Raw genomic sequence first — 72089 nt, 5'->3', positions numbered from 1 at the left:
AATTGGTATCAGAGCCGTTCTCTTCAAGAAAGGGACTAACCGCCCGAAGAGATGGATCCTAAGGGCAAGGGGATGGTGATCGACGACAAGGAGAAGGAGACCTTCGTCAATGAGCCCAATGATGACAAGCCCACCGACTCAGGCTCGGGCCACAAAAGAAAAGACGGGAGGAAGAAGAAGACAAGGCGCATCAAGGAAATTGTCTACTACGACAGCGACGAATCTTCCTCCTCCCAAAAGGACGACGACGACCACGATAGACGAAAGACGGTTAACTCAAACTTTTCTTTCGATTATTCACGCATCCCGCATAGTTCAAATGCTCAATTGCTCCCCATTCCACTTGGCAAGCCCCCTCACTTTGATGGAGAGGACTACGGATTTTGGAGCCACAAAATGCGTACTCACCTGTTTTCTCTCCATCCTAGCATTTGGGAGATTGTGGAAAGTGGAATGAAATTTGATAGCTCGGATAGCCCTGTGTTTATTAATGAACAAATTCATAAAAATGCACAAGCTACTACTGTGTTGCTAGCCTCTTTGTGCAGGGACGAGTATCACAAGGTGAGCGGCTTGGACAATGCCAAGTAGATCTGGGACACCCTCAAGATCTCTCATGAGGGAAACGACGTCACCTTGCTCACCAAAATGGAGTTGGTGGAAGGCAAGCTTGGACGGTTCGCGATGATAAGGGGCGAGGAGCCGACACAAACATACAACCGGCTCAAGACCCTCATCAACAAAATAAGGAGCTACGGGAGCACGCGATGGACGGACCACGACGTCGTCCGCCTAATGCTAAGGTCATTTACCGTTCTTGATCCTCATTTGGTGAACAATATTCGTGAAAATCCCAGGTACACCAAGATGTCGCCCGAAGAAGTTCTTGGGAAATTCGTTAGCGGGCGAATGATGATCAAGGAGGCGAGGTACGTGGACGACGCCTTGAATGGTCCGATCAACGAGCCGCAACCCCTTGCTCTCAAGGCAACACGAAGCAAGGAGGCGCTACCTAGCAAGGTGGCACAGATTGAGGCGGCCGGACTTAATGATGAAGAGATGGCTCTCATCATCAAAAGATTCAAGATGGTGCTTAAAGGTCGCAAGGGACAGCCAAGCAAGACCAAAGCCAAGGGGAAGCGCTCATGCTTCAAATGCAGTAAGCTTGGTCATTTTATTGCTAACTGTCCCGACAATGATAGTGATCAGGATCAAGGGAACAAGAGGGAGAAAAAGAAGAACTATAAGAAGGCAAAGGGCGAGGCTCATCTTGGCAAGGAGTGGGATTCGGACTGCTCCTCGTCCGACTCTGATAATGAGGGACTCGCCGCCACTGCCTTCAACAAGTCATCCCTCTTCCCCAACGAGCGTCACACTTGCCTCATGGCAAGGGAGAAGAAAGTAAGCACTCCTAATCCTAGTACTTATGCTTCCTCAAGTGAGGATGAGTCTAGTGATGATGATGAGATAGATTACTCATGCTTATTCAAGGGATTAGATAGAACTAAGGTAGACAAAATTAATGAATTGATTGATGCCTTGAATGATAGGAATATACTGTTAGAAAAGCAAGAGGATTTGTTGTATGAAGAACATGATAAATTTATAGAAGCTCAGAAATCTCTTGCTCTAGAAATTAAGAGAAATGAAATGCTCTCTAGTGAATTATCTTCTTGTCATGAAACTATTGCTAAGTTAAAAAGTTTTAATGATGATTTAAATGCTAAACTAGAAGTAGCTAGTAAATCTAATTCTTGTGTAGAAATTGTTGAAACTTGTAATAGGTGTAAAGATTTTGACATTGATGCTTGTAGTGATCATTTAGTTTCAATTTCTAAATTAAATGAGGAATTAGCTAGTCTTAATGCCCAACTTAAGACTAGCAAGAATGAATTTGACAAGCTAAAATTTGCAAGGGATGCCTACACGATTGGTAGACACCCCTCAATTAAGGATGGACTTGGCTACAAGAGGGAAGCCAAGAACTTGACAAGCCATAAGGCCCCCATCTCCGCCAAGGAGAAAGGAAAGGCCCCTATGGCTAGTAGTGTGCAAAAGAACCATGCTTTTATGTACCATGATAGGAGACAATCTAGAAATGCTTATAGGAGTTGTAATGCATATAATGCCTTTGATTCTCATGCCATGTTTGCTTCTAGTTCTTCTTATGTGCATGATAGAAATGTTGGTAGGAGAAATGCTGTTCATAATTTGCCTAGGAGAAATGTTGTTAATGTTCCTAGGAAAGTAAATGAACCTTCTACAATATATCATGCTTTAAATGCTTCTTTTGCTATTTGTAGAAAGGATAGGAAGATAGTTGCTAGAAAATTAGGGGCAAGATGCAAGAGAGACAAAACTTGCATTTGGGTCCCTAAGGATATTTGTGCTAACCTTGCAGGACCCAACATGAGTTGGGTACCTAAGACCCAAGCCTAAATTTGCCTTGCAGGTTTATGCATCCGGGGGTTCAAGCTGGATTATTGACAGCGGATGCACAAACCATATGACGGGGGAGAAGAAGATGTTCACCTCCTACGTCAAAAACAAAGATTCCCAAGATTCAATAATATTCGGTGATGGGAATCAAGGCAAGGTAAAAGGGTTAGGTAAAATTGCAATCTCAAATGAGCACTCTATCTCTAATGTGTTTTTAGTAGAGTCTCTTGGATATAATTTGCTATCTGTTAGTCAATTATGCAATATGGGATATAACTGTTTGTTTACAAATGTAGATGTGTTTGTCTTTAGAAGATGTGATGGTTCACTAGCTTTTAAGGGTGTACTAGAAGGCAAGCTTTACCTAGTTGATTTTGCAAAAGAAGAGGCCGGTCTAGATGCATGCTTAATGGCTAAGACTTGCATGGGCTGGCTGTGGCATCGCCGCTTAGCACATGTGGGGATGAAGAACCTCCACAAGCTTCTAAAGGGAGAACATGTGATAGGTCTAACCAATGTTCATTTCGAAAAATATAGACCTTGTGCAGCTTGTCAAGCAGGGAAACAAGTGGGAGGCTCTCATCACACCAAAAATGTGATGACAACATCAAGACCCCTGGAGCTGCTACATATGGACCTCTTCGGACCCGTCGCCTATCTGAGCATAGGAGGAAGTAAGTATGGTCTAGTTATTGTTGATGACTTTTCTCGCTTCACTTGGGTGTTCTTTTTGCAGGATAAGTCTGAAACCCAAGGGACCCTCAAGCGCTTCCTAAGGAGAGCTCAAAATGAGTTTGAGCTCAAGGTGAAGAAGATAAGGAGCGACAACGGGTCCAAATTCAAGAACCTTCAAGTGGAAGAGTTCCTTGAGGAGGAGGGGATCAAGCATGAGTTCTCCACTCCCTACACACCACAGCAAAATGGTGTGGTAGAGAGGAAGAACAAGACGCTAATCGATATGGCGAGGACTATGCTTGGAGAATTCAAGACCCCCGAGTGCTTTTGGTCGGAAGCCGTGAACACGGCTTGCCACGCCATCAACAGGGTCTACCTTCACCGCCTCCTCAAGAAGACGTCGTATGAGCTGCTAACCGGTAACAAACCTAATGTATCGTATTTTCGTGTTTTTGGGAGTAAATGCTTCATTCTAGTGAAGAAGGGTAGGAATTCCAAATTTGCTCCCAAAGTCGTAGAAGGGTTTTTGTTAGGTTATGACTCAAATACAAAGGCGTATAGAGTCTTCAACAAATCATCGGGTTTGGTTGAAGTCTCTAGCGACGTTGTATTTGATGAGACTAATGGCTCTCCAAGAGAGCAAGTTGTTGATTGTGATGATGTAGATGAAGAAGATGTTCCGACGGCCGCTATACGAACCATGGCGATTGGAGAAGTGCGGCCACAGGAACAAGATGAACGAGATCAACCTTCTTCCTCAACAACGGTGCATCCCCCCAACTCAAGACGATGAACAGGTTCATCAAAAGGAGGCGTGTGATCAAGGGGGAGCACAAGATGATCACGTGATGGAGGAAGAAGCGCAACCGGCACCTCCAACCCAAGTTCGAGCGGTGATTCAAAGGGATCATCCCGTCGACCAAATTTTGGGTGACATTAGCAAGGGAGTAACTACTCGATCTTGATTAGTTAATTTTTTGGAGCATTACTCCTTTGTCTCTTCTATTGAGCCTTTCAGGGTAGAGGAGGCCTTGCTAGATCCGGATTGGGTATTGGCCATGCAAGAGGAGCTCAACAACTTCAAGAGGAATGAAGTTTGGACACTGGTGCCTCGTCCTAAGCAAAATGTTGTGGGAACCAAGTGGGTGTTCCGCAACAAACAAGACGAGCACGGAGTGGTGACGAGGAACAAGGCTCGACTTGTGGCAAAAGGTTATGCCCAAGTCGCAGGTTTGGACTTTGAGGAGACTTTTGCTCCTGTGGCTAGGCTAGAGTCCATTCGTATTTTGCTAGCATATGCCGCTCACCATTCTTTCAGGTTGTTCCAAATGGATGTAAAGAGCGCTTTCCTCAACGGACCGATCAAGGAGGAAGTGTACGTGGAGCAACCCCCTAGCTTCGAGGATGAACGGTATCCCGACCACGTGTGTAAGCTCTCTAAGGCGCTCTATGGACTTAAGCAAGCCCCAAGAGCATGGTATGAATGCCTTAGAGACTTTTTAATTGCTAATGCTTTCAAGGTTGGGAAAGCCGATCCAACTCTTTTCACTAAGACTTGTGACGGTGATCTTTTTGTGTGCCAAATTTATGTCGATGACATAATATTTGGTTCTACTAACCAAAAGTCTTGTGAAGAGTTTAGCAGGGTAATGACGCAGAAATTCGAGATGTCGATGATGGGCGAGTTGAACTACTTCCTTGGGTTCCAAGTGAAGCAACTCAAGGACGGCACCTTCATCTCCCAAACGAAGTACACGCAAGACTTGCTAAAGCGGTTTGGGATGAAGGACGCCAAGCCCGCAAAGACTCCGATGGGAACCGACGGACACACCGACCTCAACAAAGGAGGTAAGTCCGTTGATCAAAAAGCATACCGGTCCATGATAGGTTCTTTGCTTTATTTATGTGCTAGTAGACCGGATATTATGCTTAGCGTATGCATGTGTGCTAGATTTCAATCCGATCCTAAGGAGTGTCACTTAGTGGCGGTGAAGCGAATTCTTAGATATTTAGTCGCTACGCCTTGCTTCGGGAAATGGTATCCTAAGGGGTCTAACTTTGACTTAATTGGATACTCAGATTCCGACTATGCTGGATGTAAGGTCGATAGGAAGAGTACATCGGGGACGTGCCAATTCTTAGGAAGGTCCCTGGTATCATGGAATTCTAAGAAACAAACCTCCGTTGCCCTATCCACCGCTGAGGCCGAGTATGTTGCCGCAGGACAGTGTTGCGCGCAGCTACTTTGGATGAGGCAAACCCTCAGGGACTTTGGCTACAATCTGAGCAAAGTCCCACTCCTATGTGATAATGAGAGTGCTATCCGCATGGCGGAAAATCCTGTTGAGCACAGCCGCACAAAGCACATAGACATCCGGCATCACTTTTTGAGAGACCACCAGCAAAAGGGAGATATCGAAGTGTTTCATGTTAGCACCGAGAACCAGCTAGCCGATATCTTTACCAAGCCTCTAGATGAGAAGACCTTTTACAAGCTGCGTAGTGAGCTAAATGTCTTAGATTCGCGGAACTTAGATTGAATTGTAGCATACATGTGGTTATGCCTTTGATCATGTTCATTCTGCATTTTGTTGCTTATTGTGGTGCTCAAGTTGTACAAACATTCCCTGGACCTCACAAGTCCTTGTGTAAGTGATGCACATATTTAGGGGGAGTTGTGTTACAACTTGACCCTTTGAGACTAACCATATGCTTGAGTTTGCGTGATTTAGTCTCGAAGGAGAATTGAAAGGGAAAAGGTGGACTTGGACCATGAAAGACTTCCAATGCACTCCGATGAGAGGGTAACTTGTTCCCAGTTCATCTCATGAACTCTTATTGCCATTTGCTCTTAATTGAAGATTTTGGTGAGGCAATGGGGTTATCGGGCCAAGATTGATCCCGTTTTGGTGCTTGATGCCAAAGGGGGAGAAAATAAAGGCCAAAGCAATAATGGATCAGCTACCACTTGAGAAATTTTGAAAATAGTTGAAAATAGTAAAATAGAGCTTTTTGTTTTGTCAAAACTCTTGCATTGTCTCTTTTGTTAAAAGTTGGCCTCTTGTGGGGAGAAGTGTTGATTATGGCAAATAGGGGGAGTTTTTGAAATCTTTGATCAATCTCTTTTGGAATGATTCTCTTTATGCTTCAACATGTGTGTTTGACTTAGAGATAGAGATTTGAGTTTGATTTGCAAAAACAAACCAAGTGGTGGCAAAGGATGATCCATATATGCCAAAATTGAATCAAAATAAATTTGAGTTTTATTTGAAGTGATATTGCACTTGTTCTAGTTGCTTTATATTGTGTTGGCATAAATCACCAAAAAGGGGGAGATTGAAAGGGAAATGTGCCCTTGGGCCATTTCTAAGTATTTTGGTGATTGAGTGCCAACACAAGTGCTTAAATATGAATTTATGCTCATGGATGGACAAAGTGCAAATCAAGAGTAAAGGTATGTTTCTAAGCCTTAGTACATTGGTTTTGTGTACTAATATACTTGTCTAAGTGTTAGAAACAGAAAGAAGAAGAAAAGAAAAGAGGTGAAAAAGGCTTGGCTGTGTACAGCCAAGACTCAGCTCAGTCTGGCACACCGGACTGTCCGGTGGTGCACCGGACAGTGTCCGGTGCGCCAGGCTGACTCGGCGTGAAGTGGCCGCTCTCGGGAATTCGCCGACAGCATACGGCTAAAATTCACCGGACTGTCCGGTGTGCACCGGACTGTCCGGTGAGCCAACTGTCGGCTGGGCCAACGGTCGGCCGCGGAATCTGCGCGCGACACGTGGCCGGGCCAACGGTCGGAAGGGGGCACCGGACTGTCCGGTGTGCACCGGACATGTCCGGTGCGCCAACGGCTCCCAGATCTGCAACGGTCGGCCGCGCCATTTTAGGAAGGAAATCGGGCACCGGACAGTGTCCGGTGTGCACCGGACTGTCCGGTGCCCCTGATGACAGAAGGCAAGAATGGCTTTCCAGATTTGTGCTCAACGGCTCCTAGCTGCCTTGGGGCTATAAAAGGGACCCCTAGGCGCATGGAGGAGTACACCAAGCATCCTTTGAGCATTATTGATCACTCACACTACATTCTTGCGCACTTGTTCGACATTCTAGTGATTTGAGCTCCGTTCTAGTGTGCTAGTCTCTTGAGCTCAAGTCTGGGTTTTGTGTGTGCGTAATCGCTGTGATCTTTGTGTCGTGTGTGAGTTGCTAATCCCTCCCTTGCTCCGTGATTCTTTGTGAACATCTTTTGTAAGGGCGAGAGGCTCCAAGCTGTGGAGATTCCTCGCAAGTGGGATTAAGAAAAGCAAAGCAACACCGTGGTATTCAAGTTGGTCTTTGGACCGCTTGAGAGGGGTTGATTGCAACCCTCGTCCGTTGGGACGCCACAACGTGGAGTAGGCAAGCGTTGGTCTTGGCCGAACCACGGGATAACCACCGTGTTATCTCTGTGATTGATATCTCTTGGTTATTGTGTTGTGTTGAGATCCTTCTCTAGTCACTTGGCAAATTACTGTGCTAACAATTAATCAAGTTTTGTGGCTTCAGATTTTGAAGTGTTACAGGATCACCTATTCACCCCCCCCTAGGTGCTCTCACTTACCATCTTTTATTTACTCTATTAATGCTCCAGTTGCCATGGTTCAACGATTCCACCGTCGTCGCTTTTGCAAAAAGCTCCTTGTAGAATCCATGTTCCAAGTTACCTCCTCATCCTTCTCACCGCACTCACATTGGAGTCTTCGCTACCGCATTTGCTGGTACATAAAACCGATGGGCCCAACCAACGCGTTCATCGTCTCTCACTCCTCCTGCCATGAGCTCCGCGTCATCCACAACACACTCCTGCCTGCCTCTCGCACCACCAGCCAGGAGCTCGCCCATGTCATCCACAACAAACCTCTACCGACTATAAATCCTTAGGAAAATGGTGGGAGCGTGGTGGGAGGGTTCAACCTCGTGCTCGCGACGCCGATGTTGTCACTCTGTAAGGGTCAGGTCATGCTCATCCTCTTGCCGATCTTCGTCCACTTCACTGTCGTCGCCCTGGCAGCCATGTCCCTCAGTGTCGTCCTTACTGAAAGGAACACTGACACCTAAGAGGGGGTAAATTAGGACTTCTAAAACTTTCGTTAAACTAGGCCACAAATAAATCCCTAGAGCAAAACTTATGCAAAATTGTAAACTATAATGTGCAAACTTGGTTTTTCTAAGTGTTGCTATGTCTACTGCAAAAGGTGTTTTGCAACCTAAGTACCAATCCTAACAATTCTAACTAGGAATAGAGATATTGAAACTTAAGGACCTGAATGTAAATGCAAAAGCTAAAGAGCAAGGTTAGATATGCAAACTCCCATGGACGACACCAGTATTTTTCTAAGGTATCCAAAACTGCGCAAGTTCAAACTAATCCTAATTGGTGCCCCTACGCAAAGGGTAGCCCACGCGAGGGCCAAGCACCACAGACAACTAACTCCATAGAGAGCCATAGGCCTTCTCCACGCGCAAGTGGTGCTTCGCTTCTGGCTCCTCTCAAATGCTCTCCATCGTCTTCACTAACGAGCTTCTGATCAAAACATCGCGGGCCTTGTTCCCTCCTGTACATGGTGGCGGCCGCAACAAACGCGGTTGATATGGTATCACAAGTGAGAGCACCTAGGGGGTGAATAGGTGATCCTACAAAATTAACTCAAAACAACACAAACTTGGTTTATAATAAGTGTTAGTGCGAATTAAAACCAAGTTAGGATGAGAAGAGAGAAGAAGGGAAAACTCTTCACTTGATTGCTCCTTTGAGATGAGTATTAAACTTAGGAGCAATATTGCAAGTGAGTAGAGTACTCAAGAAGATAGTAATCGCAATAAGTAAATGGACAAGAGACAACGCGATTTTTATCGTGGTTCGACCAATGCCTACTCCACGTTGTGGTGACCTCCTTTGGTCAAGGGTTGCACTCAACCCCTCTCAAGTGATCAAAAGATCAAACTTGAGCGCCACAATAGTCTTCCTTATTCAATATCCTTTGTGAGGAATCTCCACAAATTGGAGCCTCTCACGCCTTACACAATTTATTACAATCAAAACTAGAGTAAGGATGGGAGTAGAAACACACACAAGAGCACAACGTAGCAACAACACGCACACGAGCAAAAGGAGAGAGCGCACGAATCAAAACGATGGAGTTACAGCTCAAGAACGCGCCCAAATCTCTCTCTAACAAATCAACAACGTGGTCGCAAAGGTTCGGAGTTGTAGTGTGTCGGTGTTTCGGGTCCGACCGCGCACCCAGGGTTACCCCTCAAGGTGCTTTTAGGAGTAGGACGGTGTTACCGACTATAGCTCGATGGTTCGTGCTGGGCGCACGAGAAATAGTGGACAATGATGTACAGGTTCGTGCCACTTTGAGATGCGTAACACCCTATGTCCTGGCGAGAGTGCTTTATGTGATGGGTTACAAGGGAGTTCTCTAGTGCTGGAAAATGTAGAGAGCGGGGTGAATGGCTAAGTAATGAGTGATCGTTCTGAAGGGGTGCCCCCTAGGCCTTATATATTCGACCGTGGGACATTACATGCAGATATGATAACAACGCGTGCCTAAGAAATAGTGAACCATCTGAGTCTATCCTTCTATAATTCAGCCGACCCATCCTCGCTTGGTTCCGTTGTACGGGGCTCCTGTGCGGGAAGGTCGGGTCACTGTTGTGATTACTGCTCGAATTTGTTGGGCCGTCTAGGCTTGCGCCGACCCGGCCTTGCGTTAATCCGTTCCACTGGTTGTTCCTCCCAGGTCCACGAGGGGATGACCTTACGAATTATGGGGCCCTTGGGCCTTTCGTGAGGTCTTTTATCCTTCTAGTGGACCCGGGGGATATCTGTCCCCCACAAGCCCCCGATATTTGGGTTGATTTTGAAATAAACGGCCCAAATATCCTAGGTCCAGCTTGCAGTCTTTGATTTTAACAGGGAATGCTTTGGAAATAAGTCTGTCGGGCCACTGCTTCTGAATTCTGAGTGATTCGGTTAAAACAATTTTTACTGTCTTCTTGTGCTATTATTCCTCGAAATTTGGTGTTCTGTCTTGGGTTCATGCTTCGGAGGTCAGCATTTTGTACTGTTGGACTTCGAACTTCATTGGGTGCACCAAAGGTGCACCTAATGGGTGTAGCCCCCGAGCTTCGAGTGGATTTTTGCAAACAATCCACTCGAAGGTCTTCACTTCAAGTATTATCATAAATCACTTTCATCTTCCACTTGTGCTTTTTCAGAGGTCAGCCTTGTCTTAATTTTGCCTTATGCTTTAGAGGTCAGCATTTTGCTTCTTCGGGGATGATGATTCATTGGGTGCACCGAGGGTGCACCCATGTAGCATCCCAAAAATTCAAATTCTGAAATATTCTCAAACTCGCTCTAAATTCAAAATGAATTTCAAATTTTGTTTCAAAATGTTTGTTTGCAAGTTGATATCAACAAGTAAAATATAGTGGTCTATATTCTCTCTAAAATCTTCCTCAAAATATCCTACAAATATTTCCCCAGTGATCACCCTCAAACTCTTTCAGAAATACTGCCCAAATATTCCACCGATATATCTCCAAGTATTTTCTTCCTGAGAAATACCTTCAAAATCATTTTTGAAGTCCCTACAAATATTTTCTTCATAACTTTCCTCATGCTCACACGTATATGTATGCCTCCGGTGTCATACGTTGAGCTCTACAAGCTAATTACACTCATATAAGACAAATCCATGCTAATCTCCCACTAATCCTCTCATCCTCCCACTAATCCTCTCATCCCTCCCCCTAATCCCCCCACCATGGCTATAAATAGAGGGGCAAGGGCCTCCTCTCATCCCACCCCCAGCCATTTCATGGCAACTCCCTCCCCCCCACACGCCCACTCCCACTCCCACTCCACCTCCCACACAAGCACCCACTAGCACAAGGATCGTTCGGTCGTTCTTCGATCGTTCGTCCCCCTCTTCTTAGTTTGTTCGTTCGTTCGTCCGATCGTTCATGGTTCGTTCGTCCGTTCGTTCGTCCAAATAATCTTTTTCCTGTCGTTATGCTGCCGAAATTCCGATCGTTCGTTCGATCGATCATTCGATCGTTCATCGTTCGTTCATAGTTTCCTATTCATCGTTCATCGTTCGTTCATCGTCACTATTCACCGTTCATCGTTCATTCATACGAACTATTCACCATCACTATTCACCATTACTATCCATCGTTACTATTCATCGATCATCCGATCACCCCAAATTTCAACTACTCATCCATCATGTTGTCCAGTCCACCTAAGACCAGTCAGACCCATATTCCAGTCATACGAACTCCGGTGACTGTGATTTTCATTCCAGTAGGAAACTTCCCATCTGGTCACCCATCTTAGATTTCTCCAAGTTGAGCACGCTTAACTTTGGGATTCTTTCAAGCCAGACTTCCAAAAAGAAAGGCAAACCTTGTTTGTATGGATACGTCTTCAATCCTATAAAACCTGGCCCAAGATACCACAGCCCACTCGGACCAGAATACCACAACATTCCAGCTATTTGGGTCCCGCATCACTGCTGTCCGATGTGACACAGTAGGTAGGAACAGTTTTCACCAACATAAACCTCTGTCCAAGAAAAGCCCAAAAATAATTCCTCGCACCCCGCTCAAAAATACATTTGATTTTCCAAATATCTCTAAATATTCAAATTCTAGAATATTCCAAGAATATTCCTTTCCTTTTCTTTTTCTCCTAATGATTATAAAATCCAAAACTCCTCCATCCAAACTCAGATTTCAGTCATTCTTGTTTCTAAAATTCTTGTCAAACTATTCCCTATCCAACCATGTCATCCCTTAAGCATGGTTCATATTCCAGAAAACTCCCAAAATACTCTTGTCCCATATTCTGCCTATAACTCTCCTATTTATATTAAGTCAGACGATTCATTCGTCACTATTCTCACCAATAGTGAACTTCACTGTGCTACACCACATACACCCAGCTACCCTCTCCCTCTCCACACACACTCAACACCCTCAGCCAAGGCAAACACCCCACCCACTCAGTTACTCCGCTCTGCCGGCTACACGCATAGTTGTCACACCCGGTTTTTAGAAGGTAAACCGAATGCGAACCATGTACGTGCCAGGATCAGTTATTCACGTACACAGCAGTTACATAATATGGACATCATCACACAGTGCTCAAAATAGTATTAAAAAGGGATAATAGTCGATTACATCATACGTCAGAGACGTCCATATAGTTCTTACAATAAATCAAAGTGCGGAAAAGAAACGTAGATAACGCGGCCTTCACAGGCAGCCGACTGGGGGTTGCCGCTAACCCACACCTAGAACTCGTCGTAATCTTGGAACTCCTGGAAGTCTCCTTCCACAGCTTCATCTTCGCCTGAGCAGTGGTTGCAATGCTGACAACCTGGGGGGGGGTTTGGTGTGTAGAGCAAGGGTGAGTACACATCAACATACTCAGCAAGTATCCTGTTTGGCTGTAGTGGACTAGCTTTATGTGGGGATAAGTCAAGCAGTTGCTTTTAGTTGGTCAGGTTATTACTTACTAGTAGAAAGCCAGGTTTTAACATTAACCCAAGTTATTAACCCAATGTATCCTTTCCAAACGGAAAGAATACCACTTACCAATACCATAATCATAACCAGAACCATTAATCTCATAACCACCTGTACCACAATGTCTCTGATCAAGCACCACTAATCACTGGAGCTCCCTTGGCCGCTCATAACCGCGAGCACGGCTGATATATCAGTTTCATAACACTCTGCAGAGGTTGTGCACTTTACCCACAAGCCGTGATTCCCTCTTGCCTCGGGCCGATCAAACCCTTAAACACTACCAAGGTGAATAGGCAGGGTTTCACTACGTAGCCTTTACAAAGATTCCCCGGGGCTGTAGCCACCCGTTAGGTTTCCTAAATGCACCGCACTCCTCCCCAAGGGGCGAACCCAAACTTGGCAGAGCGAGCCGCATACACCGAGCCCCATTGACGGCACGACGGCTAAGTGAACTACACCCCGGATCCTCTAATTATTCAGCTAAGGGCACCCCATTCCACCCTCATGGTTGCACTGTTTTCCCGGGCGGTCATCCATAGAACAGGTCCTTACGGAGAGGCACTCGAGAAACCGCTCGAGCCCCCTTGAAAACCACAAGTATAATCATAAAGAAGAACGGGAAAACAGCGTATCATAGATAATCACATCATGTTCATTGATTAGAGTCGAGCAATAGCATCAGACTAAGTAGTAATAATCCGACCCAAATAGGTAAACAAGGACATGGATAACAAAAGCTAGTCAATCCTTAGGTATAAATGTGTAATGCGGGAGGTGAATTAAAGGATGAATAGGACATAGATAGGTCAAAGGACACTTGCCTCCACCAACCGACTGCTGCTCAGGGGCTTCTCCTGCGAATTCCTCGGGCTCTTCGACCGGATCGTTCTCTATGCGAGCGCAAACATACATACATCCATCCACATATTTAATACAAAAGAACAGTACACCATACAAGATAACAAATAAAGTGAATATGCACCAAGTATGACATTCGATAACGCATTTGTTATGGCTAGAAAGAAACGGGAAAGGTCTCGCAGGGGGTTAAATCTTATGCACTAATGACACAATTGGTTTTTAACAAAATAATTCTGTTATATATATTTATATATACTGATGGAAACCTAATCACTTTTAGTTGATCAACATTGCACAGGGTAAACAATTAACTACGTGAATCAATAACATAACGGAATTTTAAATTAAACTTCCTATTTTTCCATAGCATGAACAGTGATTAGCCTACTTAAAATACAGTAATTATGATCACAGAAAGTAAATAAAATAAAATAAAAAAAAATAAAAAGAACAGAAGGGGGGGGGGTTGAACCGGCCCTAGGGCGGTTGAACCGGCCCTAGGCGGGGCGCGCAGGGGGCGGCCGAGCGGCCGAGCAGGGGGGGGGGGCGGGGCGGCCGAGCGGCCGAGCCGGCCGAGCCGGCCGAGCCGGCCATGGGGGCGCGCGCGGGGGGGCCGGGGGCGCAGCCAAGGGGCCGAGCGGGCGGGGTGGGGCGGGCGGCCGAACCGGCCATGGGGCCGAGCGGCGAGAGGAAGGGGAGGGAGGATGGGGGAGGGAGGAGAGAGGGAGGAGGGGGGGCTTACCGGCGTCGGGGATCGACGGCGAGGGGCGGCCGGCGGCAGGGGGCGGCGCGGCAAGCAGGGGGCGGCGGCGGCTACCTAGGGCAGGGGGCGGGTAGGGGGTAGGGGCGGCGGCCTAGGTGGGGAGGGAGAAAATGAGGGGGGGAGAGGGAGAGGGTTAGGGAATAAGGGAAAGAGGGGGGGGGCGGCTGGGCCTATTGGGCCCAAGGGGGGGGGGGGGCGCCAGGGGGCGGCTGGGCCGGCCGGGGTCGGCCCAGGGCGCGGGAGAGAGAGAGAGAGGGGAGAGAGAAAGAGAGAGAGAAAAGAGAAAGAAAGATCTTCTCTTCATTTTTGAAATCCGATCTTTCTACATGAATGCAATTGCACTTTCAAAGCAATCAAAAGAAATGCAAGGTTCGGCATGGTGCATCAAGCAACATAAAGCATTTAGGGTTTTTATACGTACGGGAATTCCAAACCGAATCCCGCTAGAACTTTGGAAAAGGTCAAGGTTTAGCGAGGGGAAAAAGAAAAGGAAAAGGTAACGCCCGAATTTTGGCGAGTAAAGAAAAGAAAAAATTCAACTGCAAAATTCGGGGCGTTACAAACCTATCCCCCTTAAAAGAATCTCGCCCTCGAGATTCAGGGCTGGCTAGCAAAGAGCTCCGGGTACTTGGCCATCAGATCATCTTCACGCTCCCAGGTTGCTTCTTCCTCAGAGTGGTGACTCCATCTGACTTTGCACATTCGGACGGTCTTCCTTCGGGTGACTCTGTCTGCAATCTCAAGGATCTGAGCTGGCTTCTCAACATAGGTCAAGTCCTCCTGGACTTCAAGACCTTCCACTGGCAACTGCTCTTCCGGCACACGCAAGCACTTCTTCAACTGAGACACATGAAAGACATTATGCACAGCAGACAAATTCTCTGGCAAACTGAGCTGATAGGCCACTTCTCCACGTCTTGCAAGAATCTGATACGGACCAATGTAGCGGGGTGCTAGCTTGCCTTTCACTCCGAATCTTCTGACTCCTCTGATCGGTGACACTTTCAGATAGACAAAGTCTCCGACTTCGAAACTCAGCTCTCTTCTTCTTGTGTCTGCATAGCTTCGCTGCCTCGATTGCGCTATCTTCAAATTCTCTCGAACCATCTTGATGTTCTCTTCGGCTTCAAGCAAAATGTCTGGCCCAAACACTTGCTTTTCTCCAGGCTAATCCCATTGCAACGGAGTTCTGCAACTCCTTCCATAAAGCGCCTGAAATGGTGACATCTTCAAACTGGCCTGATAACTGTTGTTATAGGAAAACTCTGCATAAGGCAATCGCTTGTCCCATCCGGACTGATCTTGCAATGCACAGGCTCTCAACATATCTTCAAGAATTTGATTGGTTCTTTCAGTCTGACCATCTGTCTGCGGGTGATAAGCTGAACTGAAATTCAGATGCGTGCCCAAGGCTTCATGCAACTGCTGCCAGAAATGAGAGGTGAACTGCGTTCCTCTGTCTGACACTATCTTCTTTGGCACACCATGAAGACAAACGATCCGAGACATATACAATTCTGCCAATACTGCACTGTTGTAGTTGGTCTTGACAGGTATGAAGTGGGCTGATTTGGTCAAACGGTCCACTACTACCCAAATGGAATCGTAGCCGGCTCGAGTGCGAGGCAATCCGACTATGAAATCCATACCAATTTCATCCCATTTCCACTGAGGGATCTGCAACGGTTGCAACAATCCAGCTGGTCTCTGGTGTTCTGCCTTAATTCTTCGACAACTATCGCACATAGCCACATGCTCTGCGATTTCTCTTTTCATTCCGTACCACCAGAATTTCTTCTTCAGATCCTGATACATCTTCTCACTGCCAGGGTGAATCGAATAAGCTGTCTCATGAGCTTCCTTAAGAATCAACTCCCGAATAGACTGGACATTGGGAACACACAAGCGGTCTTTGAACCATACCACGCCTTCTGCATCCTCTCGAAAATCTTTGCCTTTGCCTCCTAGAATCAATCGCCGAATCTCACTGATCTTTTCATCATTCTTCTGCGCTTCTTTGATTTCGCGCTCCAAGGTAGGTTCCAATTCAACTGTGACTCCTCGCGAATTGTTCAGAAATCCGAGACTCAACCTGTCAAACTCCTTGGCCAACTCATAAGGCATCGGACGAGCGACCATCAGATTGACTTGACTCTTTCTGCTCAAAGCATCTGCCACTACGTTTGCTTTGCCTGGATGGTAATGAATCTCCAACTCATAGTCTTTGATCAACTCTAACCATCTTCGTTGCCTCATGTTCAATTCTGACTGAGTGAATATGTACTTCAGACTCTTGTGGTCTGTGTAAACATCGCATTTCTGTCCATACAGATAGTGCCTCCATGACTTCAGTGCGTGAACCACTGCTGCCAACTCTAGATCATGGATTGGGTAATTCTTCTCATGAACCTTCAGCTGTCGGGACGAGTAAGCCACAACTCTTCCCTCTTGCATCAACACACATCCCAAACCTGTGTAACAAGCATCGCAATACACCGAGAAGGGCTTGTGCACATCAGGCAAGACTAGGACGGGCGCTGTAGTCAACTTCTCTTTCAGCGCTTCAAAGGCCTCTTGACATTTCTGGGTCCACTTGAACTCAACTTTGTTGCCTAGCAACGCTGTCATTGGTTTCGCAATCTTCGAAAACCCTTCAATGAATCGCCGATAATATCCGGCCATTCCAATGAAGCTCTTGATTCCTCGAGCATCCGTTGGCGCTTTCCAGTTTAGAATGTCTGCCACTTTCTTCGGATCCACAGCCAATCCTTCTTTGTTGATTATGTGACCCAAGAACAGGACTTCACTGATCCAGAACTCACACTTGCTCAACTTTGCATACAACTGGTGCTCTCGCAATCTCTGCAATACCATCCTCAAATGATCTGCATGCTCTTCTTCACTTTGAGAATAAACCAGAATGTCATCAATGAATACCACCACGAACTTATCAAGATAATCCATGAATACACTGTTCATCAAGTTCATGAAGAACGCTGGTGCATTGGTCAAACCAAAAGACATCACTGTGAACTCATATAAACCATACTTGGTAATGAATGCCGTCTTCGGAATGTCCGAAGGTCGGATCCTGAGCTGATGATAACCTGACCTCAGATCGATCTTGGAGAACACACTGGCTCCTCTCAACTGGTCGAACAGATCTTCTATTCTGGGCAAAGGATACTTGTTCTTGATCGTGACTTCATTCAAAGCTCGGTAATCGATACACATCCTCTTAGTACCATCTTTCTTCTCCACAAACAAGACAGGGGCGGCCCAAGGCGAGGTGCTTGGCCGGATGTAACCTTTCTCTGACAGCTCATCAATCTGCTTCTTAAGCTCAACCAACTCTGGTCCAGATATTCTGTAAGCTCTCTTAGAGATGGGGGCGGTTCCAGGAAGAAGCTCTATAGCAAATTCAACTTTTCGCTCTGGTGGCATACCCGGTAGATCCTTTGGAAACACATCTGGGAATTCAGACACAACCTTGATACTCTCAATTGGGTCTGCTTCACTGCTATCAACAGCCATCTGATAACAACTTCCTTTCTTTGGCTCAGGCGGGACTAACTCGGTCACCACTTCCTCTCCTAGTGGGGACACCAACTTGATTGTCCTTTTATCACAACTGATAACTGCCTGATACTTATCTAACCAATTCATCCCTAGGATGACATCTATTCCCTGAGTACCCATTACTATAAGGTTGGCGGGAAACGCTATCCCCCTTATTTCCACACTTACATTTAAACAAATGCTATCAGCTCGAATTCTTCCACCGGCTGAGTCAATTTGAATGGGGGTTAACATGGTAGTAGTTGGAAGATTATGTGCTTCTACCCATGATGCAGTAATGAAAGAATGTGTTGCTCCAGTATCAAATAACACTTCTGCAATATGGGAATCGACTGGGAACATACCTACTATCATGTCGGGGGTCTCCTGAACTGCTTCAGCCTCCAAGTGGTTCAGCCTTCCATGATTATAGCGCTGCTGAGAGCGATTGCCTGCTCCAGGCTGAGACACATTCTGCTTTGCTGGGGCATTGGGGCCTGACTGCTGCTGGGCTGCCTTCTTCGGACATTGCATCACCCAATGGCCTTGCTCTCCACAGTGGAAACATGCCCTGTTTCCAACCTGAGCTGGTGCTGCCTGACTGTTCTGCTGATTTGCTGGGGCAGGAAGACGAGGTGCTTGCTGATTCTGCTTTTGAAACTGACCTCCTGACTGATTGCTCTGACGGTTCTGGTACTGATGCTGAGGATACTGCCTTTGGAACTGCTGATACTGCTGACGCTGCTGATGCTGCTGAGGTGAACGCTGGTTCTGCCTGAACTGCTGAGGTTGATTGCCTGAGAAACGGGGACGGCTGCTGCTTCCAGGCTGGGGTCCACTGATCTTGCGCTTACGATCTTCCATCTCCTTACGCTTCCTTTCTGTCATGATTGCTCTGTCAATCAGGTGCTGGAATGTCGGGAAGGTGTGGTTCATCAGCTGATACTGCAGAGGGTCAACCAAGCCTCTCAGGAAACGGTACTGTCGCTTGGCGTCGGTGTTGACATCTTCAGGAGCATAGCGAGACAATTGCAGAAACCTGTCTCGATACTCACTGACAGACGATGACCCTTGCTTAAGGGCCAGGAACTCCTCCTTCTTCACTGTCATCAGACCTGCAGGGACATGGTACTGACGAAAGCTACCCCTGAATTCTTCCCAGGTGATGGTGTCGGGGTTGGCATGGGTGGCGAGGTAAGACTCCCACCATGACTGGGCTGCTCCTCTCAACAGACGGGGACCATACAAGACTTTCTCCCGGTCATCGCACTGAGCGGTATGCAACTCCCGCTCCACAGTGCGCAGCCAATCTTCAGCATCCATGGGGTCAGAAGAGTGAGCGAACGTTGGTGGATGACCTCTCATGAATTCAGCACGCTTGTCTCTAGGCATCTGAGGCATCTGAGGCTGGGGTGGTGCTTGCTGCTGTTGCTGCTGCTGCTGCTGCTGAATGGCGGCCAGAGTCTGACCGATGGCTTGAACTGCCTGAGTCTGCATCAGAAACATCTGCTCAATCGACATCGGGGGCGGGGGCGGCAGGTGCTGCTGCTGGGGCACCTCATCCTGCGGAGCGGCTCGCTCCTGCTGAGCACGCCTTCCTCCTCTACGCCTGTTCTCTGACATCTGCAGAACGCAATCACACATCAGAACTGATCTGGCAAAGCTTGCAGCATAAGAAAAGAGTATAGAATTCTCCAACAGCACTGAACAGATGAGCATCTTCACTGATCTCCAACACAGACCACACAGCTTCTCAGATAAAGAGGAAAGGAGAATAATGGGTTTCCCAACTATATAACTAACTTTATTGACATAGTATGTAAACCAAAATGCAGGGGATACCCACACTCTGGTGACAATCATTACAAAGATCCAAACCAGACATAGTCCATCATGACAAACATAAATGCACAGGATATAGCAAACTACCCTGTCTAACTAAAACTAACTAAGACCGAGACTAACGCTAAGACTGAAGCTTCCATGTATATTTTTATTTCGTATTAATTACAAGATCCAACTCTAACGATCTATGGTTCTAGGTTTATCTTGGTCTTGCAGGCGGGATTGCCATAAGACTGGTGTCCACGCTGAGGTGAGCGGTACGGGTGCTGAGTCCCAACGGGAGCGGGGGAACCACCGTCCAGAAAACGACGTTCCGCGCGCTCAGCCCGCAGCAGGGCGATCTCAGCACGAGCCCTACTCAGCTCGTCTAATGCATGGTCCAGCTCCGTGTTTAGCACGGCGGCTAGGTTGACTGTGCTGCTCAACCTAGGATTGCCCTCACCGACAGGTGAGACAATCACGCCTCCTGTGCTGCCAGATGAACGGCGGGGGTAATACTTCAGGTCAAGACCGTCAGCTGCCCCACCGAAAACCGAGCAGTAGTGCGAAAGCGCACGCCGTGCAGCATCTTGCATGGCTGCCTCAGCTGAGTCCCGCTCAGAGATAGAATAGTGCTCTGAACAGGCCTCTGCACCCTGGAGACTGTCCTCCGGGCAGCGCACCAAGCAAGTCGCCTCCCAGCGGTCCGGGTAGACCCCGCGACTATGCTGGTAGACCACACAGCGATACTCGACGGACCAAGTATGCCGGTCAAATGCCCGACGTAGCAGGGTGTCGAGCGCATCATGGAAGTGACACCCGCGAGCAGCGTCGCGAGTGATGGGTCGAGCAACCCACCCTTCCGGCTCAGGGTTAGCAGAGAAGTCGGTGTCGTGGCTCGAGCTGTCGTCGCCTCCTCCGTCGTCTGGGTCTCCTCCAGCAGCTACTCCAGAAGCTGGGACGCCCAGTGGTGGTGCGGGGGGCGGCTCCAGAGGAAGCACAGGGGAGCAGCTCCTCACAGACTCTATCTCCTGGTGGAGCGAGAAGGAAGAGCTCTGCTGCTCCTGTCGTCGACGTTCCTGCTCCTCACGCAGGCGGTGGTGTAGTCTCTCCAAGTGGCTGGACTGTCCGGCCACGGGACGGCGAAGCGGACGCTCAGCAAGGCGGGAGGGTAAGAAGGGGATGACTGACTTTCGTGCAGTGTGTCTAAGTCGAGCCATCTACAAAAGACATCGCAAGCAAAAGGGTGAGAACAGAATTAATGTGACCAGCAAGTAATGAATCATAGGTAAATGAAGGATCAGAATAAAACATAATTTTCAGCAAGGTATAATATGTAGTAGAACATAGGTTTGGTCAGTAGGACCAACTTTTGAAGGGATATCAAAGTCAAGGAAGAGACAGAGGTCTATAATCCTTAGAACGACCATTCTACTCTAGGTTAGCGGTCCTACAGTCAGCACGGCTTTGATACCACTTATGTCACACCCGGTTTTTAGAAGGTAAACCGAATGCGAACCATGTACGTGCCAGGATCAGTTATTCACGTACACAGCAGTTACATAATATGGACATCATCACACAGTGCTCAAAATAGTATTAAAAAGGGATAATAGTCGATTACATCATACGTCAGAGACGTCCATATAGTTCTTACAATAAATCAAAGTGCGGAAAAGAAACGTAGATAACGCGGCCTTCACAGGCAGCCGACTGGGGGTTGCCGCTAACCCACACCTAGAACTCGTCGTAATCTTGGAACTCCTGGAAGTCTCCTTCCACAGCTTCATCTTCGCCTGAGCAGTGGTTGCAATGCTGACAACCTGGGGGGGGGGGGGTTTGGTGTGTAGAGCAAGGGTGAGTACACATCAACATACTCAGCAAGTATCCTGTTTGGCTGTAGTGGACTAGCTTTATGTGGGGATAAGTCAAGCAGTTGCTTTTAGTTGGTCAGGTTATTACTTACTAGTAGAAAGCCAGGTTTTAACATTAACCCAAGTTATTAACCCAATGTATCCTTTCCAAACGGAAAGAATACCACTTACCAATACCATAATCATAACCAGAACCATTAATCTCATAACCACCTGTACCACAATGTCTCTGATCAAGCACCACTAATCACTGGAGCTCCCTTGGCCGCTCATAACCGCGAGCACGGCTGATATATCAGTTTCATAACACTCTACAGAGGTTGTGCACTTTACCCACAAGCCGTGATTCCCTCTTGCCTCGGGCCGATCAAACCCTTAAACACTACCAAGGTGAATAGGCAGGGTTTCACTACGTAGCCTTTACAAAGATTCCCCGGGGCTGTAGCCACCCGTTAGGTTTCCTAAATGCACCGCACTCCTCCCCAAGGGGCGAACCCAAACTTGGCAGAGCGAGCCGCATACACCGAGCCCCATTGACGGCACGACGGCTAAGTGAACTACACCCCGGATCCTCTAATTATTCAGCTAAGGGCACCCCATTCCACCCTCATGGTTGCACTGTTTTCCCGGGCGGTCATCCATAGAACAGGTCCTTACGGAGAGGCACTCGAGAAACCGCTCGAGCCCCCTTGAAAACCACAAGTATAATCATAAAGAAGAACGGGAAAACAGCGTATCATAGATAATCACATCATGTTCATTGATTAGAGTTGAGCAATAGCATCAGACTAAGTAGTAATAATCCGACCCAAATAGGTAAACAAGGACATGGATAACAAAAGCTAGTCAATCCTTAGGTATAAATGTGTAATGCGGGAGGTGAATTAAAGGATGAATAGGACATAGATAGGTCAAAGGACACTTGCCTCCACCAACCGACTGCTGCTCAGGGGCTTCTCCTGCGAATTCCTCGGGCTCTTCGACCGGATCGTTCTCTATGCGAGCGCAAACATACATACATCCATCCACATATTTAATACAAAAGAACAGTACACCATACAAGATAACAAATAAAGTGAATATGCACCAAGTATGACATTCGATAACGCATTTGTTATGGCTAGAAAGAAACGGGAAAGGTCTCGCAGGGGGTTAAATCTTATGCACTAATGACACAATTGGTTTTTAACAAAATAATTCTGTTATATATATTTATATATACTGATGGAAACCTAATCACTTTTAGTTGATCAACATTGCACAGGGTAAACAATTAACTACGTGAATCAATAACATAACGGAATTTTAAATTAAACTTCCTATTTTTCCATAGCATGAACAGTGATTAGCCTACTTAAAATACAGTAATTATGATCACAGAAAGTAAATAAAATAAAATAAAAAAAAAATAAAAAGAACAGAAGGGGGGGGGGGGGGCGGTTGAACCGGCCCTAGGGCGGTTGAACCGGCCCTAGGCGGGGCGCGCAGGGGGCGGCCGAGCGGCCGAGCAGGGGGGGGGGGGGGGGCGGGGCGGCCGAGCGGCCGAGCCGGCCGAGCCGGCCGAGCGGGCCATGGGGGCGCGCGCGGGGGGGGCCGGGGGCGCAGCCAAGGGGCCGAGCGGGCGGGGTGGGGCGGGCGGCCGAACCGGCCATGGGGCCGAGCGGCGAGAGGAAGGGGAGGGAGGATGGGGGAGGGAGGAGAGAGGGAGGAGGGGGGGCTTACCGGCGTCGGGGATCGACGGCGAGGGGCGGCCGGCGGCAGGGGGCGGCGCGGCAAGCAGGGGGCGGCGGCGGCTACCTAGGGCAGGGGGCGGGTAGGGGGTAGGGGCGGCGGCCTAGGTGGGGAGGGAGAAAATGAGGGGGGGAGAGGGAGAGGGTTAGGGAATAAGGGAAAGAGGGGGGGGGGGCGGCTGGGCCTATTGGGCCCAAGGGGGGGGGGCGCCAGGGGGCGGCTGGGCCGGCCGGGGTCGGCCCAGGGCGCGGGAGAGAGAGAGAGAGGGGAGAGAGAAAGAGAGAGAGAAAAGAGAAAGAAAGATCTTCTCTTCATTTTTGAAATCCGATCTTTCTACATGAATGCAATTGCACTTTCAAAGCAATCAAAAGAAATGCAAGGTTCGGCATGGTGCATCAAGCAACATAAAGCATTTAGGGTTTTTATACGTACGGGAATTCCAAACCGAATCCCGCTAGAACTTTGGAAAAGGTCAAGGTTTAGCGAGGGGAAAAAGAAAAGGAAAAGGTAACGCCCGAATTTTGGCGAGTAAAGAAAAGAAAAAATTCAACTGCAAAATTCGGGGCGTTACAATAGTGTCGCTTCGTCTCCAGTCCACCCTCCTGGTAAGCACCTTCGCTCCACCACCAGCAGTATCTCAACACCACATGACACAGATTCTACTCAAGACTCTACCCATCTATATATCGCTATTCTGACCACTATACTAAATATTTGTTGGTATACTTGTTGGTTTGTATGTTTGCTTGTTCATGTTGCATAGTTATCGGAGCGTTTGTGCCGTCTCGTGGAGGCCAGATCTGCAAGTCTACGCCAGGCAGTGGAGCTAGAAGCCAGTTCCGCGAGCTCCTCTTCCCCCTTCGCCGGATAAGCACGGCAAGCTCACTGGATCCCTTTGATGCATAAATTACCTATGTTTTTCAACTACAACCCTCAGCATGTTATTTTATGCATGATATGATTTTGAGGCAAGTTATTATGGCCACCCAGCCGCTTGCCTCAATCAATCCCTGATATATTTGTTACAAATGATTTGAGGAAAGGTGTGAGTTTTCAAAAAAAATGCTTTTCAAAATGTGTATGATGAAGGGTTTTCACCCTTATCACCTTTGAGTAGGGATGATCAGGGACTCCCTGGTTTAGGGGAGGGCCTAAGGTGAAGGCTCAGCTGGTTTAGGCGTGAGCAGAAGGATTGTCCCCACATATAAGGACTGGTTTGTCATCTTTCACTACCTGTACTCATGATAAGTACAACCACTCGAGACTGTGTGGGCAGTCACTCAATCTGAACTTGTACGGTCCAACCCCAGGGTTATGAAGGCTGTGTAACACCCACTTTGTAATGGCTAGAAATAATACCAATAGAGAAACAATTTCTCCTTATGTGGGTTTAACCTTTATACATCATTCCATGTGAACCCCATATGCAAAAGCAGATAGTTAATAAAAGAATATATGCCATTAAAATTATGCATGGTGTGCATTCTGTGACAACATAAAATAATATAAAAGAAAGGAAATATGTTAAAAATCCAAATTGGAATTTAAATTCTCAAAGGAAAATTTAAGAATTTGAGAAAGAGAAGAAAGAACACTAAACAAGGATAAAGAAAATAATTATAAAGAAAATAGTTAGATCTCCTTATTTGGGTTCAAATTGTACATTTAAAATGAATATAAATTCACAGTTAAACTTGAATTCAAATTTGAATTCTAGAAATTAAAAAGGGAAGGAAAAACAGAAAATAGAAACAAAAGAAAAGGAGAAAATCAGTTATGGGCCCGCGCAGGTGCAATTCGGCCCAACTCTGCTACTCCTTTCCTGTTTTCGGCCCAACTACCCTCTACCTGGCTGGCTGGCGCGCCGACAGGCGGGCCCGCGCCGTCAGACTCTGGGGGGCTGTGTGTGTTAAGCTAATTTCGCTGACCGGTGGGACCGACGTCGTAGCTTCGCCCGCGCGCGTGTGAAGATCCCGGTCGCTGGTGGGCGGGACCGGCTTGTCAGCGCCGTCTTCTCCATACGACGCGGCGCGTGCGTGACCGATTCCGCCGCCGGGGAAATAGGAACGGGCTGACGAATCCGCCGCGTTCCGGACCGAAGCTAGCGCCTTGACCAATTCCCAGGTGGGTATAAGACCGGACGCCGAACCCTAATCCTCACCCTCCTCTCGTTGCACGCAAATCCAGCTGCTTCGGGGAGTCTAGTGTCGTGTTCGCCGCTGCCGTTGATTCCCGGGCCTAACTCCGTTAGGGACTCGACGCGGGGCGGAGGTGTTTTGCTAGTACCCCAGTCGGGCGTCCGTGGCGGGATTGGGCGAGCCCGGTGACTAGGGAGACCGCGATTGCTCACCGACGACCGTGGCGAGCTCAGACCCGCACTTCGCCCCAACCCGGCGTCCAATTGCGGTAAGATTCCTACCTGTACGTTCCGCATCAACCCGTACTCCATTTAAACCGAGCCACAATAGAATAGGAGCGTCGTGTGGCCGAATCGCCCAAGTCCGGCGATCCCCCGTCATGAATGGTGGCGGCGCCGCCGCTTCCTCGATCGGGCTTCGGTAAAGGAATCCTGACTGCCCGATCTAAAATGAACGCTAGCGATTAAGACCCAGAGTACCGCTTTGCGCGTGAGACCGAACCCGTTCGATTGTGATCGATCGGTCTCGGGTGCAGCACGATTATTTAGAATATAGACCGTAGATCTTCTAGCGTGCGGTTCCGATTAGAAGCCGGGAGTACCCCTTCGCTTGATTAAACGTAGCCGTCTGATATTGATCCGGTGGTCGGCAGGGAGCGCTATTTTTTAAAGAACCATGATCTAATCTCGGCCTCTGGATCTGGATCCTACGGCTGAAATTGGAGAATACCCCTTTGGTTGGCAGATTTGCAAAAGAACCCTTATAATGTTAGTTAATCAACCCGCCGTCCTATTACACTGCACTCTGTGTCTACGGATTCTTACCCCGAGCCCCCTGCGCTTCATAGAAAATGAGGCCCAGTCCAGTGCCATGATAAATTGAATAAATGGATTAGAAAATAGGTTTTTATTATATAAATGAGTGCTAGAATTTGAATAATTCATAGAAAATTCATATGAGATCCAAATTACTCCTTTTCACTTTCTAAAATTTTGTAATTTTATTCTCTACCACCTAGAGTCTCTGTTTTGTCATGGAAACAGTAAGAAAAATAATTTCTCACTTAATCCTAATTTAAGCACATAAAACTTGGAAAATTCATAACTTAAAATCTATAACTCCAAAATTTATGATTTCTGTTTCTAGGATTTTATTTTAATGCCTAGATTATTGTTGTGTATTTTGTTCACATGTTTGGTGTGATGTTAATTTTTCCCTGTATATTGTGCTTGTTTGTATTGTGGCGAGTAGAAGAGCCCGTGACTGAGAATCCTGGTGAGCAGCAGGTTGAAGTAGCTGAGCAGGAGCTCATTGAAGGCAAGTTGTGCCCTTGACCACTTTTTACCCAATAATGTTCTTTAATATCACTTATTCATGCATAGGTTAATTTTGATGGGACCCGATAGGTCACCCTAGATTGTTTATCTCATTACCTTGTTTACCCCTGAATCACTTGGGTAGTTTGCTATTGCTTTACATGGTTTTGGGATAATCATTTATCATATCTATGTTCCAATTCTTTTGTTATTCTATTTATGTTCATGTTAAGATCATTAATGTTAATTAGAACATAGAGCTTAACTTGAGAAACACGTGCCACCACAAGGGTTTAATGGGACGCCCTTGGCTGACTAATTAGGAAAGCTAGTGGAAGACTACCTTACCCGAAAGGGGCAAGGGCAGTAGGGGAGTGGTCAGTGTAGGGAGGTCCTTGGTTGATTTTGCTGCGATGGCGGTCAGGCAAGAACCCTGCATTGGAGCTTCCTATAAACTGTAGCGGGTTTTTGGAAGCTAGTGGAACTTTGTAAAGGCCTCGTAGTGTTGCCCTGCCGCGCTTCCTAGGTAGAGGTGTATGGGAGTCGCGACCCCTTGGCAGATGGGTAACATGACTTGTGGGTAAAGGGTACAACCTCTGCAGAGTGTAAAACTGGTATACTAGCCGAGCTCACGGTCATGAGCAGCTCAGGACTCTCTGATGATTAAATTATGGAACTTAAATTCAATTTTGTCATTTGCATATGCATGGGTTTATTATTAATTTGTTGTATTACTTTATTTAAGGTTTGGTATTTACTTACACTTAGTAATTGCTAATAAAATTTTGACCAACTACTTAAAAGCAATGCTCATCTTTAACCATTCTCTTTGATAAGCCTTACACTCCATGAGCTCCCACCTTTGGTGAGTTCATGTCACATTATTCCCCACGACTTGTTGAGCGATGAACGTATGTGAGCTCACTCTTGCTGTCTCACACCCCCCCCACAGGAGAAGAACATGTGGTTCAGGAGGAGCCACAAGGCGAGGAGTATGATCTGATCTAGGTGGTGTTTCTCAGTTGACATTGGCGCCAACGATCCTTAGTTCGTTTTATATTTATTCTTTTATTTTGTAATAAGTCTTCCGCTATGTAATAAATACTCTGATTATTGTGACATTTATCTCTATACACTCTGTTATTATATATGTTGTCTTCTTGGCGCATGTATGAGATGCACCTGACTTTGTTCCTTAAAGCCGGGTGTGATAGGCTGGGGAGCACCGGGAGGATAAGGAGGGGGAATGTTTTGTCCGGTTTGGACATGGCGGTGGCCTGACTCCTTCCGGTATAACCGTTAAGGTTAGGACGTGCGAGGAAAGAAAGAGATTAGGCATTCGGGTCTCACGACGGTGAGATCGCAGAAACCGGACTAGTGGGTAAAGTGTACACCTCTGCGTAGAGTTTGAAAACCTATTCGAATAGTCCGTGTCCACACGAATGGACGAGACTGGTATGGTATGGCAATTAATGTTTTGTTCTCAAAAAGGGGTGCGTTTGAGAAAAATGGTTTTTAAAAGATCCGGCGGTTGAGCCGTGAGCTATGGTGGACGGGAAGTCCAGTAGCTGTTTTTGAAAATAAAAACCAGTGGGAAATTGCTGAGATACCTCGATGGTTTAGTCCAGGGGATTTTGATCTATATTAAAAAACTTCCTGCTCCTTTGGCAGAGGATGCACTTTGCAAAATACAAAATGTTTTACAAAACAACCCTGCATAAAATATTGTTGTTTCTGCAAAATATCCTGAGCTCCAGATATTCAATGCATTATATCTGATTACCCCATTCCGCGGGTGAAGGTGGGCTGCTGAGTACGTTTGTACTCACCCTTGCTTATTTGTTGTTTTCAGAAAAAGGAGATCGGGTAAGAGTTACGACTGTTCCCAACCTTGCCTGTGGTTGTTGGACCGCTGAATTGCTTCGCTGCGTATATCGGGCTGCTTCAGCCCCACTCTGATGATATGTCCCGAGTTGTGGACCAACTCTTAAAGTTGTTCGCCACCTTTATAGGTTTGTATCGTTTAAGCAGATCTGTAATCATCTGATGTATAAATGTGTTTACTAGCCTCCTGGGACTAGTAATTGTATCACATTTGAGTCCCAGAGGATTGGGACGCTTCAACCCAATGGGTGTAGCCCCCGAGCTTTGAGTGGATTTTTGAAAATAATCCACTCGAAGGTCTTCATTTCATGCCTTTTTCTGGGAATCATCCTTTCCTTTTGTCGAATGCCTTCAGATATCACCATTATATTATTAGCGCTATGCTTTAGAGGTCAGCACACATTTTTGTCTTTGAGGCTGAGTACGCGATCTGCCCATATCTTGCTAGGTCCTGCAATTTATTTGATCTGCCACTGATTGGACGTTCGATAGATGGCCCTTGACTAGTCTTCATGTCACTTCGTGCTTTGATGCTTCTGTCGATTAGACTTGTACCTTATCGGCTATATTTGGCTTTCCTTTGATCCTTGCTGATATCTCTCTTCTGTCTTGGAGTATTCATTGCATATACTGTACGGATGTGACAGTTTTGGAAAATATACTGATAATTCCTGGGCGTCCCCCCCCCAATGGGTGTAGGCAAGGGACGGCTTGGTACGCTGAGCGTTTAGCAGACTACTTCTGAGTAGTAACTTGATGTGACCGCGGGTGTAATCATATCGTCCACGCAGTTGACTGGAGTCCCAATGGGTGTCGTGTTAAGTAAAACGGCGTCAGCCGCCTGACGTGTCTTCAGATGGTTTGAATTGCATATTGAATTTTTGCGACTGTTCGGTGGCCGTGGTAGGAGGTGAGCAGTTGCCTTCTTCTTCTATAAATAGTTTTCTTGCTTCTCCGGCATTTTCACATTTCTTGCTGCTGCTTGCTGTTTCATCTCCTCTTCTTCCTTCCACTCCACCATGGGCAAGAGCAAGAAAGGTGGTGGCTCTTCGCATCACTCCGGCGACAAGCGCAAGCGCGAGCCGACTCCTCCCTCGGTGGACTTCGACGACTCGGAGTACTCGGAGGAGGAGTTCTCCTCCGAGTCCGAGGGCTCTCCGGCTCCTGCCTCTCCCCCGGCGTCGTCTGATGATTCAGACGACTCCCAGGGGATCGCCGCGGAGGTATGGACCTACATCCAGGCCGTCGAGCGCGCCGGGCTCGAGGGCTCGGATGAGTCAGAGTACTCCTCGGATGAGGAGAATTCCTCCGACCCGTCCGAGGAGGGTAGCGGCGGTGACGGTGGTGACGGCGACGACGACGGAGGCGACGGTGGCGGCGGCGGCGACAGCGGCAAGGGCGGCAACAGCAGCGGCAAGGGTGGCAGCGGCGACGGCGGCGGCGGCAGCAAGGACAGCAGCAAGGGTAGCAACAAGGCCAGTGGCTAGACGCCACTTGGTTTTAGGTGTTAGTGTAGATTAGTAGAAATAGTATTAGCGAAATAATGTAGTAGTAGCTAGTAGTATAGTTAGTGAAATGTAATGTAGTAGTAGGGAAGGCATCAGCTCATAATGAGTTGATTTGTAAGTTCTGTAATGCTTCCTTATGAAGAATGATTTCGTCCCACTTCTGTGTTCATTATTTTGCCTTCTGGTCAGTCGCCGATCGTTGTAATATTTACTGCCAATGATGTTTTTTGTCTGCAACGCTTGAGTAGTAACTTGGAGTCATCGAACCACGCTTTCGATTGCTTTATTTGCGACGTCGGTGCTTTGGTGGTAGCGGCCGAGTTATTATTAGTGATGTTGGCGCTTTTTGAAGTAATGGCTGAGTGATAGCGGGCCACGTCGGTGTTTTAGAAGTAACGACCGAGCGGTTACTGGTGATGTCGGCGTTTTAGAGGTAACAGCCGAATCCTTTGGAGCCACGTCACCGCTTTAGGAATAACAACCGAGTGACTGATGGCGACATCGGTGTTTTAGAGGTAACAGCCGAGTGATCGATGACGATGTCAGCGTTTTAGAGGTAACAGCCGAGTGATCGATGGCGATGTCGGCGTTTTAGAGGTAACAACCGAGTGATAACGGGCCACGCCGGCCGCTTTGGAAACAATGGCCGGGTGAAGTCTGGTAACATCAATGTTTTTAGAAATAACCGCTGAGTTAAAATGGGTCGTGTCGGCCGTTTTGGAAATAACGGCCGAGTGATGATGTGGCACGCCCGCGTTTTAGAAGTAACAGTCGGGTGATGACATGGCATGCCAACGTTTTGGAAGTGGCGCCGGGCCCAGGAAAACCCCATATGTGCTGCACTGTCGCACGCCTCCGCGTTCTGTGCCCTAGTTTCTGCTTTTCTGCATCCAGGCTTTCTCTGCTCTCCTGCAATATTGCTTCCGCTCCGCTCGCTAGCAAGGTTGAGATGACGCCCAAGCGGAAAGCTTCGAGTTCGTCTGTCGCAATCATTCCCCCCATCGATCCCAACAGTCAGTTGCCTTTCGCAGGTAACCATATGTCTGTTGTCTCTGAATCCGACCTTCTTCATCTCGTTTCTCTCGGAGTTCTTCCTCCGAAGGAGCTCTGTTCGTGGCGGATCTACCGTGGGGTCACTGTTCCGACAGAATACACCCACAAATCCATCATTTACGTTCCTTTTCTTATCCGCGGACTTGCTCTTCCCATTTCTCCTTTCTTCCGCGATCTCCTTGATTTCTATCGCTTGAATCTGACCCATCTGAATCCCAATTCCATTCTGCAAGTTTCTATTTTTGTTCATTTATGCGAAGCCTTCCTTGGTGTTTTGCCTCACTTTGGCCTTTGGAAGTATTTGTACCACTGTCGGCCTGGGATGGCCGGAGGGCAGCACCAGCTGGTGGGGGGCGCGAGCTTGGAGATGCGCCGTGGGAGGAAGATTGACTACCTCGACATCCCACTCAAGGACAGCATCAAGGGATGGCGCCTGGAATGGTTCATCATGGAGAATCATGGGAATTCCCTCCCCCCACGATCAGGGAGACACCCGGATGTTCGCACTCCGAGCTGGACCGAATCCCCCACAGACCAGGAGGTGGCTGAGGCAGGGGCTCTACTAGCTGAAGTTGGATTGTTGAAAGAAAGGGGTCTGACTGCAGAAGCTGTGGTCGCTGACTTTGTTTTCAAGAACATTCAGCCGCTGAAAGACCGAGCATATCCGGCCTATCTGTACCGAGGCCTAGCTGATTCAACCCGGGTAACCAACAGAAGAATTCCTGCTGTGGACTTGGTGAGCCGACTCAAAATGATACTCAGAGGCAAGGTGTCGAACATCGGCGCTCCTGTTGCGTACTCAGCCTGGAATCTGCCTCCTTCCAAGGCCTTTATCAGTTTTGTGTCGAATCCTCCTACCGGTGATAGCGGTTTGGGCATTAGAGTGCGACCCTCTCCCGAAGAAGTTAATGCTTTGGTTGCCTCACTGGAAGAAATTCCTGACGACGAGAGGCAGGTTCATTTTGAGGTGCCTTTGAATCCCAGTGATGCAGAGATAAGTGCCATGCTGGATATGTTAGCTGAGGATTCTTCTGATGCTGCTCCTGCTAAAACACTGGTGGTGGCGTCCATCCCTGAGGCCGGCAAAGCTTTGGATGCTCAGAGGTCTGACAGTGTTCGCTCGAAGCGTTCTCGCCGAGCCGATCAGCCCACTTCTCCTGCTGAGGGGAAGAAAAAGAAGAAGATACATCTTCGTCGAGTGTCTAGCTTGGATTAGGATGTCGGTCCTTCTGTTTCTGCTGCTGAGGAAGTGCCAGTGCCTGAATTTGCTGAAGCTGACCCCAATGGGTGTGACCCGACTGTTGTGGATCCCAATGGGTGTGACCTGGATGACATTGAACCCGATAGGTGTGATCTGGCCAAAGCTGACCCCAATGGGTGTACTGTCCACGTTGTTGATGAAGGTGAGGAAGGGGAGGATGAAATCCCTTTAATTCGGAAGAACAGCCGGCGTTACCTAGCCAGCGGGGAAAGCAGTGGTGTTCCTTCTCCAGCTTTATCTGCCCTCATTGGTCTGCAAGAATTATCTCTGGCGAACTTTAATCAAACTCTTGAAGATATGGTCCCAGAAGATCTGTTGTCGGAGCCAGCAGACGGTGGCATGGATGTTTGCACTGATGTGCCTGATGCAAGGCTGGAGTTATCCCGGGCGGCGTCCCGCGCCTCATCGACCTTAGAGCGCGGTCTTGAGGGTCAGGAGGCTGGTCTGGATTGCACTGCTCCCACAGAAGTGACTGAGGGTCCTTCAGCCTTAGAGGTGGCTGTTGCAGAGAACTCGGCCCTCAAGGATGGTGCTGGCGCTTACCCAGCCCCCGAGGGTGTTGCTGGAATGATCCAACTCGGATGGGTAGCGCGAGCTGTGACCCAGCCCCCGAGGGTGTCCGAGTGGGTTCTCCCTCCCACACTTCCATGGATGTTCACGTAGGGTCTTCTCCTCCACATTCTGGTTGCATGGCGATAGCCCAAGCCTTGGGTCAAGGAGTCGCTTTAGAGGCCAGCGTACCTGATGACAGAGTTCTGGCTTCTGCTGATGACACTGAAGTGGTTCCCACTGATGCATTGCGAGTTGTTCCGGTTGGTGATCCTTCGTCAAGCCATCAATTGACTTCCCACGACTTGGGGGTTCCCTAATTCTTCTCCAACCTCTAAGTATTTTGGTTTCTTCTGGTCTGCCTTTACCCCAGGCAGATAATTGTTCTCATGCTTGTCTATTTTTAATGCCAGGCGTTGGTTGATGAGATGGCTAGTCGGCTGAGGTTGCAGGGTGCCTCTGTCCCAGAAGGAGTTTTGTCTCTGGCTCATTGGAATCCAGTGCTGCTTCAGCGGCGTGTATCTGATTTGGAGGTGGCCAATGCCGGTCAGTGCTCTTTTGCTTCCTTTTTTGGCTACTTGATTAATCTGCTTTTTATCTGAACACCTTTGCTTGACTATTTCTTGACAGATATGGCTCGGCGGTATTCTGATCTTGAAGAAAAAAATTCTCAAGGTCAGACTGAACTGGCCCAGGTTTCTGCTTCTCTTAATGATGCTAACATGCTGAGCTCCACCCTCCGTGCTCAGCTCAACTCTGAAAAGGTCACCAGTGAATCTTGGCTTTGTTTGCTGTGTTCTTATTGCTTGTTTGACGTTTGGAGAAACTGATTCTTGTCTACAGGAGGAAAAACGTGGCATCGCCACTTCTCGTGATAACCTTGACAAGCTATATCGTGACGCCAGCAATTCGTTGACCATCTTGGAGAGGAGTCATCGCTTCACCAGGGAGGAGTTGGATAATCATCGTTATAAGCTGCAAGAGTCCTTGGCTGATGTGATTCGCCTTAGGCAGTTGGTGTCGACCAAAGATACTGTCATCAAGGATCTGCGTGCTTCCAAGAAATCAGTCGCCCAGGAGCTAGAAACTGCTTGGTTGGCTGTCAAGGCTGCTGAAGAGACTTCTGCTACTCTAAGGGCCCAGCGCGACAAAGCTATGGATAAAGCTATTCGCGTGGGGCGGATCCTGATGAGGAGACCTAGCGTGGTTGTTCCTGACGACATAGTGGCTGACGTGAATGCCGCCCCTGGTTCCTCGAGTCGTCCTTCTTCGTCAGTTGCTCCTGAGAAGAACATTACTAAATAGAAAACACTGAATGCTTGGAATGTGTGGTTAATGTGCTCGGATGTTTTGTTAGAGAACACTTTTGAATACTGAATGCTACTATTGTTTTCCCATTATTAGAATTCCATAGTATCTACAATTGTAGAAGTAAATGTAGTGTGATGGTTTTGAAATTTCGTCGTGGGGCATAGAAGTTGCCCTAAGATGGGTGATTGCAAACGTGCCGAGTGTGCCGTGCCAATTTAAGTCAGTGCCAACTTAAACCATCCGCTCCGTTAGTAGGGCATAGTGGCCACCCCGAGTTAAGTAAGCGTGAGCATGTCGCACCACCTTAAGTCATTGCCGACTTAAGCCGATTGCTCCGTTAGTAGGGCATAGTGGTCACCCCAAGTTTAGTAAGCGTGAGCATGTCGCACCGCCTTAAGTCATTGCCGACTTAAGCCGATTGCTTCGTTAGTAGGGCATAGTGGTCACCCCGAGTTTAGTAAGCGTGAGCATGTCGCACCGCCTTAAGTCATTGCCGACTTAAACCGATTGCTCCGTTAGTAGGGCATAGTGGTCACCCCGAGTTTTGAAGCGTGAGCATGTCGCACCACCTTAAGTCATTGCCGACTTAAGCCGATTGCTCCGTTAGTAGGGCATAGTGGTCACCCCGAGTTTAGTAAGCGTGAGCATGTCGCACCGCCTTAAGTCATTGCCGACTTAAGCCGATTGCTCCGTTAGTAGGGCATAGTGGTCACCCCGAGTTAAGTAAGTATGCCAATTGACAGCGAACAATCTGAGTGCCTTTGAAGCCTTTTTATTGATGATATATTTCTCAATTTACATAATACATCGTCGTCCAAATAGCTTCTGGGATGTAGCTAGGGGTAAAACTTCCTGAGGTGTTCTATGTTCCATGAGTTCCCAATTTCCGTGCCGTCCATCTGAGTGAGACGATACGATCCCGACCGAGTGACTTCTGCTACTATGAATGGCCCTTCCCATAGAGGTGACAATTTATGCCGTCCCTCCCCCGTTAGAATTCGGCAGAGGACGAGATCTCCCACTGCGAAGGATCGATGCCGTATGGCCTTATCATGATAGCGCCTCAGAGTTTGCTGATACCGTGCTGATTGAATCACCGTATTTAGTCGCTCTTCTTCGAGTACATCAACATCCTCCAGCCTAGTAGCTTCAGCTTCTGCTATGTTTTCAAAGATTAACCTTGGTGCCCCGAACTTGTGATCAACAGGTAGCACTGCCTCCGAACCGTAGACCATAAAGAAGGGAGTATTTCCATGCAGAGCTCGGCTAGGTTGAGTTATCAGGCTCCAAACCACATACGACAGCTCTTTGATGCACTTTCCTGCGAACTTCTCATTCTTGTCGAAGACTTTCTTTCTGAGTGCTTCTAATATCACCCCGTTGGCTCTTTCTACTTGCCCGTTGGCTCTTGGGTGCGCCACCGAGGCATATTTGATCTGAATGCTCTTTTGCTCGCAGAAATCGAAGAACTCTGAACTGGTGAAGTTGGATCCCAGGTCAGTTATGATGCTATTTGGTATCCCGGACCTGAATATTATGTCTTGTATGAATTCCACTGCCTTAGCTGAAGTTAGAGAAGCAATGGGTTTGAACTCTATCCATTTAGTGAATTTGTTGATAGCAACCAGTACATGAGTGTATCCTCCTTGAGCTTTCTTGAAAGGTACAATCATATCCAATCCCCAGCACGCGAACGGCCAAGTTACGGGTATAGTCTGCAGCTGCTGTGCTCGTAGATGCTGCTGTTTTGACAAGTACTGGCAGGCTTCGCACCTCTAGACTAACTCGGATGCATCACTCTTCGCTGTTGGCCAGTAGAAACCCGACCTGAAGACCTTCCCAACTAGGGTCCTGGATGCTGCGTGTACTCCACATTGCCCAGCATGGACCTCATCCAGAAGTTGCTTTCCAGTAGCTGAGAGAATGCATTTCATGAGGACTCCTGATGCGCCCCTTCTGTATAGTGTTTCCCCGATGAGTGTATAGTGAGCTGACTGTCTTGCGATGCGCTCGGCTGCATTCTTGTCATCTGGTTCCTCCTCATTCTTTATATACCTGATGATCGGCTCCCTCCAGTCATCAGAATCTGACTCTGGTTGGCTCAGAGTATTACATTCTTCTGCTAGATCCAGTGAAATGCTTGGGTGTAATATTTCTTGAACAAAAACTCCAGGCGGGACCTGAGTTCGACTGGATCCTAGCTTGGACAATACATCAGCTGTCGTGTTTCGATCTCTCTCCACATGGTGAAATTCCAGACCTTCAAATTTGTCTTCTAGTTTCCGGACAGTAGTGCAGTATTTTCCCATGGAATCGTTCGAACAATCCCATTCTTTATTTAACTGACTTATGACCACCAGAGAATCTCCATATACCATCAGTCTCTTGATGCCTAGTGATATGGCAATGTTCAGTCCATGAATCAGAGCTTCGTATTCGGCTGCATTGTTAGATGCCGGGAACAACAATTGAAGAGCATACTTGAGTGGTTCACCTCCAGGTGCAATAAAGAGGATCCCTGCGCCTGCTCCCTACAGCTTCAGCGAGCCATCAAAATACATTCGCCACACTTTTGCGGTTTCCGGGTTATCTGGCACCTGCTGCTCAGTCCATTTTGATACGAAGTCAACCAGTGCTTGAGTTTTGATGGCAGTGCGAGGTCGAAATTCAATGTCATGAGATCCCAGCTCATAAGCCCACTTGGCTATTCTCCCGATGGCTTCTTTGTTGTGAAGAATATCTCCTATCGGAAATCCAGTGACTACTATGACTTTGTGGTCATCGAAGTAGTGACGGAGCTTGCGTGCAGTTAGAAGTACTGCATATAATAGCTTTTGGACTTGAGGGTATTTTTTCTTCGAGGGACCCAGGACTTCACTGATGAAATAGATAGGGTGTTGTACTGGGTATGCATGTCCTTCTTCTGCTCGCTCGACTACCAACGTGGTGCTCACCACGTGAGTCGTGCAAGAGATATATAACAGCAGATCTTCAGCTGGTTGAGTCGGCGTGGCTCGACACGGTGGTTTCAACACTGGTGGTGTTGTTAGGAACTTTTTCAACGCATCTAGAGCTTCCTGTGCTTCTGAAGTCCACTGAAATTTGTCCACCTTCTTGAGTAACTTATAAAATGGTAAGCCTTTTTCTCCCAGCCTGGATATGAATCTGCTCAGAGCTGCCATACATCCGGTAAGTCTTTGAACTTTCTTCTATGATCGTGGTGCTTCCATCCTCATGATAGCCTCGATCTTTTCTGGATTGGCTTCAATCCCTCGGTGGCTGACAATAAACCCGAGCAACTTTCCTGCTGGTACTCCGAAAACACATTTTTCGGGATTAAGCTTCCATCGATATCGTCGTAGACTGTTGAAGACCAGCTGTAAATCTTCAATGAAATTTTCTGAATTTTCTGTTTTGATCACCACATCATCCACATAAGCTTCCACACGCTTGCCCCGGTGATCGGCTAAGCATGTTTGAATAGCTCTCTGATAAGTCGCCCCAGCGTTTTTGAGGCTGAACGGCATGGAGGTATAGCAGAAAGCTCCAAATGGAGTGATGAATGCTGTTTTTTCTTCGTCTTCTTTTGCCAAACTAATCTGATGATACCCAGAGTAGCAATCCAAGAAAGACAACACAGAACATCCGGCGGTGGAATCTACCACCTGATCTATCCTAGGAAACCCGAAGGGATCCTTTGGACAGTGTTTGTTGAGATCCGTATAGTCGACGCACATGCGCCAATCCACTTTATTCTTTTTTAGTACAAGAACAGGATTAGCTAGCCACTCAGGATGCAACACCTCTCTAATAAATCCTGCCGCGACCAAGCGAGCCAACTCAGCACGAATGGCTTCTCTCTTGTCGGGCATGAAGCGACGTAATTTCTGTCGGATCGGCCTCGCCTGGGGGTAGACCTTCAATTTGTGCTCGGCCAGTTCTCTCGGGACTCCCGGTATATCCGCAGGTTGCCATGCGAATACGTCTCGGTTATCTTGCAGAAACTGGACGAGCGTGCCTTCCTATTTATCATCCAGACTGGAACTAATGATAGCAGTTTTGCGCTCGTCGGTGAACCCGAGATTGATTCTCTTGGTTTCTTCAGTCGGCCGCATAGAGGTCACGGCTTGAGCTTCATTCGCGGGTATTTCGAGATCTTGCTCAGGCTTAGAATTCGCCTGCGCAGAAGAAGTCACCGATGGTTTGGTGGTGAGGGCCACCTGAATGGCCACTCGGAAACATTCTGCGGCGCCTTGGAAGTCAACGCGCACAGTTATGATCCCTTGCGGTCCTGGCATCTTCAATATCATGTATGTATAATGCGGGATGGCCATGAACTTTGCCAATCCAGGCCTCCCGATGATGGTGTTGTACCCGCAATCGAAGTTTGCCACCTTGAACCTTAGGAACTCGGTTCTGTAGTTCTCCGGAGTTCCGAAGGTGACCGGCATGTAGATGTGGCTCAGTGGGTATTCTCCTTCAGTCGGCACGATGCCGAAGAAAGGAGTGTCCGACTCGTGGAGCTCTTTGAGGTGAACCCCCAAGCCTTGGAGTGTCCGGGGGAAGGTGACGTTGATGCTGCTCCCCCAATCCACTAATACCTTCTTTACCCTGCTCTCTCGGATCACCAGATCGACGAGGAGCGGGTATTTGCCTGGGTGGTCGAAGTTGAGCCACTGATCTGCCCGGGTGAAGGTGATCGGGAGCTCAGACCATCGGTACGGGGCGGGAGGACCGGTAGCTGCCACTAGTATCTAACAATCGTTGAGCTTTTGTTGTCTCTTATTCTCCTGCGATCCGTGTCCGATGACATTGACCTCTCTGTCGACGCACGGGAAGGCTCCACCTCCTCCCTCCTCCTATTGCTGGGGTTGTCGCGGTTCTCCTGGTCCTCCTCGCGGCGGGGGAGGAGGTAGAGGTTGGAAGGGTCGGCCGTGCCCGACGGAGTGCTTGAAGTCTCTGCAGTTCCGTAGGGTGTGGCGCATGTCCTTGTGGTACGGGCACTGGGCATCGAGGATGTCATCCAGCGTGCATTCGCCTCCACGAGGTCCTCCTCAGGCACGAGAGGCAGGTGGTCTGGCGGCGTGGACTTCTTCGTGAGGCCTCTTCTCCCAACGCTTGTCGGGCTGCTGGTTCGTGTCGCGTCGCGGTGCCGCTAGTGCTAGCTTTGCTCCTCCGATGAGGTCCTGAGCTCACTCGTCGGCGGTGACGTAGAGGTCGGCTTCCCGGAATAGCTGCTCGGAGGTAGTCGGCACCTTCTGTAGTATGGTTTGGATGAAGGCCGAGTCATTGGATCCCCTGTAGAAATCCTCGATCACTGCTGCCTCTGCGACCTCGGGGATACGATTTCTCATGGTCTGGAATCTTTTGAGGTATGACCGAAGAGTTTCGTCCCCTCGGCGCTTGATGGATTTGAGGTCCCATGGTTGCGCCGGTTTGTCAGAGAGAGACTGAAAGTTGGCGGTGAAGCGTCGGCTGAAGTCGCTCCAGTCGTCGATGCAGTGTCGGGGTAGGTGTCGCAGCCATTGCAGCGCGTCTTGCCCGAGGACGATAGGTAAGTATGCGGTCATTACGTCCTCAGTTGCCCCAGCAGCTCGAGCAGCGGTGGTATAGACGGCCAGCCAGCCTCCCGGATCCTGCTTAGGTTCATATTTGTCGACGTTGGATACCTTGAAGTTAGGGGGCCATTGAATGGCCCTGAGGTGCGGAGTAAGTGCCGATACTCCACATGTGTCCTCCTGTCGTCGATGATGTTGTCTGTCACGGGGAGAGGAGTGGTCGTCGTGATGCCTCGATCGTCCCCGGGTGGTGCCACCAGTTGAAGCCGTGGCCGACTCGGTCCTGGTAGCCTGACTCCGTGCTGGGATGCCGTGGTCCCGGTCGTACTCTTCCCGGCGATGGATCTCATTCTCATGTCGCCGCTCGCGTTAAGCATTGATGGAGCTCCGTGCGTCCCGGCGACTGTTGATGGCGTGTCATAGATCGTTCGGCGGGTGAGCGAGGGGTAGAAGACGATTGGCTGCTTGAGTGAACAGCCGCCGATAGCCCTCGGTGTCGGGAGTCCGAGGGAGGCCGTCAGCTATCCGAGCCAATACTCCACCGACTTCACTCGGTGTGTTCATGGCTCGGGCGAAGTCGGGGTTCAGGTTGTGCCCGAAGAGTGGATTTTTCCGATGTTGCCTTGTCTCCTGCTCGGCTTGTTCTTGAGCCCGTCGACGATCGCGTCGTCGAGAATTCCTTCTTTCTCTGAAGACACGTTCCTCCGGAGTTTCTCCTATCTCCGAGACCTTGTCTCGCGATACAGGTTGCGCCGGGTCCCGCTCTCCGGCTTCGTGATGTCGCCGGATATTTCGGCGTCGGTTCCTTCGTCGGCGGGATTCCCGCTGAGGAGGTTCTTCTCCGGGTGAGGTCGGCTCGTCGTCGAAGATGGGGGGCAATTCCACTCTCCCGATGAAGAGGACGTCGGGGTAGAATGGAGCAGCTGTCACGGCGATCTTCTTTCTGTTCTCCTTTGAGGGCGGAGGCACAGAAAGATCAGCTCGATGATCCTTTGCTTCCTTTTTCCTTGTGATCCGTGTCCATTCCCTCGTCGGAGAGGTGGACAACGGAGTTCTCCGGGTTGAAGGACCCTCGGCTCCTAGCTTGCCGAAGGTAATCTTTTTTCGGAGTACTGGAGGTTGCGCATTTTCTTGCTTTGCTTCGATTTTCTCGGAGACCTTTGAGGAAAACTTTCTCTCCGGCAGATCCGCGATGCGATGCAGAGTTCCCTCCTCATCTGCTATAGATGAGATAGTTCTGAAGCAGAACATGGATCTGGGGCGGAGGATGATCTTGTGCTGGAAGATGACGGCCATTGATCTAGCTTGGATCGATGACACACCCCCTACTTGGCGCGCCAGCTGTCGGTGTTTCGGGTCCGACCGCACACCCAGGGTTACCCCTCAAGGTGCTTTTAGGAGTAGGACGGTGTTACCGACTGCAGCTCGATGGTTCGTGCTGGGCGCACGAGAAATAGTGGACAATGATGTACAGGTTCGGGCCGCTTTGAGATGCGTAACACCCTACGTCCTGGCGAGAGTGCTTTATGTGATGGGTTACAAGGGAGTTCTCTAGTGCTGGAAAATGTAGATAGCGGGGTGAATGGCTAAGTAATGAGTGATCGTTCTGAAGGGATGCCCCCTAGGCCTTATATATTCGACCGTGGGGCATTACATGCAGATATGATAACAACGCGTGCCTAAGAAATAGTGAACCATCTGAGTCTATCCTCCTATAATTCAGCCGACCCATCCTCGCTTGGTTCCGTTGTACGGGGCTCCTGAGCGGGAAGGTCGGGTCACTGTTGTGATTACTGCTCGAATTTGTTGGGCCGTCTGGGCTTGCGCCGACCCGGCCTTGCGTTAATCCGTTCCACTGGTTGTTCCTCCTAGGCCCACGAGGGGATGACCTTACGAATTATGAGGCCATTGGGCCTTTCGTGAGGTCTTTTATCCTTCTAGTGGACCCGGGGGATATCTGTCCCCCACATAGTGTGCACAAATGGTGCTTGGGTTACTGCTCCATGGCTCCTAGGGGTCCTTTTATAGCCCCAAGGGATCTAGGAGCCGTTGGAGCTCCATTTGGAAGGCCCTGATTGCCTTCTGTCCGCGGGTGTATCGGACTGTCTGGTGCACACCTGACACTATACAGTGCAACAATCACAAGATTTTGATTGGCCACTTTCTTCTTTATGGGGCACTGGACTGTCCGGTGCACCTTCTGCCCGTTAGTTGTGGCTGACGTGCCATGTAGCCGTTGGTCGTCTTCACACACCGAACTGTCCAGCACTCCACGTAGACCGTCCGGTGAATTATAGCTGAGGGAGCCCGAGAGTGCATGTTTGGCTAGATGGTCGCCGGATTGTCCGGTGCACAACGAACTATTCGGTGAGTTGCACTGGACCGTCCGGTGCTACCCAGACTAGCCCGATTTCATCTTTTTCGTGCCGAGTTTCTTTTGCTCCTTTTGGCTCGACTTCATATAGTCCCTAGCACTTAGAAAAACAAGATTAGTACCTAAAACAATTAATAGGTGCTAGAAGCATACCTTTTTCACTTGGAAGCATATAGATTCGTAATGCCCATTTTCAAGCCTAAAAGTGCTTTTTCTCAATTTTCTTTGCAACTACCTGTGCTCATGCTCATAGGAAAAGATGTTAGTACATAGTAGTGTGTTGAGAAATCAATCAGCAAAATCAAATAGAAATGGCCCAAGGGCACATTTCCCTTTCAGCAAGATGATGCCCCACTTGGTACAATTACAACAGCTCGCACAAAAGCTAAGGGGTTTTGTGGGTTTTTTCTAAACTCACTCAACTAACTAGGAATCACCAAGAGCAAGCGCAATAGCGGTCTAACTAACCTAAGCACTTCGCAAAGCAGCTATGCTAATCACCGAGTGATTCTATTAAGTACTTGAGTGTTTGAGCACTTGGAGGTGTCTATCACATGTATTGGTATGTTGCTTGGGTTCCCACAACTCCAAACGGCCGGATGGTGTGGTATATATAGAGCCCCAACAAAAACTACACGTTAGAAAGCAGTTTTGCCGCTTCCTGCGGCACACCGAACAGGTGCATCGGACCATTTGGTGGTGCATCAGACCAGCCACGCGTTAGCCATTAGATGTAGTCGTTGGAGCTTCTTAAGATGGCGCTTCGGACCTCTTATGTAGAACATGACGCTTCTCATATTTTGGCCATAACTTTTAGCTCTGAACTCTGATTTTGATGATCTTGGCCATATCATTTTGAGTAAATTTGGCACATCGGACCCTCTGGTGAGCCACTGGTGTGCCACTAGTGCGCCAACTGACAGCCCTTCTCTTAGTCTTCTAACTTGTTTTCTTGGGCTCTTTTGTGTGTCTTGGACTTGTGCTAAGTATTTGTAAGTTTTCTAGGAGTCTTTTTATGTCTTATTTTTAGGTGTTGCATCCTTAGACCCTAAGTCCAATCCATTTTGCATCCTTTGAACTACAAAACAAAAACACTTGGAAAACATTATTCACTAGTTATATTGTTCATCAAACACCAAAATCACTTAGTCAAATGGATTGAGGTCCATTTTCCTTACACTTACCACCGCCAATCCGCTCAGCATGCCCAACGAGATTGTCAAACATGTCGTTGACGCACACTGTCATCGACTTCACCACCCATGACCTCCTCACAAAGCTCTCGCATGCTGATGTCGCCCTGTCATCGCCACCATCAGAGAGTTCTGTGCCATGTGACCCGACCCCAGCGCCACGGGGACCGCATCACACAGGATGACATAGCCACGCTGCTCTACTCCTCGAGCTCCATGAGGCCCAGAATGGCATCTTCACCACAACCTCATCTCCATGGTGTAGATCATCATGTCACACTTCGACCTAGTAATGGAGCATGCTCTCCTCTTAATCAACTTTGGTTTCTCACACTTCATGCGTAAGGAGATTTTCTGTATTTATCTGCTTGTGTTCAGTTGTTGTGATCTCTCTATAAATATAAAATATGCAATTATTGCTTAGTTGGTTTCCACCAAACTGAGTGCTTTTTGTGTATCGTCACCAATTGATCCAATTCACTGTGGTCATATGAGGTGCGACCTTCTCATTTATTCCTATGTGCCATACTTTAACTTCATTAAGTCATGGATTTACCAAGCTTCTGTTGATGACACTTATGAGTAATTTCTCATCACACAAACTAAAAACAAGGGTGCTCAAGGAATCTCTTCAGACATAACATATGTGTTCATCCTCTTCCTCTTATAGGTAAAATGTTACTTTGTTGGGGAAGCTTCAAATATAAAAAAACTATATGTATTTTTCCTCTGTGAATAGAATATACTGTTACATTAGAAATTGAAATATATTATAAATTGTTCCATATAAAAAACTATTATTTAATTTATTACACTCATTTTGACTTATGTGTAAGGTCATTTTATCATATCTGCTGTCAGTAGGGAAGAAACCATGTATCTGTTCCATGTTTTCTAAAGAAGATATGCCATCTTATTTTGCGTACTGGCAGCAACCTCAAGTGCTCATGAACCTTCTAAAGTATTGCAATTTGTTTGCTACTAAAGGAGATTTGGTAGGTTCTAAAGTATTGCAATTTGGCAGCAACTTCAAGTGCTCATAATATCATTCATAGGAAGGGGGTTCGTAAAAGTTGCCTAGAGCGAGGTGCATAGGCAAAACCTGAAAATTACAAACTTTGAACACAAACTTTTCCTAAGGGGTAGAACGAGTATTAATGAAATCGAAGTGCGAAAGAGAAGTTCTTCTTGCTATGAGTTGCTCAATCAGTGCGGATAACTTTTGGGATCCAACTCAAAGTGTGCAAGCAAGAGAACTAGTGAGAGAGAGGGAGGAAGAATAAAATCGCAAATAGTAATCAACGCAAAGACACGACGATTTTTTTTCCTGAGGTCTGGTTCTAAGGAACCTACTCCTCATTGAGGGTCCACTAAGGATGCGTCTCTTTCAACCCTTTCCCTCTCGCAAACAACCACAAAGACCAATTGAGCTTTCTTCTCAATCTTGGGGACACCAAGTTCCGCAAGGGCCTCCACACAAAGAATCGGAGCCTCTTGCTTCATGTTTACAACAAAAAGAATAGGGGAGAGAGTGAGAATTAATCAAAGCTCAAATGATCACAAGACCCTGCAACTTTCAAATGCGCTAGTCGCTATGTCTCTCAAAACACGAATCGGTCAAATGCGGCACGGGAATGGCTTTGAATGCATGGAGATGTTGCACTTAATGTGTAGTAGGTTGGGAAGGGTATTGTGTATTCAATGTGTTGGTTGGGGTATTTATAGCCACCAACAACCAAAGGAGCTGTTAGATTTTTTGCAAAAAGTGCTCTGTGCAGTGGTGCACCGGACCGTGAATAGTAGTTTGACAAGTTACCATTCCTACTATAGCAGGTAGCAGTTGGTCCCTTGTGAGACGGCCTGGTGCGCCATCGGACGGTCTGGTGCCCTAGCTCCAATTTCCCTGAGGCTGGCTTATTCACTATAATTCACATCGGACCAAGCATGTGCACACCGAACCAGTCCGGTGCGCCATTCGGTGCTGAGGCTATTTTTGACTGAGTTTGAGTCCTCCGACCGAAAGGTCCGGTGCGCCACCAGACGGTCTAGTGAGTCAAATGGTGCTCGAGGCAGCAATTCTGGTTTTCTATATTTTGTCCAATTCTTCTCCAATTATTTTTGTCTATCTTTGAGGGTGTTGCTATGACTTAGACAAACATTTGTAGTGACAATCCAACTAGTCTAGATCATATTCTTGGACCTTTACTTTTCTCTTTCTCAGAAACCCACTTTTTCTCAAACTAGCTCCAAAATGGTGACTTGGCAAATCTAAACTAACCAACCTGCTTAGATGTATCAAAAAGGTTCCTAGGGGTGTATTCTACTTATACAAGGTGTGAAACTAGGTGTTCTTCATATTTTCCAATTATCACCCCTTTGTGGTTGGTTTTGAGATGTTTCTAACTTAGAATTGAGTTGAGTGGACTCATGCGCCTGTGAATCAAAGACTAGGCAAACTAGTTAGTCCATAAGGTTGTGATGGTCATCAAGCACCAAAAATAAAATAGAGAAAATGGTTAAGGTCATTTCCCTTTCAATCTCCCCCTTTTTGGTGATTGATGCCATCACAACACAAACCAAAGCAAATATGAAGTGTATAAAATGTAACTAGTTTGCAATTTGACAAGAGGTGTAAGTTACTGAAATGAAAGCAGTTCTAAGAGTATATGTATGTTTTAGACATATTTAAAATTTTGGACCACATTTGCACTACATAGCTTGATTTTGCAAATCTTGTGGTAAAATCTTTTCAAATTCATTTGCAATTGGCCTAAGGTATAATAATGGAATTTTCAAAAGCATTTCTAATTTTGAAAGATTCTTCCCCCTTTTCAAATGCTTTTCCTTGGCCAAATAAAAGCTCCCTGTGAATAAGTTATCCCCTTTGGCTTAAATATTTTTCTCCTCTTAGCTTTCAAGAGGGTTTTCGCAAATGCAATAGTACTAATTTGGAAGATTTAAAAGGTTTTCAAAACAAAGTGGTGGTGCGGTCCTTTTGCTTTGGCCTATTAATTTCTCCCTCTTTGGCATTAAGCGCCAAAAAACAAAGAAATATGGGGGCTTTTAATAAGAGAGATATGGATTTAAGTACATGAGTTAGGCAGATGACATTTGATACCGACGGAGATGCGGTGGAAGCTTTGCCTTTGCCTTCAACTCCATTTCCCTTTCAATCTAAAACAATGTATGAAAATACACTTGGAAGCACTTTAGTCTTAGCCTTGGCACAAAAAGAATAAGAAATATGCATTTGTACCAAATGAAAGAGAATATGCCATGATCGAAGGTATGAAATGAGCAATGTGTGCAATATTTCAATCAAGGTTCCGAGAATCTTAGATATTTAGTTCACTCCTAAGCTCACAAAACCTCTTTCATCTAGGGGATTGGTGAAGATATCAGCTAATTGTTTATGGGCACTAACATAGTCACTAACGATATCTCCCATTTGAGAATGGTCTCTTAGAAAGTGATATTGGATGTCTACATGCTTAGTGCAGCTGCGTTCAACAGGATTCTTCACCATGCGGATTGCACTCTCATTGTCACATAGGAGAGGGACTTTGCTCAATTTGTATCCATAGTCCCTAAGGCTTTGCCGCATCCAGAGTAATTGTGCATAACTATTCCCTGCAGTAATGTACTTAGCCTCGACGGTGGATAGAGCTACTAAATTTTGTTTCTTTGAAGCCCAAGACACCAGGGATCTCTCCAAAAACTGGCAAGTCCCTGATGTGCTCTTCATGTCAACATTACATCTTATATAGTCAACATCTGAATACCAGAGTAGATCAAAGGTAGATCCCATAGGGTACCATAGCCCAAAGTTAGGAGTATGAACTAAGTATCTTAAGATTATCTTTACGGCCCTTAGGTGGCATTCCTTAGGGTCGGCTTGGAATCTTGCACACATGCATACATAAAGCATAATGTTTAGTCTAGAAGCACATAAGTAAAGGAATGAACCAATCATAGATTGGTATACCTTTTGATCTACTGAATTATCTCATGTGTTGAGGTCGAAATGCCCATTCGTCTCCATAGGAGTCTTGATGGGATTGGCATCCTTCATCCCAAACTTCTTAAGTATGTCTTGAGTGTCCTTCGTTTGGGTGATGAATGTGCCCTCTTGTAGTTGCTTGATTTGAAATCCAAGGAAATACTACAACTCCCCGATCATGGACATCTCAGACTACTGTATCATGATCCTACTAAACTCTTCACAAGATGACTAGTTAGTAGACCAAAAGAAAATATCATCAACATAGATTTGGCATATAAACAAGTCTTTGTCAATTGTTTTAGTAAAGAGTGTATGATCAACTTTTCTAACTTTGAAAGCATTAGAAATGTGAAAGTCTCTTAGACATTCATACCATGCTCTTGGGGCTTGCTTAAGCCCATAAAGCGCCTTTGAGAGCTTATAAACATGTGAAGGATACTCACAATCTTCAAATCCGGGAGGTTGCTCAACATATATCTCTTCCTTGATAGCACAACTGAGGAAGGCACTTTTCACATCCATTTGATATAACTTAAAGCCATGGTATGTAGCATAGGAAAGTAATATGTGAATTGACTCAAGCCTAGCTATGGGTGCATAGGTTTCATCAAAATCCATACCTTCGACTTGTGAATTCCCCTTGGCCACAAGTCGAGCTTTGTTCCTAGTCACGACACCTTGATCATCCTATTTGTTGTGAACCCACTTGGTACCTACAACGTTTTGGTAAGGATGTGGAACTAAATGTCAAACCTCATTCCTAGTGAAGTTGTTGAGCTCCTCTTGCATTGTCATCACCCAGTCCGGATCGCTTAGTGCATCTTGAATCTTGTAAGGCTCAACAGAAGGCACAAAATAGTAATGTTCATAGAGATGAGCAACTCGAGAGCAAGTGGTTACCTCCTTTTGAATGTCACCAAGAATGGAGTCGATGGGGGTGGTCCCTCTGAATTGTTTGGTGGACTCTTGGGTGTGGTGTTCTTGAAACCTGAATCTCCTATTCATCCTCCTTTTTTGTTCAACTTCATCTCCTCCTTGACCAATGCCATCTTATTGAGGTGGCTCATTGTCTTGAACTTGTTCTTTAATTTCTTGAGCTTGTTCCTCATCTTATGTTGGTGGAGAGGCTTGTATGAAGGATGAAGGTTGATCGTGTATTGGTGTAGGCTCCTCGGGCACTTGTGGGCACACATATCCAATGGACATGTTCCTTAGTGCGATGCATGGGGCCTCCTCATCATCTAACTCATCAAGATCAACTTGCTCTACTTGAGTACAATTAGTCTCATCAAACACAACATTGCAAGAAAGTTCAATTAATCTAGTCGACTTGTTGAAGACTCCATATGCCCTTGTGTTTGAGTCATAACCAACTAAAAAGCCTTATACTGATTTAGGAGCAAATTTAGAATTTCTATCTCTCTTTAGCATAATAAAGCATTTTATCCCAAATACACAAAAATAAGAAACATTAGGATTTTTACCAGTGTGGAGTTGATATGATGTTTTCTTGAGGATTTGATGAAGGTAGAGCTGGTTGATGGAGTAGCAGGCGGTGTTAATCACCTCCACCAAAAATCGATCTGATGTCTTGTGTTCTTCAAGCATGGTTCTTGTTCTTGCCATATCCATTATAGTACTATTCTTTCTCTCCACAACATCATTTTGTCGAGGTGTGTAGGGAGAAGAGAACTCATGCTTGATGCCCTCCTCCTCAAAAATCCTTCAATTTGAGAGTTCTTGAACTCCGTCCATTATCGCATCTAATCTTCTTGATTCTCCATCCAAGCTCATTTTGAGCCTGTCTCAAGAATTTCTTCAAAGTCTCTTGGGTTTGTGATGTTTCCTGCAAAAGAACGCCCAAGTGAAGCAAGAATAGTCATCCATAATAACAAAACAATACTTACTCATGTTGATGCTTATATAAACAATCGGACCGAATAGATCCATGCGGAATAGCTCAAACGACCTCTCGGTCGTCACGAAGTTCTTGTGTGGACGATGAACTCCAACCTGCTTCCTTTCTTGGCATGCACTACAAATCATGTATTTCTAAAAATGAACATAAGTTAGTCCTAAAATGTGTTCCCATTTTAGAAGTTTTTGAAGATTCTTCATCCCAACATGGGCAAGTCGGTGGTGCTAGAGCCAACTCATAATAGTCTTAGCAATTAGGCAAGTGTCCATTTCGGCTTTGTCATTAGAGAAATCAACTAAATGTAGTTGTCCCTATAACACTCCCCTAAAAGCTAGTGAATCATCACTTCTTCTAAAAACGGTAACATCAACATCAGTAAATAAATAGTTGTAGTCCATTCTGCATAATTGGGATACAGAAAGCAGATTGTAATGTAAAGATTCTATAAAAAACATTAGAAATAGAATGGTCAGGAGGTATAGTAATTTTACCCAGACCTTTGACCATACTTCGATTTCCATCCCCGAATGTGATTGCCTTTTAGGGATCATTATTTTTCTGATATGAGGAGAGCACCTTCTTCCCACTGTCATATGGTTTGTGCACCCGCTCGAGATTATCCAACTTGTTCCTCCGGATGCATAAACCTGCAACATAGATTTAGGCCTTGTACTTAGGTACCCAAATGGACTTGGGTCCTTTTACATTAGAAACAAGCACCTTGGGTACCCAAACACAAGTCTTTGGGCTCTTGTGCATGCCCCAACATATTTGGCAATAACTCTACCAGATTTGCCAATAAGCACAAAAGGCGCATCAAAAGTCTTAAAAGATAATCCAGGCTCATGAGATGCATCATCAATCCTTTTCTTAGGCATTTTAACAATTTTTTTATGAGAAATAGAATGCCTAGAGCTAGATGCCTTATTCTTGTAAATATAAGCATGATGAACAACAGAATGAGATTTCCTGGCTTGAATTATTCTAATCTTATCAGCATGATAGTTCTCAAGATATAAAATGTAATCTTCCCTATATTGCATCATAGAAGCGCCCTTCACAAATTGTGGAATTTTGTTTCCATGGGCATTAAGTTTAGTGTTGTCTTGACTCCCAGGTTGGAAGCCAATACCATCCTTAATGTTAGGGCGTCTCCCATTATAGAGCATGCTACAAGCAATTTTAAATTTCTCATCCTCAAGTTCACGCTCAACAATTTTAGCATCCAATTTAGCTATGTGATCATTTTGGTCTTTAATTAAAGCAAGGTGATCACTAATAGCATCAACATCAATATCTCTATATCTAGTGCAAATGGTAACATGCTCAACGGTAGATGTAGAAACATGGCAAGCATTCAATTCCTCAATCTTAGCAATCAAATTGGCATTCTTAGATTTAAGACAGGAAATTAAATCATTACAAGTTTTTAGCTCATTAGTCAAGTTCTTGCATTTTTCCTTTTCATGAGCTAAGGTCTTTTCTATCTTTTTCATTTCCTTAGTGACCAACTCTTCTTAGCATTCTAAGACATCACCTTTTCATTAATGGATCTCAATAATTCATTTATTTTTCTTAATTTGGCTAGGATTGAGGCCTATGAAAAGCAATGACAAACCTTCTTCATTATCACTAAAATCATCCTCATCATCGGAAGTAGTACACTTGGGGTGGTTCTAGGTTATACCTTTCTTTTACCTTCCTTGGCCATGAGACACTTGTGGCCAATGTTGGGGAAGATAAGTCCCTTGTTGATGGCGACATCCTCGTCAGAGGAGAAGTCGGTGGAGCTCTCGTCGGAGTCCCATTCCCTCCCAACATGTGCTTCACCGCTCTTCTTGTGTTAGTACTTCTTCTTCTTCATCTTCTTCTTTCCCTTCTTATCTTTGTCTTTGTCACTATTACTTGCATATGGACATTTAGTAATATAATGACCGAACATACCACACTAATTTAATAGAAAACCCTCTTGGAATGAGATTTGTGGTCCTTTCCCTTCTGTTGCCTAAGGATCTGCCGGAAGCTCTTGATGATGAGAGCCATCTCCTCATTGTCAAGCTTGGAGGTGTCGATTCGAGATCCCTTGCTTGGTATAGTTTCCTGCTTTTCTTCCATTGCCTTAAAAGGCAATGGGTTGTGGTTCAGGTGTAGAGATGGCATAATGGTCCATGTTGTCGATGTGTCCTGAGACTTTGACCATAAGTTCAAAGCTTACAAACTTAACAATAACCTTATCGGGATACATATTTTTCTAACTAGGATTTTTCACGAATTAATTGAACTTGTGTAGGTTTACGAAAAACAGTGACTTTAGGATGAGCTTGATGACTTCGTGGTCGTCCCCACTTGGTGCTTTCGAGGTTGCAGACTTAGTTCACCATCGTCTTGAGCCAGTTGTATATGGCTTGTGGCTCTTCTCCATTGTTGAGGATGAACTGTTCGAGCTATCCCTCGATCATCTCCCTCTTGGTGATATTGGTGACCTTGTCACCTTCATGCGCCATCTTGAGTACTTCCCAAATCTCTTTTGCACTCTTCAACCCTTGCACATTGTTATACTCCTCCTTGCATAAGGAAGCAAGGAGTATGGTGGTGGCTTGGGAGTTGAAATGTTGGATTTGGGAAGCCTCATCCACATCATAGCCTTCCTCTCCAACTTGTGGACCCTATGCACCAAACTCAACAATATCCCAAATACTTTCGTGGAGTGTGGTTAGATGATGCCTCATTTTATCACTCAACATTGCACACTCATGTCCATCAAATTGAGGAGGTTTGCCTAATGGGACCGAAAGAAGTTGCATGCACTTTGGAATGTGAGGGTAACAAAAAGGAATTTGGTTACTCTTTTTGCGCTTGTTGTGCTTGGAGGAGGCTGATTCGGCGTCCGATGTCGATGGCGCGCAGGAGTTAGTCTCGTAGTAGACCACTTTCTTTATCATCTTCTTGTTGGTGTTGCCTTTCTTCTTGTGCGACTTAGTGGAGCCGGTGGACTCTTCATTGTGCTTCTTGTGCTTGTGCTTATCACAGGATATCTTAATCTCACCCGATGGCACCTTCTTGTTCTTGGCATGTTCACCCGACATCACTTTGAGTTTTTATACTCTAATGAAGTAACGGGCTTTGATACCAATTGAAAGTCACCTAGAGGGGGTGAATAGACGACCTAAAAATATAAACTTTGAACACAAACTTCAACCGAGGTTAGCGCTAGAACGAGTATAAATAAAATTAGAGTGTGGAAGAGAAGTTCTTCTTGCTTAGAGTTGCTCGATCAATTACGGATTACTTTGGAAGCCAACTCAAAATGATCGCAAACAAGAGAACTAGAGAGAGGGGAGAGGGAGAATTAAATCGCAAAGTAATGATCAACACAAATGAACACGATGATTTGTTTCCCGAGGTTCGGTTCCGAAGAACCCACCCCCGTTAAGGAGGCCACGTAGGCTAGCTCTCTTTCAACCCTTTCCCTCCCTCAAATGGTCACTTAGGCTGGTTGAGTGCTTCTTATTAATCTCATCACTTAGACCCCGCAAGGATCACCACACACTTAGGTATCTCTTGCTAGCTTTTTACAAGTCAATGAGGATTTAGAAGGAGAGGAAGAAAGTATGATCAAGAAAACCAAGCAACAAGAAAAGACAAGATCACACTCTGTCTAAAGGCTCTCCATGGTGCTAGTTACTAGATATTACAAATCACAATTGTGGCACTTGGAGGAGTTTTGAGGCTTTTGAGTGTGGCTTAGAGTGAGGACTTACTCTTGCAATCAATGTGAAGGAATGACTGCTTGGACGAATTGAATGGAGGTGGTTGGGGTTGTATTTATAGCCACCAACTCCTTCCTAGTCGTTGCCCTCGTTCTGCCACACGCGGACGGTCCGCGCCCTCGGTCCGGACGGTTTGCCCCTACATATCAACGACTGGATTTCCAACGGTCAGTTTCAACGACAAAATCAATGGTTATAATCGCATTAAATGTGTCATCAGATGTCAAATAAAGCAGACATGGACAGTCTAGTCGTGCCTCCAGACGGTCCACGTGGACGCTAAAAATCATTTTACCAAACCCAGCACCTTCGGGTTTTTCTGGTTTTCAATGGGCGGACGGTTCGTTCCTGAGGCCGGACTGTGCCCTTCTCTTCTTAGGATAGTTCGATGTAGAGATGTTCATTTTGCACAGTTCCTGTCTAAAGTCATCGAGGAGTCGTGAACGGTCCGCCGGAAGGGCCCGGACGGTTCGAGCACATGTGAAATTCCCAAAAAGAACTCATGTCCAGAATAATCTATGTTATTCTAGACAATCCTCTTTAGAGGACGATCCGCGATGCGTGGTTTTTAGGGTTGATATTTCTTGAAGCATTTTCTGAGTACCTGAATTTGCAACTTAGGAAACTAGTTAATCCATATGGTTGGCCATTTCCCTTTTAGAGAGGTAGAAGAGGAAATCTACATGACACATCCTAATAGGTTTGTAGTAAAGCGTCATGAGGACAAGGTTTGTAAGTTATATAAATCTTTGTATGGATTGAAACAAGCACCTAAGCAATGAAATGAGAAATTCTATTTGGCACTTATATGAGCAGGCTTTTGTTTTAATAAGGCTAATCAATGTGTATACTCACGCTGGGCATTCGGGTTAGCCCAAATTTTCGGGTCGGGTAGTTTGGGCTTTGACAATTCAAGCTTTCAGAAACAATACCCGAATATGTACCTAATTTAAGCAAAACCCGAAAATTCGGGTACCCGAAAAATTCGGGTTCGGGTACGAGTAGCCCGTTCTACCCGATTTCGTTGCAGATCAATGTGACATCAAATATTTACACATGTATTTTTACAAAAAATATCAAGAATCAAACACTAGAAAATGAGCATGTAGTTAGACTCTAGAACCAGAAGCACACTGGAAAATGAGCATGCAGTTCGGGCTTTTGAGTCATAAGCATGCAGTGAGAGTAGAAAATGAGCAAACTAGGAAATATTTCACCGTGAAACTGATCTTGATTAGTTGAGGAAATAGCAAACTCTAGAACCGGAAGCATGACTGATGGTTGGTCGGTTGGGTGATGGACTGCTAGCTGTTGCAGTCCGGCCAGGTGCTACGGCAGTACTGCACGTCTGCACCACGGCGTGCTGGCACACTGGACGGAAGAGCAAGAGCTAGTATGTCAACTGGGCAAAGAAAAACAACATTAGTACTGGTACTATAGACGCATGTGGTGATATTTGTATAGTTCGGGTATTTGGGTATTTCGGGTACCGGATGTTGCTACCCAATTAAGCCCAAAATAATATCGGGTTTTAAGTTTTACTGCCCGCATAAACGTTTCGGGTATCGGGTATTGGGCTATACGGGTTTGGGTTCGGGTTTTTCGGATTTCGAGCTTCGGGCTCGGGTTTTATGCCCAGAGTGAGTGTATACTACCATCATGAGTCATGTTGTGCTTGTATGTTGATGACATACTAATCTTTGGAACAAGTCTTGACATGGTCAATGAGGTCAAGTCTTTCATGTGCTAAAGTTTTGAAATGGAGGGTCTCGGTGAGGCTGCTGTTATTCTAAACATCAAGTTGATCAAGGGATGTAGTGGGATTACTCTAACACAATCTCATTATGTGGATAAAATGTTGAGTCATTTTGGATATAAAGGTAGCAAACTGTCTCCAACAACCTATGGTCCTAGTTTTGTCCTTTGTAACAACAAGAGAATTTGGTAGAGACCAATTAAGATATTCATAAATTATTGGATCACTCGTGTATCTCATCAGTGCTATGAGGCCCGACATCTCTTTTACTATCAACAAATTGAGCCAATTTACTAGTAATCCAGGAGATGTTCATTGGCATGCGCTAGAGCATGTAATGAACAACTTGGTGGTACTATGGATTACATAATTCATTATTCTGGTTATCATGTTGTATTAGAAGGATACAATTATGACAATTGGATATCCGATGTGGATGAGTTGTATGCCACAAGTGGATATGTTTTCACTCTTGGAGGTGTTGCAGTTGGAGATCACACAAATACACCATATTGATGAGATCTACTATGGAACCAGAACTCGCAGCACTAGACATATCTACAGTGGAGACCGATTAGCTTCATGAGCTATTGATGGACTTGCCTATTATCGAGAAACCATTGACGACAATTCTTATGAACAATGATAATCAAATGGTGATTGATAAGGTAGAAAATTCTAAGGACAATATGAAGTCATCATTACACATCAAGAGACAGTTAAAATAAGTTACAAAACTGAGAAACTGTGGAGTAATTACCATGGATTATATATGCATTAACAAAAATCTATTTGATTTGTTCACTATGGGGTTGTAACATAATGTGATAGACACAAGATTCAAGGAGATGATTTTAAGAACTGTATAAGTTATTCCCTAGTGATAACCCAACCTATGTGATCAAAGATCTCATAAATTACGATCTAGGAAGTACAAGCTAGAGGTTAGCATGAGAGTAACCTATTTAACTCACTCGAGAAGGATGTAATACTCTCAATTCTTGTATGTAGCTTGGCAATAGCCTTATTTTATTCAATTGGCTTCAAGTATTGAAGATGTTGCCCTACATAAAATTCTTAAAAGAATACACCTATGTGAGTTTGACTATTAGACGGTCACATTCTGTAAGATTTGAGTTATCTCTATTAAGCTTGTGAAGGTACTAGTGAGTATGACCTATTTGCTCCAAACAGCTAAGTAGCCTACTAGAGGTCAAGTATCGGCTATCTGTAAGTTAAACTTGTTTGCACAAAACTTGTAATTCTATGATTAGTCTATTGTTCAAGTTGTGAATGGGCATAGCTTAATGATCCATGTGAAAGTTTAACTTAACCGTCTTTATTGAAACTCTTGTATATTAAATAGTAGTGGGTTGAAGCAAAGTCATGATGGGACTTCAAGGTTTAGTGGGTGTTGTTGAAATTTTTGGGTCTATCCCATTTTAATTTCATAATAAGTCCTAAAATGTCTTGAAGGCACACTCATGAACAGGTGTGTGGCAACATTTAGTATTATGGAAACATTTAGTCCTACCTTGTTAGTTGAGGTAAAGAAAATCCAACTTAAATAGTGGTGTCCTCTCTATGGTCTTGCATGTGTTAGGTGAGAGGTAGAATGAATAACAACACAACAAACACATCTAGTTTTACATCTTCCTGTGTGCCACGCCGCAGTGCACACCACGTCATCCCAAAGGTTTTTGGGAAGCGCTCTGCGTGACTGCTCAACATCGTGTTCACTACCCGATCGTTAGGAAGGAACAAATGTACAACCATTTTTCTCTCATCATGTATTTATATTGTTTAATTTAATCTGTTTAGACATGATTCTGCTTGTCAAGTTTTGATCTTAATTGACATGATACACGCTTTCGGTACAAATCTGTTGTCATGGTCATACTTAAATTTCATATTACATTAAAATCAATTGTCCTAATTTCTTCAATAGTAACAAGATTGCCACTACCACCGCTTGTATATGCTTAATTAGAGGACTGGGCCTGCACTACTTTCCTTTGCTAAATATTTATCGAGTCCTAGTTATCATGTTACCAGAGAAAGTTCTAGCGAAAATTTTCTTTTTCAAAATCCGCCGAAGTCAAAAAGTTGCAGTAAAATTAGCTCCCCACAAATAGCTGCTTAATTGTTAGCTAATTTTAGATGTATTAAACCAGCTAATAATTAACAAGTAGTTGAGGGTGTAGGTGACAGTTAATTGGAGTGGTTGGATGTCTTCAACTAAAATTACTAATAGCTAAACCATTTGTTGAGTTGTTTGAATGTTTTCATCTAATTTTAGCAGCTAACTATTATCTTTAGTACAAACAACGTCTTGATGTTTGGAATAAAGCCACAATTTAAAGACCGGGCGTGCACGTTTTTACTCAACTAAATACCCAGTGAGTCTTAGGCCATTTTTAATGGAGGGTTTCGTCACACTGTTTTCAAAAATGGCATATCAATATTTGTCTAAGAAATAGTGTAGAGGGAGTTTCATCCTTACAGAACTTTCTCATATTATGTTCTTTGTTTAAAAATGTTTAGGGTTTAGGGTTTAAGGTTTTAGAGTTAAGGGTTTAGGGAACTTTCAAAAATGTTATAAAACTCTCTCATATCTCTCTTCACTAATTTACATGTCATATTATGTTGTTTGTTTATGTGGCATGTCATTTAGTAAGAATAAAACTCACATGAAAATCTCACCGGCCGAGAATGACCTTAGCTATCATGTTACCTAAGAAAATTATGGAGAAATTTCGCTTTTTAAAATTTCCCCAAGGTCAAATGGCCGGGCCCAAGGAGAAATGATTATTTTACCTCAAATCTATGACCAAAATTAAATGCTTAGCGAAGGACAAGACGCATAGAGATCTACGTGAGTGGAGTATATAATCAAAACGAAGCAAGAGATCTATGGATCCATTCGTCCAGCTACCTCACCACGACCGACAGGAATCTCAAACATGAGATGAGACCCATTGATATTAGTAGTTTACGATCCAGTGTCAACTCTCAATTAATTTCACCCCTTCTTCCTGATGATCTGCTGCAGTATCTCGTTGAAGGTATCGACCGGGCCGGGCAGGCAGAAGTGGACGCAGTCGGACGACATCCACGGCTGCGGGCCGCCGTGCGCGAACGGGTCGCGGTGCATGTAAAGCCCGGGGTGGCCGTCGGGCCGCATGACCGCCAGCTTCGTCACGTCCAGCACCTCCACCCTGCTTGCGCCGCCGCCATGCCTGGCCCTCGCCGCCTCCACCTCCTCGTAGACGAGGCCGACCAGCTCCATGTCGAGGTGGCGCGGCTCCTTCTCCCCCTCCTTGTACGGCTCCTTCCTCGGGCACATGGTGGTCAGGGTGTTGCCCTCGAAGTGGCCCGGCGAGAAGGTGGCGATGACCACGGTCCGCGCCCGGCCGCCGTCGGCGCCAGCGCCAGAGACCAGCCGGTCCAGCGCCATCCGGTACGCCACCTTCATGGGCCAGGCGTAGCCGATGTCCTCCTCCGGGCTGAGCTCCTGGTGGCCGTGGTGGCCGATCCGCGCGCTGCCGTTGTAGTAGATGGCGCCGTTCAGCGGCCAGTGCGCGATGGAGAAGACCACCACGTCCATGGTGTCGGCGTCGGCCGCCCACCGGTCGTCGAGCGCGTCGAGGTGCACGTGGTTCATGTTCTGCGGCAGGCTGTCGTTCAGCGCCTTGCCCGTGGCCCTGGCGACGAAGGGCGCCCAGTAGAAGGACACCGTCACGTCGTACGCCGGGAACGCCCAGCGCCACAGGTTGAACTTGCGCGGGTCCGGGTCCCGGTACACGACGCGGTGCGGGACGGCGGCGCCCAGGAGGCAGACCAGGGACTGCGCCTGGTTCCGCGACATGGAGTCGCCGACGAAGGCCACGTGCTTGCCGCGCACCGCCGAGAGGAACGCCCGGGCGCTGAACGCCGGCAGCCGGCACCCCGCCGGCTGCCACCGCCAGTCCAGGTAGCCCGTGTCGGGCCGCCCGTTGCGGATGCAGTCGTGGCTGTCCTTCACGTGGCACTCCGTGCCGTTGTACCGCCGCGCGTGGCCCGGCGCGTACACCCACCTCCCCTCCGTGTAGTTGCAGCTCTGCGGCCTGGATGTGAAGCGATCGACGTGAGCAAACGACAAACAGACCATGCATGCATGGAGATAAGCTGGTGAATGAATGCAATGCAACGTACGTACCCAGATGAGACGAAGTTGTATGTGTCGTCGACGTACTGCAGCAGGGGAGACAACACGGCTTCTTGAGTGCCGGGGGGAGTGCAGCACAGGACGTGGAGGAGGGCCAAGGCGACGAAGCCGCAGACAAGCCAAGCGCACACGGATCTGGGCACGAAGTACCCGCCTTTGGAAGAAGACGACGATGTCCTCATCTGCTTGTGGGGATGCAGTGGCTCGTGCGCTCCCATCTCGAGCAACTGCCTCTACCTAGCTAGCTGTAGTCTGTAGTGTGCTAAGCTCACCACCGGCCAGTTCAGTTGGATGTGTACATATATAGCTAGCTAAGACATAACAGTGCGTTGACATCGGTAGGATCAATTTACAGCCTTCGTTACGTATCTGGAACTTAAGTGTGTCTCGGCCCAAGTTAAATAATCAAGCGTCTGTCGGTGACGGTGAGAGCTTGTACATAGATCTACTCACTCCGTCCCTTGTTAAGGCTCGCGGTAAAAAGCAGATCATTAGTCAAACTTTCTTAAATTTAACCACTACTGGATCACTCTCTTTGCGGAGTGTCTCAAACACTCCGCAAAAATTATTTTACACTCGGCAAAACTTTTGTGAGTGTTACATTCAGCAAAAATTAATCGACAAACATTTTATCGGCAAAGGGTTCTTTGCCGAGTATTTTTATGGGCACTCGGCAAATACTTTATCGAGTGACGAAAAAACACTAATAAAAAAATTACTCGGCAAATTAAGAATCATAAAAAACCCAAAAAACAACAAAACATTTTTTTAAATTAGAGGGGCAACTCCCTAGTCTTATCTTTTTCACTATTTTTTAATTAATTTAAATCAAATTTACATGTTTTATGAATGTGAGACTCGAAACTCACAACCACTCGAGCGCGCATAATCTTTTCTACCACTACACTACTATATCAATTATATTTATATTATGTTTTCTTTCCTCATATATTATAACAAACCAAAGAGTAATTTAATTATTTGAGACACTAAATGAATTCAATTGAAAATGTTGTCAACTATAGAGGTTCATAACTTTTCACTATCTACAACTTCTATTTTGATAGTTCTACATCCGAGGCCATTTACAAATTTTGAATTTCAAATTTGAAAACTTCAAACGAATTTTTCTATGATGAGATGATTTCAAATTAAAAAAATTGTCACTTACAAAATTTCATTACATTTCAAGACATATAACTTTTATTTTGGTGGTTTTTTCCATCAGAGGTAGTTTGAAAATTTCAAATTTTAAAATTCAAACATAGTTTTGCATGACAAGATGATTTCAAACCAAAAACATTGTCAACTACAAAGTTGCATAACTCTTCAATGGCTACAACTTTCATGCTGGTGGTTTTGCCTTTCGAGGTCGTTTTCAAAATTCAAATTTTAAATTTTTTAAATTCATACGTAGTTTTCGTTGACAAGTAACGTTATTCACAAATCTTATACATCTCTCTTGTAGTTTCATAAACTACGAGAGAGATATAGGTTCTATGAACAAATTTACTTTTATTTTGCCATATGAAGAAATGATTAAAATATAAATTGTAAATCTTGATGAGTTCTGAATTTCGGTAAAAACATTTGGCACTCGAAAAAGAACCGAATTCTTGTAGTGTACTAGCTATAGATTTATAGAAAATGTTAACAATATTTATATCTTTAAATAAGTTGTTTTATAAAAAAAATAAATTAAATAATATATCTGTCGGCGTTTCGAGACCGGGGGGTCCCTGGGCCGACGAGTGAGTGTCGCCGCGTGCCCCAGCCCAGATGGGTCGAGCGCGAGGGCGAGCGCGAAGGGGGGAGAGCGAGGCGGCCGGAGACCGGCGTGAGAGAGGTGGGAATCCCGCGGCCTTCGTGTTCGTCCCGCGCCCAGGTCGGGTGCGCTTGCAGTAGGGGGTTACAAGCGTCCACGCGGGAGAGGGAGCGAGCGGCCCCAAGCGAGCGCCTGTCTCGTCCTCGTCCCCGCGCGGCCAACCTTCTCTAAGAGGGCCCTGGTCCTTCCTTTTATAGGCGTAAGGAGAGGATCTAGGTGTACAATGGGGGGTGTAGCAGAGTGCTACGTGTCTAGCGGGGGAGAGCTAGCGCCCTAAGTACATGCCGTCGTGGCAGCCGGAGAGATTTTGGCACCCAGCTGGTGTGATGTCGTGGCCGTCGGAGGAGCGATGGAGCCTGGCGGAGGGACAGCTGTCAGAGCGGTTGGGTCCTTACTGACGTCCTCTTGCTTCCGTAAGGGGGCTGAGAGCCGCCGTCGTCACAGAGCAGGCGGGGCGCCATCATTGCCTATCTGGCGGAGCTAGCCAGATGGGACGCCGGTCTGGTTCCCTGCGGCCCGAGTCAGCTCGGGGTAGGGTGATGATGGCGCCTCCTGTTGATGTGGCTGGCCTGCTCCCTAGGTTGGGCGATGCGGAGGCTCCTCCGAAGCCGAGGTCGAGTCTATCTTCCGTGGCCGAGGCCGAGTCCGAGCCCCTGGGTCGGGCGAGGCGGAGGTCGCCGGCTGAGGCCAGGGCGGAGTCCGAGCCCTGGGGTCGGGCGAAGCGGAGTTCGTCGTCTTCTGGGACTTAGCCCGAGTCCGAGCCCTGGGTCGGGCGGAGCAGAGTTCGCCGTCTTCCGGGACTTAGCCCGAGTCCGAGCCCTGGGTCGGGCGGAGCGGAGTTCGCCGTCTTCCGGGACTTAGCCCGAGTCCGAGCCCTGGGTCGGGCGGAGCGGAGTTCGCCGTCTTCCGGGACTTAGCCCGAGTCCGAGCCCTGGGTCGGGCGGAGCGGAGTTCGCCGTCTTCCGGGACTTAGCCCGAATCCGAGCCCTGGGTCGGGCGGAGCGGAGTTCGCCGTCTTCCGGGACTTAGCCCGAGTCCGAGCCCTGGGTCGGGCAGAGCGGAGTTCGCCGTCTTCCGGGGCTGAGCCCGAGTCCGAGCCCTGGGTCGGGCGAAGCGGAGCTTCCTATGGTGCCTCTGGCGGGGCCTGACTGCCTGTCAGCCTCACTCTGTCAGATGGCACTGCAGTTGGAGTGGCGCAGGCGGCGCTGTCCTTCTGTCAGGCCGGTCAGTGGAGCGGCGAAGTGACGGCGGTCACTTCGGCTCTGTCGGGGGCGCGTGTCAGGATAAAGGTGTCAGGCCACCTTTGCATTAAATGCTCCTGCGACCTGGTCGGTCGGTGCGGCGATTTAGTCAGGGTTGCTTCTTAGCGAAGGCTGGGCCTCGGGCGAGACGGAAATATGTTCGCCGTTGGAGGGGGGCCTCGGGCGAGACAGAAATCCTCCGGGGTCGGCTGCCCTTGTCCGAGGCTAGGCTCGGGCGAGGCTTGATCGAGTCGCTCGAATGGACTGATCCCTGACTTAGTCGCACCCATCAGGCCTTAGCAGCTTTATGCTGATGGGGGTTACCAGCTGAGAATTAGGAGTCTTGAGGGTACCCCTAATTATGGTCCCCGGCAGTAGCCCCCGAGCCTCGAAGGGAGTGTTAGCACTCGCTTGGAGGCTTTCGTCGCACTTTTTTGCAAGGGGACCAGCCTTTCTCGGTTGCGTTTTGTTCCGGTGGGTGCGCACGAGCGCACCCGCCGGGTGTAGCCCCCGAGGCCTCGAAGGAGTGGTTTCACTCCTCCGAGGTCTTAATGCCTCGCTGTAGGAAACGAGTGACGCCTAAGAGGGGGGGGTGAATTAGGACTTCCAAAACTTTTACTAAACTAGGCCACAATTAAATCCCTAGAGCAAAACCTTTGCAAGTAATCAAACTAGAGTGTGCAAACTAGGTTTTGTCTAAGTGTTGCTATCTCTACCGCAAAGGTTAAGTTTCAATCTACACTAAACAAGTATGACTACAAGATTGAAACTTAAATGCTTAATATAAATATGGAAAGTAAAGAGCTAGGTAGAGAAGCAAACTCTCGTGGATGACGCCGGTATTTTTACCGAGGTATCCGGAACCACGCAAGGTCCCGACTAATCCTCGTTGGTGCCCCTACGCAAAGGGAAGCCCACGCGAGGGCCAAGCACCTCGGTCGAGTAACTCCATAGAGAGCCGCGGGCCTTCTCCACGCGCAAGTGGTGCTCCGCTTCCGGCTCCTCTCGGACGCTCCCCGTCGTCTCCACTATCGAGCTTCCGGCCGAAACGCCGCGGGCCTCGTTCCCTCCGGTACACGGTGGCGGCCGTGACACAAACGCGGTTGTCACGGTCTCGCAAGACTCTCGCCCCACTCGGTACAATTACAACGACTCACGCAAGAGCCGAGGGGTTGTGAGGTTTTACAAAACTCACTCAACTAACTAGGGTTCACCTAAAGCAAGCGCTAAAGCGGTCTAACTAACCTAAGCACTTCGCAAAGCACCTACGCTAATCACCGAGTGATTCTATTAAGCACTTGGGTGTTTGAGCTCTTGGAAATGTGCACTATATGCCTTGGTATGTTGCTTGGGCTCTCACACTTGAGAATGGCCGGTTGGGGTGGTATTTATAGCCTCCACACCCCCAACTAGCCGTTGGACAGAAAGCAGCAGCTTTCTGTCGTCGGGTGCACCGGACAGTCCGGTGCACCACCGGACATCTACTATACAGTGTCCGGTGCACGCCACGTCAGTCGACCGGTGGCGCCTGTAGCAGTCGACCGTTGGATCCGACCGTTGTCGTCTGCCCGTTGGCACACCGGACAGTCCGGTGCACACCGGACAGTTCGGTGCTACAGCCAAAGAGCGCCTGTCTGCGGCCTCTCTGCGCAGACTGTCCGGTGCCTCACCGGACAGTCCGGTGCACACCGGACACCAATGTCCGGTGCACCACCAGGCGCTGGCTGACAGCCCTTATCTTGGATTTCTTCGCTGATTTCTTCGGGCTTCTTTGTTCTTGAGTATTGGACTCCTATGCATCTTTTTATGTCTTCTTTTGAGGTGTTGCATCCTCATTGCCTTGGTCCAATTCTCTTCGCATCCTGTGAACTACAAACACAAACACTAGAAAACTTATTAGTTCACGGATTGTGTTGTTCATCAAACACCAAAACTCAATTAGCCAAAAGGCCCGGGGTCCATTTTCCTTACAATCTCCCCCTTTTTGGTGATTGATGACAACACAACCAAAGCAAGCAAATAATACAAGTATTTGAATGAAAATATGCAATCTACTTGCTAAGATGCATAATTATCCCCACAATGTGAAATTATGGACTTAAGCCTCCCCCTAACTCCATAATTCACTTACTTCCTATTTTTGGACCAAATAACCAAAACCACTTAAAAAACCATTTGGAGATATAAAGTTTTAAATTGGTGGTGTTTGGTGTTTGATATAGTTTTCATTGCTTTGGTCCCTAAACTTCTCCCCCTTTGGCATCAACCACCGAAAAGGAAGACATTAAAAGCATGTAGGAAGTAAATAAAAGCTTGCCCTCAACAAGAATTGTATCAAATGATATCACTAGAAGGATATTAAATTAAGCCATGAATGATACCACTTGTAGGAGTCCTTAAAAGATTACTCCCCCTAAATGAGTATTCTCCTTTGGAAAGAGTTTTTCTCCCCCTTTAGAGATGAAGAAATACTCCCCCTGACAGAGATCCTCTACTTAGGAAAAAGCATGTGAAAAATTAGAGGTGCAAGACATGATTTGAAAAGACTAACTTCCCTTATGCATAGGTAACAGAATATGAGTTAACTACTTATGCATTTTTAGCAACATGGAAGCATATGATATGAAATATAGTCTAATCAAATATTGGAGAAGACATGTAAATAATACTGAATGTAGTCTCAAAAGATACCAATTGAAGATCAATGGCGAGCTTGAGAGACATGAGAGTTCTTGGAGATTTTGCAGTGGAAGATTGTTGTCTTTCTCCGGGGACTTCATTTTCCTTACAATGAGACTATCACATGGAAAAGACTTGAAAAGGTGTTAGTCTCAAAGTGTTAGATTATAGAGTAACCTCCCCCTAAAGGTGTGCATACAAGTTTTGAATACTTGTAGGAGATATGCACTTTGATTTGATATCAAGAGGGGCAAATTATCCATAATCCAAACTTTGGCACATATAAGTTAAATGATACACTTTGTAGAAATCAAAATTTTCAATTGATGCATCATTTACTATGGAGTGATATAAAAGCTATGTGTCGTGCTTTAACTAAACATTTTAAACCATGTAGGTTTGCTTAAGTATATGAATTAAAACAAGCAATCCTACCATTTGATTTACCTAGTATGCATGATTTTGAACAAAAGTACATGACAAATGTAATACTAGGCAAGAAAGGTAAACTAGATAAACGATAAATAGATACGCATATCTAAAAACGAAGAATACAATAAAACTAGTTACCTTAGTCATGGGTGGGAAATTTGGGTCCAAAGTTTTTACTAACCCACTTGGCAATAAACTTAATCCAATATGATGTACCCCATGATATACATCCCAACTTTGCCAAGTCTCCAAATTTCCCGAAGACCTTTGGTCCACTCACTTCCCTTTCGGGATCCAAACCTTCTTGGTGCTTTTCATGGTTGAGATTATCTCCTTTGGCACCCAGATGCGTTTGGCCCCCTTTCCTTTGTTGGCTTGCTTATTGACCTTGATTGCTATCACCTTTCCGTTCTTTTTCTTCTTGATCAAATATGGTGTAGCATCCTTTTTGTTCACCTTTTTGATGTAGGTGTTGGAGATTTTGCTTGATGGCTTTTGCTTGAGCTTTTGCCTTTGTTTATCCCCGGTCATCGCCTTGCATTGGAAAGACTTGTGGCCTTCCATGTGGCATAGCCTACAAATCACAGTTTCTCCCTCTACAGGCTTGTTCACTCCCACAGTGGTGTTATCCTGTGGAGGTCGGATTTGTTTGGCTTTGCCTTTCTTGTCATACAAAGCCTTGCCAAGGCGAGCCACTTCTTGCTTTAATTGTTCATTTTCCTTTGCAACCTCATCCGTACATGTCTCTACAACAATATTCTCAACAACGACTTGGTTGCAGGGGTTAGAATCATCAATTAAATCAAAGTAGGAAGTAGAAGCATCTTTCTTAATTATTTCAGGTATTTCAACTAAAGATGCTGCTGGGGTGCTACCAATGTTTTCTAGCTTAGTAGTTAGCTCATTGTTGTGTATGCTAAGAATTTCCATTTTCTCTAGCAAATTTTCAATAGCTTCTTGGGAGCTAGCTAACTTAGCCTTAAGTTTTTCATTCTTTTTAATAAGGCTATCATCGGTAGCAGTGGATGGAGCACTAGATTCTAATAGCTCAATTTTAGTTGATAGCTCACTATTTAAGTTTGCAAAAGTTTCAAATTTTTCTAGCAAACCTTTGTAATCATTTTGAGAGCTAACCAACTTATTTTTCAGAGTTTTAAGTTGAGCTTTTTGCTTAGTGCAAACATCCTGGAAAAATTCTACGGCTTCCGCAAGCTCATCTAGAGAGGGCTTTCCCTCACCTTCATCATCACTACTACTTTCATCACTAGAGGATGGAATGCTTTTGTTACCTCTTGCCATAAGGCATTTGTGTGATGACTGTGATGATCGTGACGAGGACCGGTGGCTGCGCGTCCTTGGAGGTTCATCTTCACTTGAAGAATCATCCCAAGTTCTAATACTTGTTAGCGCCTTGCCTTTGCTCCTCTCCTTTTTGGGCTTGGCTATATTTGGACAGTTGTCCCTGAAGTGGCCCTTCTCCCCACATGCGAAGCATCCTCTCTTCCTTTGCTTTTTCCTGTCAATGTTAAAGAGAAGATCCTCGACCTGCAGGGGCACACCCATTAGATTAATCTTGCAGATCATCCTCATTACCTTTCCGACGCGTCGGATTGTTTCTTCGTCCTCGGAGGATGATGTGCATGGTTGATTATCTTCATCATCATCACTTTCTTCTTCTTCCTCTTCTTCACTTGAGGAACTTGGAGTGGGAGCCTTCTTTTTGCCCTTCCTTTCATCACATGCAAAAGCATATGGCCTTGAGGAAGTTGGCTCCTCTCCCCGACTCATTTTTCGCGACATCTCAAAGGCCACGATTTTCCCAATCACAATGGTCGGGGTCATGTTGCTCAAATCCTCCATGTTGTGAAGGATGGTGATGATGCTCCCATATCTTTGTTGTGGTAGCAGGGAGATAATCTTCCTCACAATGTCCGCATCACCTAGCTTATTAATGCCAATAGAATTGAGCTCATTGATAATTAGATTCAAACGAGAATACATGTCTCTAACAAGCTCATCATCTTTCATAGCAAAAGAATTATACTCATTCAAGACTAGGCAATGTTTTTGCTCACGGACATTGGATGTGCCATCATGGAGCTCATGCAATTTTAGCCAAATCTCATTAGCAGTTCTCAAGGTAAATACTTGATTAAAATTATCCATGCTAAGAGATTCATACAAGCAATTTTTGGCTCTAGCATTTAAATGAATTTCTTTTTCCTCACTCGTGGTGGGTTTCTCGGGATTCTTGAGAGGTTTCATCCCGTCACGAGTGACTCTCCAAACACCTAGATCAACGGCCTCTAGGTAACAAGCCATTCTAGCACTATAATATGGGAAGTTAGTGCCGTCGAAGTGTGGTGGCCTATGGGTATCCATCCCTTCCTCTAAAAAGCGTCGGCTCTTTTTAGCGGTGAAGCTAAAGCGTTTCAAATGAGCCAAACCGGGCTCCGATACCACTTGTAGGAAACGAGTGACGCCTAAGAGGGGGGGTGAATTAGGACTTCCAAAACTTTTACTAAACTAGGCCACAATTAAATCCCTAGAGCAAAACCTTTGCAAGTAATCAAACTAGAGTGTGCAAACTAGGTTTTGTCTAAGTGTTGCTATCTCTACCGCAAAGGTTAAGTTTCAATCTACACCAAACAAGTATGACTACAAGATTGAAACTTAAATGCTTAATATAAATATGGAAAGTAAAGAGCTAGGTAGAGAAGCAAACTCTCGTGGATGACGCCGGTATTTTTACCGAGGTACCCGGAACCACGCAAGGTCCCGACTAATCCTCGTTGGTGCCCCTACGCAAAGGGAAGCCCACGCGAGGGCCAAGCACCTCGGTCGAGTAACTCTGTAGAGAGCCACGGGCCTTCTCCACGCGCAAGTGGTGCTCCGCTTCCAGCTCCTCTCGGACGCTCCCCGCCGTCTCCACTATCGAGCTTCCGGCCGAAACGCCGCGGGCCTCGTTCCCTCCGGTACACGGTGGCGGCCGTGACACAAACGCGGTTGTCACGGTCTCGCAAGACTCTCGCCCCACTCGGTACAATTACAACGACTCACGCAAGAGCCGAGGGGTTATGAGGTTTTACAAAACTCACTCAACTAACTAGGGTTCACCTAGAGCAAGCGCTAAAGCGGTCTAACTAACCTAAGCACTTCGCAAAGCACCTACGCTAATCACCGAGTGATTCTATTAAGCACTTGGGTGTTTGAGCTCTTGGAAATGTGCACTATATGCCTTGGTATGTTGCTTGGGCTCTCACACTTGAGAATGGCCGGTTGGGGTGGTATTTATAGCCTCCACACCCCCAACTAGCCGTTGGACAGAAAGCAGCAGCTTTCTGTCGTCGGGTGCACCGGACAGTCCGGTGCACCACCGGACATCTACTGTACAGTGTCCGGTGCACGCCACGTCAGCCGACCGTTGGCGCCTGTAGCAGTCGACCGTTGGATCCGACCGTTGTCGTCTGCCCGTTGGCACACCGGATAGTCCGGTGCACACCGGACAGTCCGGTGCTACAGCCAAAGAGCGCCTGTCTGCGGCCTCTCTGCGCAGACTGTCCGGTGCCTCACCGGACAGTCCGGTGCACACCGGACACTAATGTCCGGTGCGCCACCAGGCGCTGCCTGACAGCCCTTATCTTGGATTTCTTCGCTGATTTCTTCGGGCTTCTTTGTTCTTGAGTATTGGACTCCTATGCATCTTTTTATGTCTTCTTTTGAGGTGTTGCATCCTCATTGCCTTGGTCCAATTCTCTTCACATCCTGTGAACTACAAACACAAACACTAGAAAACTTATTAGTTCACGGATTGTGTTGTTCATCAAACACCAAAACTCAATTAGCCAAAAGGCCCGGGGTCCATTTTCCTTACACTCGCGTAATGCTTCGGCTGGTCTGGTTGTTCCCTCATGCGAGCTGGCCGTAGCCCGGGTGTACGGTCGGGTCCCAAGTTCTCGGGCTGGTATGTTGACGCTGTCAACGGTTCGGCCGGAGCCGGGTTTGCGAGAGCAGCCCCGAGCCTCTGCACAGGGCGAGAGGGCGATCAGGGACAGACTCGGCTTTTTTACATACGCCCTTGCGTCGCCTTTCCACAAGGAGGAGGGGGGAAGCGCCATGTTGCCCTCGATGGGCGCCGAACATGGTGTCTCCGGTGAGCTGCAAGCGGGTAATCCGAGTGGACGTCCGTGCCCCGTTCGTTAGGGGTCGGCTAGGGGCCCAGAGGCACGCCCAAAAGTACCTGCGGGTGATCTGCCGGACCCGGTCCCCTGGCGACGGGGTCCGAGGGCTCGATGCCTCCCTCTGATGGGATTCCGTTACAAGATCGCTCCCGCTGGTCTCGGAAATGTCCTAGGGTACCTCGGGAGCGCAGCCCGAGCCTTGGTTATGTATCGAACGTACCCATGGTCATCCCTCGCTCGGCGTCTGAGGCGGCTGTGAACCCTTCGGGGGCCAGCCTTCGAACCCCTGATCAGTAATGGGCATGGAGCCCGAGTAGCTTGAGGCGGCCGTGGAACCCTTCGGGGGGGCGGCCTTCGAACCTCTGACCAGTAGTGGGTGTAGGGCCCACGCGATCTGAGGCGGCTGTCGAACCCTTCGGGGGGCCAGCCTTCGAACCTCTGATCAGTAGGGAGGCTCGGAGCCTGGTTCCTTCACGGGGAAGGACCCTTTTCGGGGTATCCCCCTTTCCCGGTCCCTATTGCAAGAGAGAGAGAAAGAGGAAAAAAGGAAAAGGATACGAAATCGAATGACGCGGCGTACCTTTACTGGCGCGGTCATTATGGCGAAGGCGAAGCGTCGCCCGCTTCTCCTGCCAGAGGCGCCCGCCTGTCCCGCCGCGGAGTTAATGCGACGAGGCGAGTGGTTGGCGGGGCGGTCGTTGCGCGTGCGCGAGCCGCTCGAGGAACGGAACACGGGCGCGTTGTCTTCACGACGTGAGAGAGGGTTCTCTCGCTGCCCCTGGATGGGATGTGAGCTTGGCTGACGACGTGACTGCTGCTCCTGCCCGCCTGCCACCGTCATTACTGCCGGCCCATTTTTGGCCGCACTGACCGCCGCGCCAGGCTGGCGCTGCTGGGTCGTGCGCTGGGTCGCCTCGAGTCACGGTATTGGTTCCGCAGTCAAGGAGGCGCGGTGGTGGCGCAAGTGGCGGTGCAGTCGCATGCACGAAGCAGTCGGCGCGCCGGTTGCATGACGCGTGGGCCTGGGCCTCCAGGCTGGGCGTGTTGGGAGTCGGAGAAGCGCGCCCACTTGGCGCGGTTGCATGCCGCCTGCATGGCTGCCCGCCCCTTTCGCCCGTTGGTCGGGGCAAAGTGGAGGGTCACTTGTAACCGCTGGGCGGTCGTGTGCACCGCGCGTGGCGGTTTGGCTTCTTCTGCTCTGGGCCGGCTTGCATGACATGTGGGACCCAGCCCCCGCGCCGCAGGGGAGGGCCTTGGAGCGTGTTGGAGAAGACTCAGCCCGTGACGGCTGAGGACGCGAGTAGGGATCGTCGCCTTTAAAAGGAGGGTGACCCCCTTAGAAGGCGACCATGTCTTCGCGCTCCCTTATGCATCGTGTCTTTCCACCTTCCAAGCCCCCGGATGGGGGATACCCACCGTCTTTCCGCCTCATCGTTGGAGGAACGCAACTCCGCGGGAGTTGGTACCTTTCAGCCATCGTTCGGCTTCAAGGATTTTCATCATGCAGCCCGGCTGCACCCCTCCGCCGGCGGTCACCCAAGATGGTGACCTCCAGCTTGATGGTGGGGGAAAGCGAGCCGGGCTGCGGCCTCTGCCCCTCCCTCAGCCTCAAGGATTTTCATCACCAGGGCTGGGGAGGGGAGTGTGCCGAGTTGGGGTTGGCCCCTGCGTGGGCGGTGGCCCGCTCCTTCACTCAGTGATCGGAGGGAAGGGCGGTCGTCGTCCGTGGCACCGGCAGCTGCACCGTGCCTGGCTCTCGGACGCGAGTGGCTTCGGAGCCGCCCGCGGCGCCGGCGTCTGCCACGGCAGCTGGAAGAGGTTCTTCCGCCGACGAGATAGCCAGGGCCGGCCACGGACCGACCTCCAACTCTACAGCCTTCTGCCCGTCCTTGCCTCACGAGTTTGGGCTTGGGCGGGGGCCTCTTGGCAGCAGCATCCGCCCTGAGGTCAGTGCTACCGCTGTTCGGCCCCCCGGAGCAGAAGTCGTCGTCGTCGCGGCTGCTGGAGCGGGCGACGGCGCGCCGTTCGTCGGTCTTCTGTTGCTCCGCAGGCCCTCCCCATCGAGTGGGGTTGTTCGTACCTGCGGAGGGGGAACCGGAGTTCCGTTTGTAATGGCACTTTGGATGCCAGTGTTTTTTCCTCATTTTCGAGCACTAGGACTCGCCTGTTGGTTGTCTGAACCGCTTCACCAAGCGTGAGTCGCCCCGTGTCAAGGTGACGAGTGAGGTATCCGTATCCCGGAGGCGTAGGAGTCCCTCGGCTCGGTCGGCCTTGTTGTATGAGGCTTCTCTAGCTTAGTTAAAGGGACCCCTTGGCCGCTCTTCGATGAGCCGAGGCCAGGGGTAGCGATATCAGCATGAACAGGGGCGGAGTTGGCTCGAAAATGAAACCTGGTTGGCCGGAGCCCAGTCGGGTCGTCCGTTAGCGGGACCGACGCCGGAGTTGACCAGCCGAGGCCTCGGGTCGGGCTGGCGCCCTTGGAAGATGGTTGGCCGAGGCCCCAGAGTGATCGGCCGAGCCGCCTGCTCGGGCCAGATTTCCGGAGAAGACCCTAGCAGCGATTGACCGGGTGTGGCGATGACGTCGTCCTTTAGAGCGGAGATCCTTGGACCGCGTCGCCGT

At 47.3% G+C, this 72089-nt stretch overlaps 1 protein-coding gene and 1 pseudogene across 1 annotated transcript; one reads left to right on the top strand and one right to left on the bottom strand.

Annotated features, from left to right (window-relative positions):
* Positions 1-33447: 33447 nt before the first annotated feature.
* Positions 33448-34324, top strand: LOC109942269 (uncharacterized; annotated as a pseudogene).
* Positions 34325-57682: 23358 nt separating this feature from the next.
* LOC103637811 (protein ALTERED XYLOGLUCAN 4) lies at positions 57683-59415 on the bottom strand. The gene is made up of 2 exons (XM_008660856.3): positions 59101-59415; positions 57683-59008 (listed from the first exon to the last, which is right to left on the bottom strand). Exons 1-2 carry the CDS (start codon positions 59325-59327, stop codon positions 57925-57927), a joined length of 1311 nt encoding a protein of 436 aa, XP_008659078.1. The 5' UTR covers positions 59328-59415; the 3' UTR covers positions 57683-57924.
* Between the last annotated feature and the right edge of the window lie 12674 nt (positions 59416-72089).

This window comes from Zea mays, chromosome 9, assembly GCF_902167145.1.
Source record: "Zea mays cultivar B73 chromosome 9, Zm-B73-REFERENCE-NAM-5.0, whole genome shotgun sequence".
NCBI classification, from domain to species: Eukaryota; Viridiplantae; Streptophyta; class Magnoliopsida; order Poales; family Poaceae; genus Zea; species Zea mays.
The sequence above is the reverse complement of the archived record's forward strand: the minus strand, read 5'-3'. Positions and strand labels throughout refer to the sequence as shown.

Bases quoted from the DNA above. Each gene is read 5' to 3' on its own strand.
- LOC103637811 (XM_008660856.3), bottom strand. From the start codon at position 59,327: ATGGGAGCGCACGAGCCACTGCATCCCCACAAGCAGATGAGGACATCG. The intron at 59,009-59,100 runs GTACGTACGTTG...CTTCACATCCAG, and splicing joins TACAACTTCGTCTCATCTGG to GCCGCAGAGCTGCAACTACA.